The following is a 65956-nucleotide window of genomic DNA, read 5'->3' as shown; positions in this document are numbered from 1 at the left end:
CTCAGATCATCCAGTCCAATCCCCCACACTAAGCTCCTAACATATTATGACCACCAGCTAATATCTTGTAGAAGATGCCCAATGGTTGCTAGAGGTTCATGGTGCCATGCAGACTGCTGTGCTTCCAGTGATGGCTGGCAGCTTGTGGATCTAGTTGTTGAAATATGTTTGATCTAGTTAAGGTCTGGGAATTTGGAGGCAGGACAAGCATTTGGTAGTCTTGGTGGTGTTCTGTAAACACCCGTAAACAATTCTGGTAATATAACATTTCACATCGTCCTGCTGGATGTTGCTATTGGCCTCTAGGCAAGACATCAATAAGCAAATATGACCTGCTGATTTTTTTTTTTATTATTATTTTTTATATGGCTACAATAAGAAGGTGTCCAATACCCATGAGGCCAGTGAATAGCTTTATTGGAGATGTGTTTTTATAGAGACACCTCCCTTCTGATGCCATGTAGACAAATTCCCATAAGGGAGGCCCGGAACACAATGCTCGAATGACAACTGGGAGGAGACTTGACTATTTTATTATTTGCTTGTCTTGTTTTGTTTTGACTCTGTCCCGTTGGGTCACATTTTTCATGTAAACTTACCGCGTTTCATAAAAGCTGCAAGAAATTTTCGCAGCAGATATACGGTAAGTATTGTATGATATAAGTATTTTATATATAGAGTATTTGGTATGTTGCTGTCATTCCATAGCAGGATTCTATGACAGTTTATTGTTATGTTTGCAGTGTAAGGGGGCCATGCCATATGGTATTAATACAGCAGTGGTAGCAGTCACATCTGGTGCCTTAGGTTGCCCATGCTACATACCAGGACAACAGTATTGTACAATGCACCTCGAAGGTGTGGGCCCTGATACACATTTTACACCTTTTATTCTTAGTTTATCTATGTAGCGACAATAAAATATACCGCCATATACGTGCAGTATGATATCTAATCTTTCTTCTGCTGTGGCTGTATTCTTTGCAGAGATTAAGCTGTGTTTTTCCAAGATCTCATTTCACTGCCCGATGAGCATCCGCCTTCCCGGCCTCCCGCGGTCTCTCTGCCATCTGCTCCCATATCTGACTTATGACTTGGCTTTCCCTCCCTGAAAGGAGATTGTATGACTGAAATAACAAATTTGATTTTATTCTCCATCACATCTTATGGAGGGGAGAACCTTGCTTTAAATTTTTCCTTACAAATTCAGTCACAACATCCACAATGGCTGACAGGAGACTGGGCCTCATACACACAGACTTGTGCTGTTTTGGGGCCTCAAACAATGGATCTGTGGTGATTTGTTTAAGGCCCATGTTTCATCTGGGTGTGAAGTCCACTTATGTGTCCATAGAAGAAGAAAGACAGAAATAGGACTGTGTGTATGAGCCCATAGAAATACATGGGGACATATGCTAGGCCCTGTAACCACGGCAAGCGCATATCCATAGCAACATTCCTGTGCATGAACCCATTAAACCTGGATCACATGGCAGATTTTACCACAGAATTTCCCAAAAGATCGACCTCCTGTTGAAATAAATGTGTGGCCTTGGATACTTAATGCACATTAGAAAACCTGGCAGTGGATTTTCATTATTTGACACAGATTTTAAAGGCCGTGCGGCAGGGGCTGGGATAGACAGGGTCATAGGGCCCCACCAGATGAATGATCTCTCCTACTAGTTTTCTGGCATGAAAGTTCACAAAAGTGCACTCAAGTCCCCTACCGAAGGCAATTATAGTGAGACCAATATTGGATTACAACATAGGTGGTTTGGGTGTTCATGAGCATCCTAGAAGGTTTGGGCCCCGGGCTACCCCCCAAACCACCTATGTTGTAATCCAATCAAATTTGTACACCAGCCAAATTTGATACTGAGAAGGATGAAGTCCTCTTACATCTGTTCATTCTTTTAATACACATGTACTCAAGAGCTATTTCAGGACCTTTAAAGGTCCTCTAAAGGACCTGAAACTGCAGATTGAAGGCAGGCAGAAGGAAAGAAGAAGCTGATTCTAGTACCATATTTAGGAAGTAATTCTAGACCTGTGGAGGCTATAATATTTATACAGCCCAAGGCCCATGGCAGTCTTAATCCGCTCCTGGGCGAGGCCATATATCCTGTGTAGGAGGGAGGAAGGATGCTGGTTAGCTAGACATGATATTTATGTCATCACAGTCATCCAAAGCTTACATGCTATCTAAATATAAGCTGGATAAACTACCCATATTATTATAGGATGATTGAAATTCTGTACACTGCATATAATGTATGGCGTACTGTGAGGGTTCTGTACAACTTATGTAGGACCTGGGAGCCCACCAATCTCAGGAGCCTACCGATGGAGTCATCTGTTCACCTATGGGCCAGTCCAAGCCTGCCTTAGTCTCCACATATATTTGCCGCACTGGGGTGTGTGGGGATCAAGAGTGGTATGAGAAATGCCCACCATTGACTTTTTGCCACTTTTTAGGATTATGTGACTTTAAGACACAATGGGGCTTATTTACTAAGGGTCTGCGGATTGCACTTTCGTTGAATTTTCGAAGTTTTCGAGATTTGCGCAGCTGTAACAGGTATTTTTTTTTTCAAAAGATATTTATTGGGTAGAAAAAATATTATACAGTTAACATTGGAAATACAACGTTCAGTAAGCACATGTTTTACATATGAAGTGCTGTAACAGGTATTTAACTGGGGATTGTGTCACACGCGATTGTGGCGCAGCTGCGCCGACTTTCATGCAATGGAAATCGAGGGTGTGCCGTCGGACGATCCGACTGATTCGGACTGAGCGCGGGATTTAAGATTCAAATTGTTTCGCAAGCCCAAGCCCTTACATGCACCAGGAAGAAGAAGGTGAACTCCGGTGGACCTGAGCGGGGAAGCGACACATGCAGGATATCGGGCGCATGATCTTTGTGAATCGCGGCACAGTGCATTCCGGTCGAACAATGCACTTTCGGACAGGACAGGTAAGTAAATGTAGCCCAATGTGTGTTTGGTGTTTCTTTTCAAAATTTTATGCTTTAATACAAAAAGTGCTGTGTGTACATTTGCCACAAGATCCTAAGAAACCTGAGAGATGCCGGAACGACACCAAGTGTGACCTGCCAGGTACCAACCTGTGATGAGTTATGGGGTATGATGCACCCTGCCCTCCAAGCTAAAACCACCTTGGCCACAAGATAACCTAATTTGCACCTAGTCCCTAGGCCAAATGTTTCCTATACCCCTTTCATGTTTTCTCTGTCCCATGTATGGACACAATTCATTAATGTAAACGGCTAAACGCTGCGTCTCGTGTATGTATTCCATGTCTGAAAATGGCTGCTTCCATTATTCCAAACTATACTTCAAAGTCAGTCTTGTCATAATTCATACATTACAATTTCTTGTCGATTAATCTATGATCAGTATCCTCTGCTATTCTTAGGGTGTCAGGCGCCATGGATTTCGGAGTCAGGAAGTCAACAAAATAGGACAATTGGATCAGCATTTTATAATGATGTTTGGTATTGCTAGATTTGTAAATTCATGCTGGGGAATGTGCTGGACATATCTTCTCCTAAGAAAACCCCTAAGAGACGATATGACATCGGAAATACATCCCACCTGGATACACACCCCTCTGAAATGACAAAGGAGGCGGATTAGGTAGTTATTCAAAAAGAGTGTAATAACACTGACTCTTTTACCGCTGCTCCTCTCTTTTTATCATTTTTGTAAGCATTGCTCATTTGATATTATGTGACTCTATATTTCCTCATACCTTGGAGAGACGAATTACGGCTAAGCCGTGTTATAAGTGTATGATACTATTTTGCAATGGCAGGGTCCGTTATAACACCTGTGTAACATCACATGACCAGGATATAACATGCCATGCACCTGTGTGACATCACATGACCAGGGATATAACCAGCCGTGCACCTGTGTGACATCACATGACCAGGGATATAGCAAGCCGTGCACCTGTGTGACATCACATGACCAGGGATATAACAAGCCGTGCATCTGTGTGACATCACATGACCAGGGATATAAGCATAGATCTAGAAAACCCTGAGGAATTGATACAGAAAGTATATTGGAAAATTGGAATATTTTTCACTATACGATATGAATTGTTAATCACTTTAATCCTTGGGGGCAATGTGACCTGCATGTGGCAGGGTTACCCCACAGTAAACAACATTTAAATGTAGGGGAAAGCTTCAGTAAAAAGTACCTCATTTTGGGCTTTTTTGTGACAGAAGATTGCAAACCAACAGTAGAATCATCCTTGGTGCGTTTTCATTGTGTTTTTAAATGTATTCCAACTGCTGAGGAGAGGTGATTTGCCTAATTACATTACTGTTAACATTTGTGTTTACAAAATGTGATGTTAACGCATGCATTAATATCATGTTTTGTAAACGCAAATGTTAACAGTAATGTAATTAGGCAAATCACGTTTCAGAACGTGTGACCGCACCCTTAAAGTAATTCCAATCCAGAGCTGATACTTACACTTCTTACTTTCCCTTTAATCTTTGGGAAACATATGTGGTGTACATGAGGCCACGCTCTGCCCGGTGCTCCGGATTCATATAATACTGCAGCTAAGCCACTCATGTGCACATAATGCAAGAAAGCAGGTCACATCCTTCCCAAAATGCTGCACAAATCCAACTTCTGACAAGCTCAGCCAAAAAATAGCATTTCCTACATTTTAGTATTCACTGGAGTACGGCTGCCAGAGCGAAACAGCTGAAGGCGACGAGAGCAGAGAACACAAGACATTCATATTCATTACAATACAATATTCATGGCGTATTTACCCCCGACCAGAACACGTGGCGCTCACTGTTTGATAATATTTCTTTCATCTGGGACGCTCGCTCACACGCTGATGTCTGCTCTGTGGGTTGGGACACTTGGCAAATCATCTCCGAAAGGAATGTTGTAACTGAAGCGAGTGCGGTGCCTTCACGTGAGAGGCCGCAGACATTGCCGTTGTCAGGAAGCTGTGATTTCAATAGAGCCACCCAAATTATGGACACGAGTGGTAATGTTTCTAGATTTAAAAAAAAATAGCGTCCATGCTTTTACAATGCTGGACAACCCCTTTAAAGGGAACCTGCCATCAGAAATTGGCCTGATAAACCACTACTAGTATATTGTCAGGTAGGAGAACACCTTCTAGTATTTGTTTCTTTCATGGTCCAGTGTGGTGGCATCATCCAGAAAATCAACTTTGAAGTGAGATGTAAATTGGATGTATAAAGTCAAGGGGGAGTGGATTATAACAAGGAGTCAGATTGTTTAACCCCTTCCCGATGCGTGCCGTACTAGTCTTAGTCGCAGGTGCTATCCTGTCGATCGACATCGGCAAAGCTGCCATCGGCTTCAAAAAGGTGGTGGCGCATGGCCGCCACCATCTTGGCGAGGACCGTAGTTCCCCGTGATGTCATTGGGGAGCGGTGATCGTTCGGTATGATAGCCTTGGGTCTTCCGAAGACCCAAGGCTGTCTTGTTTTAACCCATTCATGACAATGTGCGATTTGCTGTACTGTACTGTACTGTATTATGGTAGTATATGGTAGGATCAATCAGACAACCTAAGGTTAAAGTACACTAGGGGATCTGAAAAATAGTAAAAATAAAAAGTTACAAAAAATTATAATAAAAAAACATAAAAATTCTAATCACCACTTTCCCTAGAACTGTTATAAATAAACAGTAACTGCCATATGTACATGTTGTATATCACAATCAACTTGGACTAAATGAAGCGAAGGAAAGAGTTGTCACAGGGAAAAAAAATATAGACAGGAAAAAACAAGTAGACAAGTATGTTAAAGGTAAAGGTTATAGGACCATAGGTGAACTTCAAGCTCAAGGAACATCAGTGTCAGTTGGCACCATCCGTCGTTGTTTGAGCCAAAGTGGACTTAATGGGAGATGACCAAGGAGGACACAATTGCTGAAAACAAATCATAAAAAAAGTAAAACTAGAATTTCCAAAACTTTATGTTGACAAGTCACAAAGCTTCTGACAGAATGTCTTTCTGGACTTTTTGGCAAGGCACATCAGCTCTGTGCTCACAGATGGAAACATGAAGCATATCCTGAAAAGACACTGTCCCTACTGTGACACATGGAGGAGGCTGATATGTTCTGGGGCTTTGCTGCATCTGGCACAGGGTGCAGGGCGCAGGGTACAATGAAATCTCAGACTATGAAGGGATTCTAGAGAGAAATGTGCAGCCCAGTGTCAGAAAGCTTGGGCTCAGCCACAAGTCATGGGTTTTGCAACACCCAAAACACACAGCTAACAACACCCAAGAGGAAAACATTGGACTATTCTGAAGTGGCTTCTATGAGCCCGGACCTAAATCCTATTAAGCATCTTTGGAAGGAGCTTCACACCCCAGACACTGGAGCAGTAGCTAATGAGGAGGGGCCCAAAATACCTGCCGAGAGGAGCAGAAGTTACAGAAATCGTGTGATTGCAGCGATTACCTCTAAATGTTGTGCAACAAAATATTAAATTAAAGGGGTTTTCCCACGAACACAGGTTAGGCCCTATCCACAGGATAAGGCCTAACTTGCTGATCGGTGGGGGTCTCAGTGATCACGAAAACGAGGGGTCCGATGTCCCACTTACCTCTGTCGGACCCTTCGTCGCTTCATCAGAGTAATGGAGGAGACGTTTCTGCTCCATTAATCTCTATGGGGCTGACAGAAATTGCCGAGCGCTGCGCTATTTTTTACTTTGGTCAGATTCAAGCTATTTCTGCGACCATTGTGGGTTTTTCTTTCATTAAACAACAATTTTGTCCATATATGTAAAACTCTGTATTTCAATGATGCGTGTGTGTTTGGAAGCTTTCCTATTTGAAATAATAATAATAATTATAATAAACATAATAAATCTAATATAAACATAATACATATAATAAACATCTTATGAGCTAGAAAGATCGTTGGGTTTTTGTGTATTTTTGGCACTTTTTAACATTCCAACAAGAAATTTGTGGTTACATCGCGACCTTCTGGGACATGGTGACCTACCACTAGTACACAGTCTACTCCAGATTCATAGCCAGGGCCATACATCACACATGGATTCAAAAAAACAATTGTACTTTTTTTATGCAAATATAAATCCTGAAATAAATTTTGTGTACTTGCTGAATATTGTGTAAACAATCATGTTTCATTAATTGTGCCACCAGTTTGGGCAAGATATGGGGAAGATTTCAAGTTTTTTTGTTTTTTTTTTTATTTTAAATTTTTTATTTTCAAAAATAACATACAAAAGGTGACATCGGTCACAGAGGTATTTAGTCCGTTTTAATTAAAAAATGGGATAAAAATTTCGGATTTTTTTCACTAAGCCTTTTTTTTTTTAGCTGAATTGTACAAGTTTAACTGTTTATATCAGTTTTCAGATTTTTGGCCACTCTGGACGATTTGTCACATCTGCCAACAGGCTCTCCTTTTGTCTTCCAATATTCAAAATCGTGTTTAAATTAAGAATTTAAAGGGGTTGGCCACTTTACCTCATGTTTTTGTAATGTGTGTGTAACTGTGGGGGGCAAGATATTAGGTAAGTTACCAATATACATCTATTACTAGTTGTGCACCACTTCTTAATACGTTAATTGAATTCTGCTACCTTTACCTCACATTTCTGACCATAAAATGGACACAGATGATGGGTCACGTGATCTCCTTCTGTCTATGAACAATCACCCTGCCCAGATCTTGATAGTGTTACGGGCCGCTAGACGGGTCGTTTACAAACTTTTATGCTTTAGATATCGATGGAGATGTAGGTGAAGTATGGCCAACTAAACGTCAGCACATACATCAAAAAAATGTAACACACAAAGATATTCTTGGCACTGATAAATAACCTATAACACACACAATCAGTTCTGCTGTGCTTCCTCCCCCTGATATAAAGGTCTTATCTTGCCTGGAGGAAGTGTGAGAGTCTGGGTGTGTGTGAGCTGGTCTTGTAATGCAGGGGGGAGGGGCGATGCATAGACACTGCAGTGTGAGACAGGAGAAGCTTTTCATGAGAACAATCTGTCCTGTCCGGCCTTAAATTAGAAAATTTACGGTCGGATCCCAGGGGGAAACCGAAATTGTGTACACCAGGACTGATAGACACAGATTGGAATTATATCTGTGAAATTGTATATTTTTGTTAATAACAGGATAACAAAATAACACATTCTCTAATTTACTAAGTACATTTAAGAATCTTCTTTTTGTGGGAATACCCCTTTAATTTGAATTTTCCTAATTCTTTACATTTTCACTTCTTATCTCTATTCCCCAGGGACGTAACTAGGAGAGGCATTGCCCCATAGCAGGTATTTGAATGAGACCACCCTACCCCCACAGAAAACATACTTATTTGTACACTCACACATCATTTATACACTCATGCGCACACATCTATGCATGGATACATTTATACAGATCTGTCCCAGTAGTTTCTGGGCACATGGGGAAAGTACACAGCAGGAATTAGAGATGAGAGATTCCAGTTGTGTCGTTCTGCTCTCCCCTCCCTCTCCCACGACTGTGGAAGATACACCCTGTGCTGTACAATGTGCAGCATAATATGTATATAATGGTTCACATGCTCCATTCTTTAGTGTTTCAGGTCGGATGACGGGGCCCCCTGACTCTGTGGGCCCCATACCAGCTGCTATGACTGCTACCGCTATAGTTACGTCCCTGCTATTCCCCCAATTTTTTTATTGCATCTTTCTATGTGCTAGCCTTCTGTAGTCCCCTGCTTACCTCTATATTCCCCATTCATTTATGTTGCCTCTTCCCACTTTTATTTATTCCTCTCTCAATTTTCTCTACATCCCCTTCTCTTTGTCCCTCCGCATTTCTGTTGTCTTCCCCATTGTTCTCCATTGTATCATGTCAAGCTAACATCTTTATATCTAATATACTACATTATAAACAAAGAATGAAAAAAAAAAAAAATTGGAACATTTTTGAACAATTTAAACGTGAAAACAATGAAACAAGTCAGTAGTATCATATATTGGTTTTATTGTGAACATTTCCCTTGGGGATTTATATCACATATCAGACAATACATCAGGGTAATGAGAAAGGACTACATCGTCATTGATACAAATTAATATAGTCAATTAGCTGACAACATGGCAGATGCTTTTCAGGACTTGTATTGATAGACTATCCTTAGGATAGGACATCAATATTTGATTGGCGGGGGGGAGTCCGAATCCAGGAAACCCCCACCTATAACCAAAATGAAGGGGCTGTAACCTCCAGCGAGTGCAAGCTCCCCTTCCTTATTTACACAGGCACAGCGCCATGAATACGGTTGTGTCCGAAAAAAAAAAAAAAAATTTATATTTATAGATCCCTGGCATTTCACTACAACGTAATCATAGAAGCACCATAAACGTATGATATCCAGTAACATCCAATCAGATGAGTCGTTTAGGCTGCGTTCGCACAGGGCGTCAGATTTTAGAGCACGTTGTGTGTGTTCTTGTTTGTTTTTTGTTTTTTTACGAGAAAACTTTATTGCTAAAAAAAAATAAAATAAAGCGTTTCAGGTCCTATGTGGAGAGACGAAACACGCCACAGTGGATATTATGCAGCTGAGCTATACAAATAGAGAAGGTTTGTATCATGGTTTTTTTTTTTAACCTAAATAAGGAGTTTTTATGGGAAACAAAAATCCCCACAAAAACACATGTAGTTACTGAACGGTCTTAGGCCGAGTACCGAGAATATAGAGGTGGACGCCATCGTGTACAACGCAGCCTTAAAACCTGTGACATTCTCATTTATTTACAAACATCATGTATTCTGCGGCGCGCTGTTACACGTACATACAAGATATTCCCAAATGACATGCATAAAGTCCTGTAAAACACGTCTAGTACATGACAGGACAATCCAGGATAGCCACAGCTGCTCCTGTTTTACAGTATTGAATACAGCCGGGTTCACACATCCCACATTTCTCCATTGGTGTAAACATGATTGCTCCTATTCACTGACAGGAAACAGAGGTCTTATAAATGGTTAAGAACCAAAACAAAAGACTTCCCTCAGAATTTGGTAATATTATACATTCCCCAAAGAATTGAAGCAGTAAAAAAAAAAAAATACTGCAGCGGATAACAGATGCCATGTGTGAACCCGGCTCTTGTGTCATTTGTAGTTTTTTATTAAGGATATGAAAGGGTTAACAAAAAAAATAATAAAACTTGCATAGCAATGGTAATTTATTAATGCTAAATTACTACTAACAAGAAGTGGAATGTCTTTTATGAAGATGGCTAAGGCTATGGAGACTGAATCCTGGTAAGTCTGTGTAAGACACAGCAAGAGCAGCCATTTTGTGAGGTGAAATACTTTTACCTCACAAAATGGCTGTTACTATGAGGGGAATCTTCTAGTGCAGACATTAAAGTGACAACCAATTATAATCCAGATTACTGTTCTACAGCGCAGGTCAGCATATGTCAACTGGAATCTAATTGGTTGATGTTTTAACTGTGCTAGCCAGTGTTTCACCTGTTCTCAGAGTTGAGCTGTGTTTTTATAACCTGTATCAACCAATGAGAGTTCAGCTTTCGATTTGAGAATAGGCATCGCACAAAGTATAATTGGTTACAATGGGCTTTATTATCCAAGTGAAATTAAATAGGCCTCAGAGATAAATGACCCCATCTATCACAACAACCAATCACAACTCAGCTTTCATTTTACTAGCCTGTATTGGGAAAATAAAAGATGTATTGTGATTGGTTGTTATGGATTCATTGGAACATGGTGGTTACTGCATACTAAACATGTATGCCGGACAGTGAACAATATGGAAGAACTCAAGGGCTACCTGTTAACCCTGTGATGGTGGCACCAATCACAATACCTCCTCTCTAGTCAGCTAGATGTCCACAACCTATGGCTCCCCATCCATTTGGAAACTACACTAACCATGTGTCTGACGGGAGTTGTAGTTTTCCAAACACTAGTGAGCCATAAGTTGTAGAGCCTCAAACTTGACGTCTAATGAGAGGAAGACTCGCATTGGTTGACTCCACAGTGCTCCGAAAATTTCTAATTCGACTCCTTTGTCATGCAGTGCAATATTCTACCGTATTTGAACGTCTATTGAACAATTTTTTTGTCAGTTCTGCCCGTTTTAGTAATTATAATAAACGACCAGTCATTGCACTGTTCTAAATAAGGGTGGCCATGTTTTGGGCATAATTCGGTCACATTCATGTTTTTTTTTCACAGGCTTTTTTCCACTTTTACCTCATATATTTACATTGCTTTTCTGTTCCATAAAATGTTGAATATCTTTCTAAATACTTTACTTTTATTGTTTTTTTCAGTTTTCAGATGTTTTATTCTCTCGTCTCTCAATAGAAATATACAATTTGAATTTTTATAGAGATTTTTAGAGAATGGTGCGTCATTGGAACGCAGGTCACATGACTGCAGAAATTCCAAGTTGGAACCTGATTGAATTTTTTTTTACTTTCATTTTGAAGGTCAATGAAGAAGAAAAGGACATACCGTATATACTCGAGTATAAGCTGACCCAAGTATAAGCCGAGGCCCCTAATTTTACCACAAAAACCTGGCGAAACCTATATTTTTTTTACTCGAGTATAAGCCGAGTTTGGGTTTTCAGCACATTTTTTGTGCTGAAAAACTAGGCTTATACTCGATTATATATGGTAAGTCAAAAGGAATACAAAATCAGTAAAATAAAGTATTTACAAAGTTACCGAACTTTTAATGAAGATGTTACCCATGAAATTTCAATCATAAGGGGAGAGTCCTTTAAATTAGGCTATGATCACCCCCTTCCAACCAACTTATTCTTTATTCTGTCAATATTCAATCGGTTTACCACCAATTTAAAGGAATATGTCTTGGTAACACTTATACTTGCAAATAATGGGGTAAAATTGAATTTTTTTTTTACGTAAAATTGAATTTTTTTTTGAGAGGGATGGACATGGTGTTTTTTTTTTTAAATATTGTGTCTTTCTCAGCCCCCTCAATACCTACACATCAGTTCTGCCCGGAGTGTTCCTTTAAGTGCTATATATTTTCAGCCCACATGGCCAGCAGGCAATAGGCACACATAATGTAACAGAGGAAATATTCATTTATTTTGTAAAAAAAAAAAAAAGAGCAAATATTGCTAAATTCCTCCCGATGAAGAGATACTAAGAACAAAATATCATAACACTAGTTCTTTTAGGGCAGTCACAAGGAGAATAGTCAGCTGCCATATTGTGACCGCACCCCCCCCCTATATTCTCGAGCGAATGGTTGAACCCGAATCACGTGATCGTAAGAAAATAAAACATACACATATATATATTGTCGTCGTTGGCACGACACGAGCCAAGTAAGTGCAAACGAGAGGGCACATTCATGAAAGTATCCAATACAGGAAGTGGTTCTATTTTTGACCAATCGTAGGTTTGCTTTTTTAAAGTAGAGAAAGGATTCTGATTGGACGGCTTAACCAACTTCCTTTCATGCAGTGAACGCCCTTCACCGGTCTTCAGCTGCCACAAATTCTAGTCAGATTTGTAAAGTAACGGGAGTTTGGAGAGAGCGGGACTGATCCATTGATGGATAGAAGAGATTTATAACCTACGGCCTCGGTTTTATTTTCTTAACCAATCCAAAAACTTGACAATGACACATTCAGCCTCTAACGTGTGACCACTTCAAGGGGTTGTCCAGGAATCCAAAACATGGAGGATTTCTTTATAAAATGAAAAGCACTGCCACACTTGACCACAGGCTGCGTGTGGTATCGCAACGCACACTAACCATGGAGTAGTGTGAAAAAAATCGGCCATGTTTTTGTAGTCCTGGACGGCATCTATCTTGCTTGTTCCACATTTTGTCACCAAAAGTACAGCAGAAGAGTCTTACGACTAGATACCAAAAGTGACCAGCAAAGTTCTCAAAGGATATGAGCACCAGAAGATCGCATCAAGTAGTGGTCAGGGAGCTGGGACCTCCATGGACAACGAGGATGAAGAGGCCTCCTACCAAGAATCCGTTCATTGGTTGAGATTCCACTTAAAGGGTCATGCGTATAAGTTGCCCACACAGGCTATACGTTTATGGCGTGTTGCGATGCCACTCAAATACTCACTCAACATGGAGGCTACCACCCCTTTCCCCTCCCAAATTTAACTCTAAATTTCATGAGTGCTCCCTAAACAAATCTATGTAGTATAGTGAGGCAGTAAACGGTATAGTAGCTAAACTTTCCTGTGACTTCTTCTGCCGGGGGTGTCTACATGTGCTGAAACGGTGGTCACCCAAAAATGGCTTCCCCTTAATTAGGAAAAGGGGTGAATTCACAACTTATCTAATATACAGTAACTATAAGCTTCGTTCTGTATGTAAATGAGCGTAATACCGATTAGTGTTTACAGTCTGAAGGGACCAGATCATTCAGATTTCCTTAAGGTTTTTTTTTTTTTGGGGGGGGGGAGGGGTTGAAAGTTTGACTTCCTATATCGGTTCTGTAACGAGCACCGGACATAGATGTGACACGATATATATATATATGTAATAAAGTCTCGTAACCAAAATAATAATCTCAAAAATAGCCAAAAAAATAAAATATAAATCGATTAACAAGGCACAATATGAAAAAAAATAAAAAATAAAAGAGTCCCTGAGACTCTAGTTTGGATTCTTTTTCCTCTCCCTCCCCCCCCCCCCTCAATATAATGAGAACATTTAGGAAAATATAATACAAAATCTTTTACAGGAAATATAGACTAGACTTACTTAATATCACTCAGCGGAAAAAGTGTCACTAGCTTCTTCTTCTACAACCTCGAACGTTCCTATGTATTCTGAATACGCAGAAAGTAGACGTTCTGACGTGGTCGTGTGGTGGCGGAGGAGGCCATTTTGTTTTAGAAAAACGTGGCTACTTCCTTTGCTTAAAACGGTGCCACATTTCGGCTTCAGGCTGAATCTGGTATTGCAGGTTAATTTTGTTAATGCGACCGGAACTTGGCTGCAATACCGGATGCAGACTGGGGACAGCGGTGGCGCAGTTTTTAAGAAGAAAGCAGCAATGTTTTCTAATTCTGCACATCCCCTTTAAACTGAAGTTCCAGGACTTTAGAAGGAGCAGCTTTAATTATACCTCTATACAGAGTGGCCCCTGGAAACTTGACTAGGAAACCAAACTGCATATAATTGGGTATTCTAGACAATACACCTTTTTGTCTTTCAATTCCTTCCTTTGCTTGCTGTCAGTGAATTGCAACATTGGCATTTCCATCCACAAGTGGAAATCATGTGCTTATTTTTTTTTTTTTGGAGGAATTGCTTTTAGTTTATGTAATGCCCTATAAGGTTAGGTCAAAAAATAGTAATTTTTTCAAACCCTTTTCTGCTGTATGGAAGGAGCATATTTCATAAAGCGGCTTCCAGCGATAAATATACCGCCATTATACTTTTTCTTAAAAAATTCAACCCGGTGAGAGACACTGGCCTCAGGCGGAGGTATATATAAGGGGTACATCTCTGATAGACACCTTATTTAGCACCTTAATATAAATATATTAGCACCGCATATCGCTGATTGATTGTTACAAGAGATGCTGGTCCCCAATGCAAAATCTGTGCCCACCCCCCAAATAATTACTTATAGTACTGATAGTATAGGCCCCCTAAAACACCTGGGACCAGTTATAGCCGCACCCTCATCACCCATTCAAAATATAATCAAAATACATCATGATAAACCAGGGACACTTCCTCATAATTTCCCTAGATTTGTTATCTAGTTTTATACTAGTCAACTTTTAAAATTATGCTAATGAGTCAGAGGGTTCTGAGATGTGACGCCAGAGCCCCTCTATAATGTAGGTTCACAGGTTGTAACACTGTCCCCCCCTCTGCTCCCTCAGCACCTCCCCCTCCCTGCAGTAATCTCAAACAGTGGGTGGGATATGCTCTTGCACAGTGTAACATCCTGGGAGGTGTACCAAAGCCCCTCTATAATATAGCTTCACAGGTTGTAACACTGTCTCCCCCTCTGCTCCCTCAGCACCACCCCCTCCCTCTGCCTGCAGTAATCTCACACAGTGGGTGGGAAATGCTCCTGCGCAGTGTAACATCCTGTGAAGCTTCAGCATGAAGGATCTCCGATAACTCCCCCAGAGTATTTTAGACTCATTAGCATAATTGTAAAAGTTGATTTTAGAAGGCAGTAGGCCATGGATAACAAATATAAGAAGATTACCACAGTCTCGGTGTCCCTGGTTTATCATGATTCATTTTCATGGTTGATTTCCTTTAAGCCCTTGGAGTCCAGACTACTTGTGAAATAAAGGATTGACTGAACTGGATATAACTGCAGCAAACCCTCAGCTGTGAGACATATTCGGTCTGTACAAGGTTCCAGTTTGAGGGGAATGAACATCAATGTGCCCCATTTACTTACAGCAAGCAGAGTTATTGTAAATAGTGATGGATGGAAAATAAAAGTGGTAGAACTTTCCATTATTGAATTATTCTATCCCTTTAAGAGCTGCTCGTCCAAAGTCCTGGGGAGGGTTAGTAGTTACAGATACCATGGGGTTTGGCAGGGTCACTAGGGAGATGGTTGATCTCCACTTGTAGGACTGGAGCTACATAACAGACTTTGGATGGCGTGACCCATGGCGGTCCGTCATGATGCCGATGTAACCCCCCATAGCACTGCCGATCCTGCCGCCCTCCAACCACCTAACAGACAAGAGAAAACGAGGCTGCGTTACACCAATAAAACTAGACTACGACTTCATAGTATTGCTACAATTCTCAGAGATACATAAAGTATACAAAATAAAACAGTGCCGTTTCACAGCGTGATTTTTGTTTTTCCCTACAATTTTTGTTTCTTTTCGTAACTTTTTCATTCTAGACGTAGAAAACGTAAGTTCCTAATGTGCTGAGGAAACCCAATGTATCATACGCGGCAGCCGTGAGCCATGCGCCTTCAGTACAAAATGCATCGCTAGCCGAAAAGGGTACACACAGGGCGAGCGGGTCTCTGCGGAATTGGGGATGGGGTTTAGGTGGAAGTCTCGGGGGGGGGGCTAATAGAGGGCTTAGATAGACGGTCCCATTACTATATACTGCATTAGATAATACCGGGACTGAGCATGTTATACTGTATACCCCTAGAGCTGTGATGTCATCAGGCTGCAGAACACCCATACTGTCCGAAGACACCCGGTCACAAAAGACAATGGGGAAGATTTCAAAGAAGTGTGAAACTTAGGTTACTTTACCTTAACTGAGGGGTGTTTAAAGGGATTGTCCACTTTCAGCAAATATTTGATATTGTTTGTGCAGTGAAAAGTTATTTCTAGATTGTTTCATTGTTTAGTTCCTGAGTAGAAAAAAAACGCTGATCTGATGTCACACAGGCGCATTTACATTACATCAGAGCTGTGTGATATAACGAGCCGTGCACCTGTGTGACATCACATGACCAGGGATATCATGAGCCATGCACCTGTGTGACATCACATGACCAGGGATATATAATGAGCTGTGCACCTGTGTGACATCACATGACCAGGGATATCACGAGCCATACACCTGTGTGACATCACATGACCAGGGATATCACGAGCCATACACCTGTGTGAGATCACATGACCAGGGATATAATGAGCCGTGCACCAGTGTGACATCACATGACCAGGGATATCATGAGCTGTGCACCAGTGTGACATCACATGACCAGGGATATCATGAGCTGTGCACCTGTGTGACATCACATGACCAAAGATATCATGAGCCGTGCACCTGTGTGACATCACATGACCGGGACCTGTACAGGAAGTAAACCATGAAGCTTCCTACACAAGGACAGCAAGCAGAGATCTAGAGTGAGGAAATGATACAGAAAGTACAGTACATTGAAATATTGTATAACTTTTCATTACACAAACAATATTAATTATTTGCTGTAAACCACCCCTGGACGCACCCACAGACTACCTAATCCCGCCTAAACTAAAATTTGGGACTGCCTCAACAAATTTCAGGACACTTAGCAAATATAGACTAGGTATTATTACAGCATCTCATGCTGGATGATAAATTACATATTTTGCATACTATATGTCTTTAGATACCTCTTTTCCTGCTAAGCCACGCCTCTTCCTCAATATGCCACTCCCCTTTGTCTAGCACAGCTTTAAAAATGTCTGAAACACCAATATGCATTAAAAAATTGTTTTGTATTTGGTGTAAGAAATGTTCCCCAATGTCTCTAGCGGACGGTGAGCAGCCTGTCCTGACTTCACAAGGATAATCAGATGATGTACGAGTCAAGCGAGGGCATAGCCAACATAGGGGCTGTCATGGAGGCCCTTGGAGAAAGGGGGCCCGGCCTTGGTTGTAACATATGCAGTGCTCTCCCATTGCAGCAATACAGCAGGAGGTTGAGGGAAGAATCAAGCACAAGGCCCTTATGTTATATAACCCCAGCACCATAGGGGGCGCTCCCTGCTATGCAGCCTCCTCTATGTTACACTAAGCCTCGACACTCAGTTCCGCATTATCTGAACGCAGTAAGACCCCTGAACATGAGATACGACTCTGGGGCTAATCTCAGCTCCGTACACCGCCACCTATAAGCGTTTACATAGAACGCCACGTATTATGAAGTCCCTCCTTGTATACAGTACAACCTGTACATTGTAATCGCCTAAAGAACTTACAGAAATTTTTCGCTCCTCCTCTCCCGATCCAAGCGCTTGACGCGTCTTTATCACGTGATCTCCGGACATAATCCTGTACAAATGCTACTTCATTCTGACAGAAAAAACTAGATGATCTCTGGTAATCAAAAATATCTGACCTGCTTTTTTGTTTTCTCCTGTATTTTCATGTAATACTTAGTCATGGAATGATGGGACTGCAAAATTGGGCTGAATCTTTTTTTTTTTTTTAGCTTTTTTGTTTTTTTTGTATGCTACTACCATAACATCCTCCCTGCCAGGCGACAACACAGGATTCCACCAGAAGCTATTGGGGGTCTCTAGTGCTGTGGTTGTAATGAAGGGAGCCCCCTCGGCATGAATGATGCTCCTGTATCCAGGACTTGTTCACATTGGGTTGAGTCCCGGCTGAGCGGCAGGTAACAATTCTTTTTTTTTTTTTCCTGTTGTTTCCTTTCTTGGTTTTGTTTTTTTTTTTAGAAAGTTTTTTTCTTTTTTTTTTTTTCAACATAAGTGCCTTCAGCTGGATGGTCCTGAGTTGGTCCCAGTAATTTGGCCACTATAAGAGGCTGGAATTGAGTCTCAGGGAATGTGTGTAGCCGCTATCGCTCGAGCTGCTTTGCAAACTGTAGTGGTCGTCGACATCGCTGGCACTTCCAATACTGTCCATTTCTCCGGGTGTAAACTCCATGCCTTCAATGTCCACCTCTGCGGAGACAAGGAGAACAGAGGTTGTATCAATACATGTTACATATCACTGACGGGTTCCCTTCTATAAGTGTCTGATACATGGGGATTCCGTCTCATGATGCGGAGGATTGGGGGGGGGTCCTCCGATCCAGATGCTCAGCAACTTCTGCAAATCCCGTAGAACAAAAAATGCTGGAGCAGAAGGACCTGCATCTTTCAGACACATATGGAACATCTAGAAGATCTAGAAAGCCTGTCGCTGCATAGTAGCACACAGATGACTCATTTTTAAAATTGTACTAACTCATGCACGCCCCCTCCCCCTGTGCCATATTTTGCCATTGTTTTGCATAAGGGTCCCACAAAGCTGTTCATACACAATGTTGGCCAGATACCCATCTAATATATGGGGGTTTAAAGACTCTCCTTCATAATATATGTTGGAAATGAAAGGATCAGGCATGTTGGATTTAAATAGGCCTGATCTTTTATTATTTGGTGCACTGCAGCGGCTTATCTCCCTTTGGTCTCATGCGGGCGAACATGAGGGGGACCGTGATCCAGCCGCACAATTTGTGGCCTGATCATGACCCCCATAGATGTGTATGGCACCCGGTCACAGTGTGGTGAGCACATACTGTCTCACTGCACTGGGACCCCTGTGTGCTATATTTTGACAAATTACGGTATCCGTGCTCTGCTTTCAATAGAGAGGGGATGGGGGAGGAGAGCTAATCCCTCCTCTACCCCAAATCCGGCTGTATGCTCGCCCGAGCAGTAGCCCAGAAAGCTTATGTTCATCTGCATGAGGCCTAAGTGACAACTGCTTGGCTGGGCAAAGTATGCATGTATGTGGGTGGTCAGGAGGAATAGCTGCCGGCCAAACTAGTGATCAGCCGGCGGGTAATATAATTGTGCTGACTCTTTAAAACAAGTTTGTGCAGTATTTTTTATAGCATATCATTATCTAGAAGAACGAGTTGTAGGTCATACCAGGAGAGGTATGGAAGAAGAGTCTGAGTATACGTATAGATTCCCCATTTAAGTACTAGGAATGCTATAGGTGTCTTGTATGACTATGGTTGTGTCCCTCCATGATGGCTGCCTCTAGGAGGGATATCATTGTCACGTCTTGACATGCAGATGATCCAGAGAGATGAGTTTCTCACTAAATGAAACTCACCGACTCACTCTATGTAGGTTCACATTGGACGGCAGCTACACCTACACCTACCGAGCCTATTACAGTGTGAACTCGTCAAAATGTATATATTGCAAAAGCTACAAAACAACAAGCACCTTCACATAAACATAGCAGAGTGTTTGTGCTGCACATTTAGGGCACATTCACACATTCAGTTTTTCAGATGCAGTTTTCGAAGCCCAAACAGTGGAGTGAAGTGAAAAAAGAGGAGCAGTAGCCCCTCTCTATGATAGGTCTCCACCCATTATCATCCACACCTGCTTTTGGCTTCGAAAACTGCGTCTGAAAAATTGAACGTGTTAACGCGCCCTCAAATGGGATTGTCCCATATTACATTTAATTCATTTCCTGTGTGCAACAGAATCAGAGACAATTTAACCCCTTCTTCCTCAAGGGGGGAGATTTATCAAGGCTTGTAGCCAAACTTGAAATATTGGCAATTCCTTCAGAACCAGCAGGAATTGCAATTATTTCCCCCTACATTAAGAGGAGTGGACAGGTACTGACCTTCCCTGCCTCGCACCAGTGCACTATAACCTGCGCCTGTTCAGAATTGGCCGGAAGCACAGCCAGTCGCTGGTTATATCAGGAGGCCGCGTATGATAAATCCCCCCCAAAGAGTTTATCCTGCTATACAGCGGCTCTGCTCCTTCCCTGACAAGCAGGGCAGAAACCCATTTCTATTGGCCACCATGCACTCATCATTATAAAGAGATATAACTGTGGGGAGAGTGAGTGAGCATGTGCGTCCAAGTACTCAGCACATTAGGCGGATGTACATATTGTTATACACTCTTGACTCCAGGTGGCGCTATACTATGTGAGCAAATCTATCTTTACTCATTTAACAGCCTGTACATTTTTATAATATATATATATATATATATACACACAATGATTGTGATATAAATGGAGGAAGCCTTTTAACTTTGCAAATGGAATTTTCTTCCCATCAGCGATATCACGAGATGCCAGAGCGCTATATTCTACAATCGCATCCCTTATGTTGTGATAACATGACTCCGTAGATTACGTCCTATCCAAAATTACAATGTACAACGCAGCTTCAGGTTCATGTGATTACAATAATTACTTCTCATCCAGAGCCATCTATTGTATCAGACCTCAAGAAGAATATAAAAACTGAGAATCTATACTGCTGAATTTTAACCCCTTATTGGCCTTTGTCCAGCCCACTTATAGTGGGTTATATTATAGGCTCTTTGGGCGGTAGGCTGGGGCCCAAGCCTTCTAGGGGGCCCATGGTCAACCAAACCACCCACCAAATTTTATATTGAGAAAGACCTTCACCCATGAAATCCTCGTACATCTATTCCTGTTCTCAATACATATGTACACAAGAGGCATTTCAGGACCTGTGAAGGTCCTCCAAAGGTCCTGAAACCACAGGCTGGAAGCAGGAAGAAGGGACACATCCTCTATTCCCCAAGAAGCTGATTCTAGAACCATATGTAGGAAATGACTCCAGACTTGTAGGGGCTATAATATTCATACAGCCCAGGACCCATGGCAGTCTTAATCCACCCCTGGTCTCCAGTGTAACAAACTGAGGATTAGAGGTAATAATATAATTGGCTTACTACCATTACTGGGTCGCTTTTTTCCCATAAATTTCACATTAGCTAATCTTAATTTATCTTGACCTAAGAATGGAGAAATGATTGTTATATGGCATAACTACTAGTCCAAGTAGAAATCCCGATATAGCACAATCTGCCGCTGGAAACGTTTCATAGAGAGACAACTTCCCTGCTATTTAGAGACACCGAAATAAGTTCTAAGTGTCTTTCATAGACCCATCAGTTACATGTTAGTGTTATACATGTCCATATATACAACAGTGTCTGCGGACCCCTCAGTAGTGGTCCTACAAGCATGGTAGTCCCCTCCGCCTAATGTCTGTAGAGACGGATAAGTGTCACGTGGAGCTGTAAGTCGCCCTCACCTTGTTCGGAGTCAGTGGATATGATGGAGCCCATACTGTCAGTGCGCATGCGCTCCATCCCGTGTACGGAGAGCTGCTCTAGACGGCGCTTGAGGTAGCGATGTTCTCTCTGAAGCTGCTCTTTGACGTTCAGTGCTTTTCGGTCCTGTTCTTCTAATTTCTGACGTGAAAAGAACAGAGACAAGCCTGGGTCTGAAGGTTTATTTCACACCTGGTAAAGCAATATCCACTGACATTCCTGCCGAGAACGGGTGGAGTCGTGTCGCCGAGGTGGATTCTGTCCCAAATTACTGTACATCAAAGTTACACAGTGCAATAAAAGGGGTCGTCAGAGCAAACCAGAAATGCACAAACCTTCCCAAATAGGAGATGATAAATAGATCAGATATGAGATAGGAGATAGATAGATAGATAGATAGATAGATAGGAGATAGATAGATAGATATTAGATAGATAATAGATAAATATGAGATAGATGGATGATTCATAGATAGATAGATAGATAGATAGATAGATAGATAGATAGATAGATATGAGATAGATAGATATAAGATAGATGGATGATTCATAGATAGATAGATATGAGATAGATGGATGATAGATAGATAGATAGATATTAGATAGATAATAGATAAATATGAGATAGATGGATGATTCATAGATAGATAGATAGATAGATAGATAGATAGGAGATAGATATGAGATAGATAGATAGATAGATAGATATGAGATAGATAGATAGATAGATAGATAGATAGGAGATAGATAGATAGATATTAGATAGATAATAGATAAATATGAGATAGATGGATGATTCATAGATAGATAGATAGATAGATAGATAGGAGATAGTTAGATAGATAGGAGATAGATAGATAGATAGATGATTCATAGATAGATAGATAGATAGATAGATATGAGATAAATAGATAGATAGATAGATATGAGATAGATGGATGATTCATAGATAGATAGATAGATAGATAGATAGATAGATAGATAGATAGATAACAGAAATGTAGTAGATAGATATAAAGATAGTAGATAGATGGTATATAGAAAGCGCTATCAGCAAAATTTCCCCAACATCTGGCACATGTGAATAAGAGATACAGAAACTGACTGTATTTGATTCTACCGTTCACTGTTTTGGGACTCCTAACCTATGAACCTATGGTACCTACCTTAATGTGCATTTTTGCTCTTTTCAAGAGACTTAGAGTGGTATGTCTGTTGCTGTCGGGCCCCAGGGGCACAAGCTGCTTCAGCTGCTCCAGGTATAGTCGTAGTTTTGCTCGCCTAAAGGAAAAAAAAAACACTAAAATGAAATGAAAACGCTACACTAGTATTCTAACAATAATATTAAAGGGGTTCTCCGCAGGTTGATAAACAATGTTTTTTAATCATGAAGTTTATCAATGTGTTTTTTTCTTAGAAAAACAGCGCCACACCTGACCATGGTTAGTACTGGTATTACAGCTCAGCTGTAAAGAGATGAATGGAGCTTAGTTGCAATACCATGCACCACCCATGGTCAGAGATGGCGCTGTTTTTGGGAGATAGCAGCCATGTTTCTCAATCTCAACTCATTTATTAAGCACTGGCCACTGGCTATATGGTCACCTATAGGAAAATTTGTGATGTGCGGTAAGACCTTTCCTCGCACACAGGCCACAATAATGTAATGAATCCTGCAGCTCCCCTGTCTATGATCAAGTCCTGTTTTTAGTTTCTTATCACTGAGTTCTGCAAAATGCTATGATAATATAATGCAGGGTATATAAGAGCTACAGAACTTTTCTGGATACAGGCTTGAAACACCAAAACTGCATCCAAACCTGCGTGTGTGACCTGAGCCGTAAGCAGATGCTGGTGGTGAACCTGGCACCACATGACACTTACTGGGCGATGGCGTCTCGTGCCAGGGTATAGGCAGATCCCATTCAATGAGCCGCTTTCTCTCCTTAAACACGACAACCACAAACTCCAGTGTGTCCCATAAAGGGCAGATGAGTCACACGCCGCCCGGCACTGAGGACTTAAAATAGATGTGGAAGCAGGAAAGGCTGGGAGGGGGCGCTGCGGGGTCCTGCTAACAACATAGCAAACTCCTCTACACCCAATTCCTACTTCTCAGAAGGATAATTTATTGTCGACCCCCTAACGAAGCTAAACTCTGCTGCCTGAGGCTACCTACAGAACGCCACCCCCTCCAGAAGTTATATATCAGACTATTTTTTATTAGGAAATGGTTTCTCTATGCAGTTTCTCACACCCGGTGTGAAAAGACAATATTTTTAGGTGTCAGGTCCTGCTTTATAGCAGGTGACTGCGCCCCTGATGCTGCCCCCCCCCCCCATTTTTTTGCAGGTGTCGCTGCCTGAAGCAAGAGGCTCAATTCGCCTCATGGATGGCGCACCCCTCCCCCAGGACAATGTCAGAAGCCTCCATCTTACCTGTGCTTTTCTAGCTCATTGTGCGATGACCTGTAAAAGAAGAAAATAACATTTAAAATGGGATCCAGCATCCGTTTGATGGACATCCACTATAATATAAGGTGTAACATGTCATAGGTACAGAAGTCACAAGGCCAGCGCGGTTTAAAGGGCTCCCTAGGGTGCTGGGGTCCTATAATCCGCAAATCAGGCGAATTGTCGCTGAAATACACAATACATACACAGAGTGAGGAGGGCTATATACACCATGGCACCAAAAGCAATGGGAATACAAATACGTATACAGGCAGTCCCCTACTTAAGGACACCCGACTTACAGACAACCCATAGTTACAGACGGACCCCTCTGCCCACTGTGACCTCTGGTGAGGCTCTCTGGATGTTACTATAGTCCCAGGCTGCAATGATCAGCTGTAAGGTGTCTGTAATGAAGCTTTATTGATAATACTTGGTCCAATTACACCAAAAATTTTGAAACTCCAATTGTCACTGGGGCAAAAGAAAGAAATTGTCTAGAACTTCCATTATAAAATATACAGTTCCGACTTACATACAAATTCAACTTAAGAACAAACCTCCAGACCCTATCTTGTATGTAACCCGGGGACTGCCTGTACACTAAAGAGGGGCATCCTTAAAAGAGTTATTATATTATCTAGTAGGGGCGTCACTAGGCTAAAAGATTTGGGGGAACAAGCCTCGGATATTTAGCTTAGAGCCCCGAATGCTTTGAGAATGATGTAGTAAAAAAAAAACCTTTACATGGCCACATTGAAGGAAAAACAAAATATTTTATGGCTTACTAATCTCATAGAGCAATAGAGGCTGCTACATGGCCCTCCTGTCCTTCTGCCCCCGCTATGCGCCAGTACAACACGTAACAAGCGCCAGCAATGTGGGACGCTGCTGCTGTGCACGATAATGGCGCTTTTGTCCTTTCGTGAAAAGTATCATATGGGTATCGAGTTTTGTGATACTTTTTTAGGTATCGACCCTATGTGGAAGTGGCCATTTCTTCTGGCCCAGTCATAAGAGACAGTCGGGGCAGGCAACAGGAGGGAGGAAGAAGGTGATGGTTGCTATGCAGCAATGCCGAACAGTGTATATAGTGCGGATAATGTGTAATGTGTAGGAATGTCTGTCTTGTTGGTGTGTATGAGTACATGTTTATATGAGTGTCTACAAAAACTCGAGGGGGAGATTTATCAGAAGTGTCTGAGAGTATAACTGTTTTAGTTACCCACCGCAACCAATCAGAGCTCAGCTTTCATTTTACCACAGCTGTTTATAAAATGAAAGCTGAGCTCTGATTGGTTTCCATGGGCAACTAGAACAGTTTTACCTCAGACACTACTGATAAATCTCAGAGTGTGTATATATACACACACACACACACACACACATATATATATATATACACACACACATGATTATACAAGTGTATGTGTATATGAGTGTGTTTGTATCATATATCGCATGATAAACCAAAGCCACTTACTGTACTTCAATTTACTGCACAGCCCCTCCCCCTGAGTAACTGCCGGAGAATTCAAACAGAAACTGTTAAAGCAGGGGGAGGGGCTGCGCAGCAGTACGGTAAAGAGATCTCACACACCAGTGTACCAGGATGCTTGAAATCAAGCTACAATCCTGGAATATACATGCATTTTCACAGTCCTGCTGCTACCAACAACATACAAAGAGCTCTGTATAATCAATAATTCTTAAAGGAAATCTACCATCAAACTCAATCTTGATAAACCAGGTATGAAGGACACCATAACTGTGGGAATCTTCTTATATTTGTTATCCATGGCCTCTTTCCTTCTAAAACCATCTTTTACAATTTTGCTAATAAACCTGAGGAGCTACCCTGGCCCCTCTGTGGTCTGGCTTTACAGACTGTTACACTGTCTAACCCTCCCACTGCTGCCTCAGCACTTGTGCATTGAGCATTACCTGCTGTATTCTCAGTGCAGAGGGAGCAGGGGGTGGGGGGTGAGACATGTGTGGTGTTTAGTATTGCAGAAGAGTCACACAGGGGTTCTACCTCCAGTATTCAACGGTTAACGTGTTATTCCAAAATCAGGACAGATGACATATTCTAGAGTCTCTGAAATAATGAACAAGTCAGTGCCCTAAAATTACATAGTTGTATGTCAGCTAATTTATAAAAATTTTCCCAGGGTGCATCACTGGTAACAATACCTCTCCACAAGGAGGACCAGTGGTAACTAAGAGCAGATATACCCCGGGCACATGCACACTTGGCTCGGCTGTGCATTACATGTATAATATACTGCTAGAGGGGAGACTCCTCTGGTGGTGACTTATAAACCCTCCCGACCAAAAAATCTGTAAAAAAAAATCTGAGTGTGAACCAGTTCCAAGATGAAAGAGAAGGAAAAGGCGCAGCATATACAAGTATCCAGCAGCTGACAGCCCCAGACGCTGAATATTTGTGATGCCTTTAATTACAGTGTGAATGGGCTTCAGTTTATTCTGTGCACCAAATAAAATCCGGGGTCATGACAACTACCGTCTGACGGCCCAGATTCTTGGAAATGTGAAGAAATGGAGCTGTTTACCACTGCAGACAGGTTATAACCGGCCCTCTCCGCCAGGTCTCCACACACACCGTCATTACAGGAACATAAAGCTGCAATGAGTGATACAGTACAGACCTGCTCTGCCCATTACTAGCCAAGAGTCCGGAGGAAATCCTACACCACACAGGGTTAATGTCATCTCTCCGGATGTCTCACAGCCAGTTGTCTTATATCTGTCAGCTCTCTTATGTCTCATATCCAGCCAGGTGTCTTATATCCAGCCAGTTATCTTACATCAAGCCGTCTTATAGCCAGCCAGTTATCTTATATCCAGCCAGGTGTCTTATATCTGTCAGCTCTCTTATGTCTTATATCCAGCCAGGTGTCTTATATCCAGCCAGGTGTCTTATATCCAGCCAGGTGTCTTATATCTGTCAGCTCTCTTATGTCTCATATGCAGCCAGGTGTCTTATATTCAGCCAATTATCTTACATCAAGCCGTCTTATAACCAGCCAGTTATCTTATATCCAGCCAGGTGTATTATATCTGTCAGCTCTCTTATGTCTCATATCCAGCCAGGTGTCTTATATTCAGCCAGTTATCTTACATCAAGCCGTCTTATAGCCAGCCAGTTATCTTATATCCAGCCAGGTGTCTTATATCTGTCAGCTCTTTTATGTCTCATATCCAGCCAGTTGTCTAATATCCAGCCAGGTGTCTTATATCCTGCCATCTTATATGCAGCCATTTGTCTCATATCCAGCCAGGTGTCTTATATTCAGCCAGTTATCTTACATCAAGCCGTCTTATAACCAGCCAGTTATCTTATATCCAGCCAGGTGTCTTATATCCTGCCATCTTATATGCAGCCATTTGTCTTATATCTAGCCAGTTTTCTTACAGCCAGCCGTCTTATATCAAGCCATCTTATATGCAGCCATTTGTCTTATATCTAGCCAGTTTTCTTACAGCCAGCCGTCTTATATCAAGCCAGCTATCTAACAGTCAGTCAGTTGACTTATGTCCAGCCAGTTGTCTTACAACCAGCCAGTTGTCTTATATCTAGCAAGTTGTCTTATATCTAGCAGTCTCAGATACAGCCAGTTGTCTTATATCTAGCAAGTCGACTTATATCCAGCAATCTTAGATACAGCTGGTTGTCTTACAGCCAGCAAGTTGTCTTATATCCAGACCAGCCAGTTGTCTTAGATCCATCCGGTTGTCTTACATCCAGCCAGATGTCTTACATCCAGCCAGTTGTCTAATATCTAGCCAGTTATCTTACAGCCAGCCGTCTTATATACAGCCAGCCAACCTATAGCCAGTCAGTTGTTTTATATCTAGCCAGTTTTCTTCTATCCAGCCAGATCTCTTAGAGCCAGCTAATTGTCTTATATCCAGCCAATTGTCTTATATTCAGATAACTTCTACTAGCGGCGCGTTTGTTACAATGTACAATCGTATGTTATAAAATTACAGCAGTATGATCATTTCTTCAATATTTTGCAACAATGTATCAGTGGATTCCATTTAGGAATGGGGTGTAAACATTCGTAGCGGACTCTCTGCTATGATTAGGTTGAGGAGATTTGGCTATACAGTCACAGGCTATGTATTCCCTATACTGATCCAAAGTTATTAGTCCCACTATAAGGCCGGCGCCACACGTGGCGTTTAGAACCTGTTTTTGGGCCGTTTTTAAAGCGTTTTTTGAAAATGCATCCATTTTTGACTAGTTTTACCAATCATCTTAATTAAAACGGGTCAAAAACAGATGCGTTTTCAAAAAACGGCCCAAAAACGTGTTCAAAACGCCACATGTGCATCCAGCCTAAGGAATTAATATGAACCTGAGTACAGGTATAATTGTCATTCCTATTAAAGAACCAGGAGGCTCAGGATGAAACAAGTGATTTCTCTATCTCATATTGGGGAGCTCTGCAATGAATTGTGGGTAGTGTGTGAATGAATAAATCATGATCCTATATAACACTGCATCTGGGATTTCGATCTATGTGGCTTTTCACAGTTCTGGTTCCTGCGTTTTGCTTGCCTTTCGTCAGATTCTTCCACCTGGCACCTTCCACATTCTGTAAAACCTATGAAACATATGTTCAGAAGTGAAATGAAAACAAATGTGCGTTGCGCGGCGGGCGTATTCAATTACCGCGTATTTATACTGAAAACATTCCCTGTCACCCGCTCATAGCCGCTCTGTTCAGCAGACGTCTGATCTCGCTCCTCAAACACAAGCCATGGGCTAGGGAGGAAGAGCAGCTGCAGTGGGCACGCCTCGCCATAGCCGCGCCAGACCGCGACTGGACACAATATTCACCACTTCAGGAGCCAAACTATGTGTTTGATGTCACGTTATTAGCTCTACGGGTTTATATTCAAAGCTAAATCTGTTCCCCTGTTTATTTTTTTTTTACCTATAAGGCACTAACATATACTGCGGTACAGTACAGAAGACACTACACACTCCCCTAGAAGTGGCCCTATAGTTATGGGGGATTTATAGGTCATCAGTGTTTTTTGAATAATAATATTTTTATAAAATTTCCTGCATCTAGTTTGATTTCTTTAACAAACTATTGAACTTTTTTTTTTTCTAATTTTTGTACTGGGTCAGTGATCAAAAGATTGGGCGTCCCGTGTACCAAGTCACATGCTCCCATTCACTTTTATGGAGATACCAAAAATAACAATGTCTGGCAGTGGGGACCCCTTGAAGGTGGCCTATTGCCTATTTTAAACAGAACCTGTCATCAGGATTTCACATGTTGACCTCATGACAGGTTCCCATTGAATTCTTAATAAGTACTATTAAAGACTTCTATGGGAGCCTGTCATTAGGACAAAATGTGAAATCCTGATGACAGGTTCCATTTAAAATCTTCTCGAATAATTTACATTCTCAGTTCCATTCAGTTTTAAAAGTATAGAAAAAGTATTCCTGCGTCCCTGCCAGCAAAGAGGATTGGGTCATGGTGGAGGCGTCTGTTATAATCCTGTGTCATCAGAGCTCTGCTACCTCTCCCTCCTCCCCCCTCCTGCTCCCTCCTCCCCCCTCCTGCATCCTCCTCCCCCCTCCTGCTCCCTCCTCCCCCCTTCTGCATCCTCCTCCCCCCTCCTCCCCCCTCCTGCTCCCTCCTCCCCCCTCCTGCTCCCTCCTCCCCCCTCCCTCAGGCAGAGCTGAGCAGACTGAGATTTGCTTGTAGGACAGGGACAATTCATGCCTGCAGGAGGAGGGGGAAGGAGGGAGCAGGGGGTAACTGGCATTGCTAATATGACACAGGGTTAAAATAACCAGTTTCCATAGGTAGTAATTATCAATCTTTTATCATATTTTAAAAGTATATAACAGTATTCCTGTCCCTGTCCCTGTGTCATTCAGCAATGCTAGCTCTCCCTCCCTACTGCTCCCTCTTCCCCCCTCCCTCATGCAAATTTAAGCAGACTGAGACTTGCTTGTCGGATGGGATCAAATCATGTGTGCAGGAGGAGTGGGGAGGGAGCATTGCTGATATGACACAGGCTTAGGATTCCCAGTTTCCATAGTCTTCTTAATACTAATTACCAATATTTTATCATTCAATTTTAAAGTATATGAAAGTATTCCAGAGTTCTGTTCTAATTCAGTGTCATCAGATCTCTGACAGGTTCCATTTCAATGGAAGAACCCATTATTTATGGAGACTTCCTAAGTGTAACCTTACAGCAGAGGAAAAAAAGATTGGCCATGTTGGATTCCAATATGCCCATTCCTTTACGCTGTATCTACTCTTCGTATTGCCATAGCTATGTATGTGTATAGGGGGCTTCTAAGATCTGGCATCCCTGTATCCTGAGGTCCAAAGCCACCTAAAAAACTACCAAAACTACGACAGGGCCAATGATTTCCTAAGGCATCACTGCAGTATGTGACCCTGCATTGGTCACAAAAGAATCCAACCCTATAGAAAGTGTGTGATCCTACAGCTACACTCCAGGACTGTAATAACAGAGCGGAGCGCTCAGATCAGACATGTCCACACGCTACATATAAGAAAGGACTGGAGATGTGAGCTGGAGAGGAGCGACCGCCCCCACTGTAACCTCCAGGGACATAAATCACCAGACTGGGAATATTTACATTGCTTTCCAGGAACATTTTCTGCTTACGCTGCACATTCTCACCCTATTCACTGATCGGGAGGGAAGATGAATTACACAAATCTGCCAAAATGACTACCATGTGTAAACATCGGGGACTCTTAAAGGGGAAGTGAATTCAAAAACAACTGCGTGCCTTACATGCCTGCACTGGGAGCACGGAAAGTGCCTGGAATTATACAATGGAAGCTCCTAATTCTAGCGCTCTATTCACATGGTGGATTTGGGGGATCCCCTGTTCTAGTGACCCAGTTTTCAGACCCCAATGATCAGACACATCCCAAACTTCTCAGCTTCTGCGCTAAACTACAACGTGTACTTTTTTTTTGGATAAGACAGATGGGGCACTGGATGACCCGGGGTCAGGGGTTAACGGCTGCACAGTCCTCACTGGCTTCTTACAGTCCCCCTGGTGACGCCGTAAATTATTTTGTGACGTTACCCCATGTGGATGCAGAGATTTGCAGGGAAACTATTGGAAAATATTAAAAACAGATGATTTCCCAAGTGCTGACGTGAGTGAGGCCCAACTCTGCTACCTGTCACCTCCTAGCTGCTCTAAGTCATCACCCGCTCTAAGTCATCATCCGCTCATAGACAACCGCAATATTGTGTCTGTAAGATAAAAAGGGACTGGTTACAGGTGGGTGCACACAGCCCCGGCAGGGTCCTTTCATGTGGGTGTCAGCACCGAGGCCCCAACCCACACAGGGGAGATATAGCCAGATGCTTACATACTGTGAGTCACTTCTGTCTATATCAGAAGTATGAGCAGACCCGACATTCAGGTTTGGTCGTGTGACCTGGACATATTGCCGGGTCGGCAGCCAAATAGCCAATCCGACAAATTGCCCCCCTCACCAATAATATCCATGGCTAGTTGAGAAGGGCATCAAATTGCCGGATTGGCCGTCAATATGTCAGAATCAGGCAGCGGAACCCAAGCATCGGGTCCACTCATCTCTAATGAGGGTCTAAGGCAAGTGTCAGTGGAGTGTCCCAATAAGCCCAACGTGGACCTGTCACCTTTCCTGACATTTTTTTTTTTGGTAAATATGATTTTTTTCCATGAATTATCAATTTTGCATCGTCAGTGTACTGTGCCATTCCTCTTTTACTCCTCCTGGACATATATGTATAAATTGACAACTGGGTGGGAGTCAGCACTGTATAATGTCCAATCAGTGCTGCTGGTTTCAGACAGGCAACATAGGGATACAGCATCTCAAACAAGCGAAACAAAAAAAACGTTGGGAATTTCCATAGCGGATAATAATATGGGCCGGGGGCCCAGGTCTTCTAGGCCCAAACCACCCACCAAATTTGATGCAGCCCTGAAGAGAAAATATAGAGAGGGACATCTTGCACTGAAACACTCATACATGTGTGCTGCCTCTAAACCCCTAAACACACATATTTACAAGATTCCTTCCAGGACCTTTGAAGGTCCTCCAAAGGTCCTCAAACTAGAGAACTGAAACCTGACAAAATCTTGGTTCTGGTGCTGTATGTAGGCAGTACATTTCAACAGACTAGTTAGGCCCAACAATTGTCATCATACACCACTCCTGAAGGGTTGAGAGCTCAGCTTTTACTATATTTCCCTTCCTGTGGGCATCAAGCTTCAGTTTCTCGCACCCCGGAATATGTGTGTGTGGGGGGTCCCTGGTATCTAATCTCCCACCAATCATAATGTAAGGACATCTCCTAGTGATAAGCCATTAAGAGAACTTGCTATAGTCCTAACCTGCTGCCAGGCTATGCTGGACACTTATTGTCATAGCCACTATGTATCCCCAGGTGTAACTATATACCCTTAGTGGGAATCTGAAGGTAAGACCCCACAATGAGGATGCCCACAGTCATGGCTACTCATCCCTCCCTGTGGTGTATGATTCAGCGGCCTCTGTATATTTAGCTATATATATATATACATACTCCTCCAGCCCCCGTAGTCTTATACATAGGATGCTACGTGTCTGCTTGTGTATTACTCACCCTCCTCTAGACTGCTTTATCCTCTATGTCTAGACTCCAGGGCGATGAATCCACAGCTCTGCTTAACCTTACAGGAACCTCTCACCGTATCCATGTATTGACCACACATACATTAGTGTAGCCCGTGTTGTATCACCAGGGACCATACTAGTCAAGGAGGATTATGGGTAAGGACGGCTGATCGCTACGTGACTGTTGTAAAACTACAAACTCCTAATGTATCTTTCCCAAAATGACCGCGATGCAACTTATAGGGGTTGAAGAATTATTGAAATTAAAGGAAATCGACCATCAAAATCCATCCTGATAAACCAGGGACACTACTCATAGATCCAGGCACCGTGACTGTGGTATCTTCTTATATTTATTATCCATGGCCTCCTTCCTTCTAAAATCAACTTCTACATTCATGCTAATGAGCCAGGAACTCTCATGGGGGTTTATTACCAGAGCCCCTCCGTGCTGCAGCTCCACAGGCTGTTACACTGTACAGGAGCACTTCCCCCTGCCACTGTGAAGTGGTAATGGGGGAGAGAAGAAGTGCTTCTGTACAGTGTAACAGCCTGTGAAGCTAGCTCTTTTAAACACCCCCTCCCCCAGAGCCTTTCTGGCTCATTAGCATAATTTTAACAAAGTTGATATTTAGAATCAAAGAGGAGGCCAGAGATAACAAATATAAGAAGATTCCCACAGTCCCAGTGCCCGGATCTATGAGCAATGTCCCTGGTTTATCAGGATGGATTTTGATGGTAGATTTCCTTTAAGAATTTTTGACCATACTAAGCTTTGTGTAATCAGACCTTTGTGTATGTTGTTAGTAGCAGCAGGACTGTGAAAATGCATGTACATTCCAGGATTGTAGCTGGGTTGGAATATTACTGGTGTGGGAGATTTGCTGTAACAGTTTCCGTTTGAATCTTACGACAGTTACTCAGGGGGAGGGGCTGTGCAGCAGTACATTGAAGAGATCTCACACACCAGTGTACCAGAGGGCTCCGAATCAAGCTACAATCCTGGAACATGAATACATATTTCACATTCCTGCTGCTCCTAAGAGCACACACAAAGGTATGATTACACAGCTCTCCAGGACCAATACCCAACAGTGCAGGTGTGTATAGTCAAAACTGCTGGAAGACCCCCTTTCCATAACCCCTTTCATTATATAGAACTTGAACGCTACCATACAAATGTCTCTCCAAGGTGCTCACAAAAATAGATTATGGATGACTTCCAGGGATGCGGCCGGATGGGAGACATTGAAGAAAAATCCCCATTACATAAGGCGTCCTGGATCCAAAAAGAGCAAATTACACACCCGGCCATGCGATATACTATATAATTAGCTCAATGGTGATGATGTCATTGACATGCTGATCGAGCTAAAACACCATTCACGTTACCATGGTAACGCCCGCTCCCTGTAAACGCGGGCAGCGAAATACTCTGTGCAAACGAAAAATCAGAACCGAACACTGATGAGGACCCGGATCATTAACCACTTTGCACCCAGATAACTACTACCAGATAAAATGACACAACTTCGACACAAAAACTTTTTTGCAAAACAATCGTAGTCGTAGTCTGGTACAGGGGGGGAGGGGTGTTTGTTTCAAATTTTAAGTTAATTTTCATATTTATTTTTTGAAATTTTATACAATTCACCTTTCTGTAGATTACTAGAGACTTTAAGGATATTATTATAACGTCTATTTCTGCTAGAAGCCCTGTTTTTTAGGCAATTGACCCATTTGCCCTTCCATTATCAGGGGCTAAACATCAACAGTTTGTACAAAGATCATACATATTAGATTTAGGCCACCATCTAATAACCATAGGGATGTCCTGACTCTAGATCCCCTGAGGTATGGGAAGAAATGTCCTAATTTATGTATAATCTTCCCCGTCTACCTATAAAAAAAGATAAAGATCTAGGGGAATAGTCATAATTTTGCAAAAGATGAGCCAAGTTTAGAGGCTACAGGGGAAGTACCAAATCAGACGGCCCCATCTCCAGTTCTATAATACATAGAAGTCATACTAAAGATATAAATCTCATCCTTGGTGAAACATTTTCTCTATACAAATGAACATTTCTTTATGATAGTGTGTGATGCTGTATGTTGTAGCATTATTGGACTAAAAGTAGCCACCATCAAGTGTTAGATATGTGAAACCTATGAAAACTCTCCTCCGAAGTCATGTGAAAATGAGCAGAGATGAGTCATGTTTTGCTGGGATTAGTCAAGTTTAGACGCTGCAGGAGGAGCGATAGCATCTATAAACATGCTGCTCATGTCATTTTAAAGATAAGAATCTGCTCTTTCAAATCACACCAGGCTTGTGGCTCTGTGAGCTACAGAACTGGAGATAGAGCTAGTTAAAAGCATTGTTAGAAATGTGAACTACAGCTAAAAATCTAATTCCCGTCTTTTTTTTTTTTAACTGTATGTATCTCCAATTCTGTAGCTCACAAAACCACAAACCTGATGTGATTTGAAAGATAAGATTCTTATCTTTAATATGACACAAGCAGCATGTTTCTGGATGCTATTGCTCCTCCTGCAACGTCTAAACTTGACTAATCTCAGGCAAAACATCACTCATCTCTGCTGAATTTCACATGATAATTGGAGGAGATATTTTAAAGGAAAATGGGCGAGATTTCACAAATCCAACACTTGATCGTGGCTACTTTTAGTCCAATAAAGCTACAACATACAGCATCACACACCATCATATGTATAGAGAGAATTTTCCACCATAGGAGGACGACATCATCGTGCTTTTATCAACATATAACCCCGGTGTCATTACAATCACTGCTACTACTGCATTTGATGCCATCTCCCCCTACTTTTCCCGCCGTGACCACCCCATGTCGTTAGGTTCCCAGAGCATCAGCATCGCCCACAGCAGTAATAAGGGCCCAAAACTGCTCGTCAATGGGAATTTAAAGGGAAATTTCCCCCAATCCTTAAATTAATGCTGAGGGATCGTGTTAACAGTAGTAGGTCCCTGGGCGACTATATTCACCCCCTATAGTGTTTACGAGGCGGCCATAACACCTATTCAGCCGCCTTGTTTGTGTTTGGGCTGGGGGGGGGGGTAGGTTCTGAATGGTAATGAATAGCAGACATTCACACACGGCTTGCCGCTATTGTCTGCCGTCTGGAGCTGCCTCTTCTATTATAGATAGGCGGCCATTGACTCGCTAATGAAAGGCAAGTCTTCCAATAACAGAGAACCTCAAAATCCATATTATCCAAAATAAAAGACACCCCCCCATCGCTCCCCATCATGTCTGCTCCCTGTCTGGGGAAAATGTCCAGAATCACTGGAATTATCACTAATTTTTTTTTTCTTCTTTTTTTCTCTTTTTGTAGCCATTTATATCCATATAACATTTTTAGAATGTTATAGGGTCGTGTATTTGTCTTCTGTATTGTCCTGTATTTTTTCTTTGTTGCTGTTGGCAGGGACGAGGGTGGGGGTGGGGGGGTTAGTCAATCCTGGCAGGCTCGCATGAAGAAATGCTCGGTTGGCATGGGTAACTAAGACTAAGTGGCGCGGAGGCCCCTGGGTATTTTTTAATCGAAGCCAAAACTTGCAATCAGTAACAGCCATTTGTACTAAGGTAACACAAATATATATATATATACATATTCTTTCAGAAATCTGAGAGGTACCGTAACGGGCACTCCGCACACCCCATTATAATCAATGATGGTCCCTCTGATTTATCCGTCCATCCATAAGTCCCGGTGTTGTCTTTCATACCAAGAAGCTTCAGTATCTGATATAGATCTCTGTTTGGGTACAGGTACCAACTATGGTGCGCAAACTGCACCCATTTCTGTGGGTTTATACCAGGTTTTAAAAAGAACTTGTCACCAGATTTTACTAAACTACTACTGTCCTCAGGAGGGGTATGAAATGTCCCTTTTATAATTCCCTCTTTTATGTGAAATATCCCCCGTTTACCTATATAAAAAAAATATCCCCCACATTGAAGCAAATGTGACTCTTCTCACCCCATTTTCACATGAGATGAGTCAAGTTTAGTGGTTGCAGGGGTAGTGTCACTTCAGAAGCCCCTATGACCTGTTCTATAGCACCTAGAAATAAGTTACTGGTGTCATATTAAAGATAACAATCTCCTTTTTCTGCTTTTAGCTACAGAACTGGACAAACATCCACTTCCTGCCTATTTTTTTTTTACTTCCTTTAGGTCCATTTCTGTGTTTCACAGAACCATAGGCCTGATGCCATATAATATATGAGATTTATCTACCTCATATATTTAATATGACACCAGCAACATGTTTGTAGGTACTACAGAACATAGGGGCGTCTACCAATGCAATCACTAAACTTGACTCATCTCATGAGAAAATTAGCTGAGATAAGTCATATTTGCCTGATTTTGGTGGAGATATTTTGTAGTTAAGGGGATGAGATTTCACATAAAAGGAAATCTCATACTATACATGAGGGGGGGAGGTAGGTTCAGGGGTTAAACCTGGTGACAGGTTCCCTTTAGATCTATACGTACTCGGTGTCTGTGCATCTAGTAAGAAGTATTTATATATGGCTGCCATCATTATCCACATGCCCATACACTTTGTGCCGGGCCCCCTCACTATTCCTCTTCCACCCCAAAACTGCCATCTATAAGGTGACACAGACACCAGTCATGTATTTTCAGCCGTCACTCCCTTCCTACCTTGAACGCACACGTATTACGCGGCCGCTATTTATATATAGAAGCAAAAATAATCCCGCTGACCATATTTCTACCACAGATGAATGCAAAATGTATTTTAATCCAGAGGGAAAGCATTCCAGCCCCGGCCCGATCCTAAATATAGACCTTTCCCAGCAAGGAACGCTGCAGAATGCCAGGAGAACCTGAATGGAGAGTCTAAGATATCCGGAGCCATTAGATAACGTCTTCTACAGGTCCCGAAACAGTAATAGGGACCATTGGGTGAGGGGGGGCATCAATCATCAGGACGGTCCATAGCAGAACATGGTGAAGCTGCTGGTCCATTCTATACACCATTCTATATTTCCATTCTATACACCAGCCCAGATCACACTGGTGGGCACCAGCCAGTTGTCTTACAGCCCAGTTATATGTGGCTTTTAGTAGCTGCCCACTTTACAGCCCTCTAGGCAATGCATAAAGGGCACCACAACCCGGCACAGGATTGATCACCAGAATCAGAGTCGCACTGGCATATGTTGGGCCTACCAGAGGTGTTGATCTCGAGGGTCCACCCTTCAACCATAAAATACCATTAAACAAAGCATATCATTTAACATGTATCATCAACAAGATGTAATAGATCATAATATCAAATTACTCCACTCACTTCCAAATGAAGATCTTTGGGGTCCATTATATAGTATTAGATCCTGGGGCCCACCGGAGGATTCTCCGATGCTCTGGTGGGCCAGTCCGACACTGAACACCGGGTTAAGATACAATATCGATGCCATCTGGCACCAGGCTGCTAAGCCAAGTACCCTGGGTGACCACTGTTTTTAGTGGCAACATTACTTAAAGGGATACTTGTCTACTTTATCAGGATATTAGGGAAGTTCCTGAAAAAAGGGGGAGGTTCCTAGTAATCGAAAAATTGTCATATAACTCATGTCATATGAGTCAATATACAGTATAAATAGGGGCGTCACGTGACCAAACCAAAAAAAAAAAATGTGTGCAAAGTGGACGTATGTAGTCAAAAAGTATTCTTAAAGGGGCACGCACCAAACTTGGTACACAAAACACAAAAGCGAAACAAATATCCTTATCCGAAATCTATAGGGGCTTTTGAACAACTGTACAATACAAAGGGAATATTGGGGAATTTCACAGCAGATATGGCTAACGGGAGGAAGAGCGACCCAGACCACAGGTCCCTCTGTACCAAGATTTAGGGGAGTTCCCGGATATCAAAAAACAAACGTTTTCCTAGTTACAGATACAGAAACAGAACAATTATGAGAACACATACTTAAAGGGTTCGTCCACTTTCAGCAATAAAATTATAAGGTTTGTGTAATGTAAAGTTATACAATTTTCCAATATACTTTCTGTATGAATTTCTCGTGCTTTTCAAGATCTCTGCTTGCTGTCATTCAATAGAAATGCACTATGTTTACTCCCAGTGGATAGAAACCTGTCCATGGTCATGTGACGTCACACAGGTGCACGAACTGTTATTATCACAGAAACTGTGTGATATAACGGCTCGTGCACCTGTGTGACATCACATGATAGATTTCTATCCACTGGAAGTAAACAGAGCAGCTTTCTATAGCAGGACAGCAAGCAGAGATCTTGAAAACGGTGAGGAATTGATAAAGAAAGTAAATTTGGGAAATTGTGTAACTTTTCCTTACACAAAACGTAGCAATTATTTGCGGAAAGTGGACGAACCCTTTAAGGAATATCTACCATCAAAATCAATGATGATTAATGATCCCTATTTCGGCATGAACTGAATAGATGAGAAGTGGGGTCTGCGTCCACCTGTACGGCCCCCCGCCTGTAGTCACTCGGAGGAAGCTCACATTAGGACCGAGGGCTCGGCTTACATGTTACCACAACAAAAAGACAGAACAAAATGTCCCTGTTGGTGTCACGCTGCATGACCTGAAGCGCTGCCCGAGCTGTAATGGCATCTGGCGGCTGCACTGGACGCCCGGGGAAGGACCTGCGTGAGGACCCCGCACCCACACGCAGAGCACAGAGCCCCTCGCTGGGTCCTCAATAACCATCCACCAGCAGACGATTTACACCAATTTTGGAAGCCTTTTTTTGTCTAAACATTTTATTAAAAACAGTTTTTTAAAAAAAGTTGTTTTTTTTTGGATCAGATTCAAGATCGGGAGTGTGAACCCTACAATCACGTGATGAAACACAAAAACCTGCAAATGTTTAATGAAAGGTGGAGAGGAAAAGATACTGCAGAATACGATGGAGACCCCTAGTGAGAGGGAGCCGGCCACAATCCTGGGGAACAGCGGGGGCTCGCAGGAGGGGGGCTCGCAGTCACACATCTGCTTCTATAGACTATGGGAACATCTCAGGAACAAGATACAATATTAGCTGATTCTAAACAACAAGGTTCTGCTGGACTTGTACCTTATGGAACCGGAACAACTACCACCGACACCCTGACCACAACATCTACAATGGTAACATATGAGGATTCGGATGTCACAGTACAGGGATAATACACACAGTGATGTCACAGTACAGGGATATTACACACAGTGATGTCACAGTACAGGGATTATACACACAGTGATGTCACAGTACAGGGATAATGCACACAGTGATGTCACAGTACAGAGATAATACACACAGTGATGTCACAGCACAGGGATAATACAGTGATGTCACAGTACAGGGATAATACACACAGTGATGTCACAGTACAGGGATAATACACACAGTGATGTCACAGTACAGGGATAATACACACAGTGATGTCACAGTACAGGGATAATACACACAGTGATGTCACATTACAGGGATAATACACACAGTGATGTCACAGTACAGGGATAAAACACACAGTGATGTCACAGTACAGGGATAATACACACAGTGATGTCACAGTACAGGGGATAATACACACAGTGATGTCACAGTACAGGGGATAATACACACAGTGATGTCACAGTACAGGGATAATACACACAGTGATGTCACAGTACAGAGATAGTACACACAGTGATGTCACAGTACAGGGATAATACACACAATGATGTCACAGTACAGGGATAATACACACAGTGATGTCACAGTGCAGGGATAATACACACAGTGATGTCACAGTACAGGGATAATAGACACAGCGATGTCACAGTACAGGGATAATACACACAGTGATGTCACAGTACAGGGATAATACACACAGTGATGTCACAGTACAGAGATAATACACACAGTGATGTCACAGTACAGGGATAATACACACAGTGATGTCACAGTACAGGGATAATACACACAGTGATGTCACAGTACAGGGATAACACACACAGTGATGTCACAGTACAGGGATAATACACACAGTGATGTCACAGTACAGGGATAATACACACAGTGATGTCACAGTACAGGGATAATACACACAGTGATGTCACAGTACAGGGATAACACACACAGTGATGTCACAGTACAGGGATAATACACACAGTGGTGTCACAGTACAGGGATAATACACACAGTGATGTCACAGTACAGGGATAATACACACAGTGATGTCACAGTACAGAGATAATACACACAGCGATGTCACAGTACAGGGATAATACACACAGTGATGTCACAGTACAGGGATAATACACACAGTGATGTCACAGTACAGGGATATTACACACAGTGATATCACAGTACAGAGATAATACACACAGTGATGTCACAGTATAGGTATAATACACACAGTGATGTCACAGTACAGGGATAATACACATAGTGATGTCACAGTATAGGTATAATACACACAGTGATGTCACAGTACAGGGATAATACACACAGTGATGTCACAGTATAGGTATAATACACACAGTGATGTCACAGTACAGGGATAATACACACAGTGATGTCACAGTACAGGGATAATACACACAGTGATGTCACAGTACAGGGATAATACACACAGTGATGTCACAGTACAGGGATAATACACACAGTGATGTCACAGTACAGGGATAATACACACAGTGATGTCACAGTACAGGGATAACACACACAGTGATGTCACAGTACAGGGATAATACACACAGTGATGTCACAGTACAGGGATAATACACACAGTGATGTCCCAGTACAGGGATAATACACATAGTGATGTCACAGTACAGGGATAATACACACAGTGATGTCACAGTACAGGGATAATACACATAGTGATGTCACAGTACAGGGATAATACACACAGTGAAGTCACAGTACAGGGATAATACACACAGTGAAGTCACAGTACAGGGATAATACACACAGTGATGTCACAGTACGGGGATAATACACACAGTGATGTCACAGTACAGGGAGCACTGCTCCCCAGCAATGTCTTAGTACAGGTGTAGCCCGGGTAATGGGGATACACATAATAATACGTGCAGCAGCAGGACGCCGGCAGCCATGTTTTCTAGCTGCGTAGAAACCCCTAGAAGTGAATGTGATTGGGGAGTGTGCACAGATCTGTGTGACCGGGGGATATACAATGACCGCTGTATCCGGGGTGCACATCACGTCTGGTTGGGGTGGCCCTGTCCTTGTGGGAGACATGAGATATTCTAGTCCGGAGCCGCTCCTCACAATTTCCATTTCATCGCAATGGCGGCAGACACGTCCACCGTCCTGTGGAGAAATGTCAACACGCTGGGCATAAAGCCGCCATTATCTCCGCTGCCAGTGACAGCCCCGGCGTCTTATAAGATACAGAAGGCACGTAGAAGAAATTCCTCCAAAAATGACATCAAATCACATAAGCTTCCCGTCACACCGCTTTCCCAGGCTCCTGATACTGTAATACAGATGCTAGGAGTGCCATGGGAAAGCTGGGTGGTAAGCTCTAATGTTGTCCATTAAGGAAGTCACCCAACTTTCCCCTGATCGACCTGTTAGGACCGGCCCTTTAAGGTAAAGGGATCTATCACCAGTTGTGACTATACAAATCTGCAGCCAGTGTTAGGTATTAGCATTGGGAAGCTGATTTTCGACTTTGTTAGTAGCAGCAGGACTGTGAAAAATGCATTTATATTCTAGGATTAAAGCTTCTCACACTGCTGTGCTCTTAGCTCTCAGCATTAAGCGGCGCCTCTGAGTAGCAGCCATTCAGAGCAGAAGTGAGGACTGTGGAGCAGCTTAATGCAGAGAGTTAAGAGCTCAGCAGTGTGAGGACACACCCCCAGTGCACTTCAAAGAGCTGACAGATCCCCTCTAAGGGTGATGTCACACATGGTCCGTTTTTGGTTAGTGCGTTTTCAGATCGTAAAAATCACATGCGTTAAAAAACGCATCCGTTTTTTTAAAAAAAAACATGCGTTTTTCTCTGGTTTTCTGAATTTAAATGGACAAAAACGCATGCATTTTTTAAAAACGGATGTGATCTGAAAACGCACGAACTAAAAACGGCCCAAAAACGCCATGTGTGACATATATGGCGGCGCGCTGCAAGTCAATGGCTTAATGATAGAGATCCATTCAGACGCCACGTGCCCATGTCCGAAAATCTCTAATAAGGATGTGTAATGTCATATACTAGATAAATGATACATTAGGACACTGTATTTAATATATGTAACAATGTGTCTTTACAGAGCGTAGTATCATCCTACATATCCTTACAGCACATATTGGTTTGATATTAGGGGGTCAAACTAGTGCCCACTGGCGACCCCCTTGTTTTAGGATGAATCCCAATTATAAACGGTTGGTATGAGGGAATACACCTAGAAGAGAGGGTCAGGGAGGACGTACACCGGGGTCATTGACCTACTAAGAGACAATGGGGGTCATTTACTAAAGGCCCGATTCGCGTTTTCCCGACGTGTTACGCGAATATTTCCGATTTGCGCCGATTGTACCTGAATTGCCCCGGGATTGTGGCGCACGCGATCGGATTGTGGCGCATCGGCGCCGGCATGCGCGCGACGGAAATCGGGGGGCGTGGCCGAACGAAAAACCCGACGTATTCGGAAAAACCGCCGCATTTAAAAACCGAAAAAGTGTCGCTTGGGGAGCGCTTACCTTCACTTGGTCCGAGGTGGTGAATTCCGGCGCGATGAGATGACTTTCAGCGCAGCAGCGCCACCTGGTGGACGGCGGAAGAACTACATTCATAAATCCCGGCCGGACCCGAATGCAGAGCAGAGAACGCGCCGCTGGATCGCGACTGGACCGGGTAAGTAAATGTGCCCCAATGTGATCCTTGTCTACCACAAAGCAAACACTCCAATCCCTGTACACACAGCACACACCTCTGATAGCGTCCTTCACCCCATACAAGAATACAAGCTATTACAATATACTATATACAACATGACCAGACGCAGCGCTGCTTGCTGATGGTTTCCACATACAAATAAGTAAAAAAAAAAAAAAATAAGCAAAAATATTATGATAAGTGATGCAAAAAAAATTCCCATGAGGAGTGTGTCCATCATGCAAATGACTAAGGGTTTATTCAGATGAGCGTTTTTGAGGTCTGTATGTAATCGGGGAGGGTGGGGGGGTTGCAGATGGCATACTGACCCATTGATTCCTGTGGGTCTGTTCACATGTCCGTTTTTTTTTCAGGGATTCACGAATATGAAAAAAAGCGGATGACACACAACCACATTTTTCAGACACGCCCGTCTCAATGAGCCCTAAATCTAACAAAATGTAGTTCTGTTTAGGCCACATTTTGCTATCCAGATGTTGGCCGTAACGCGGGACCTTCTGTGGTTCTATTGAACAGAATTCAGATCTACGAGGCTGCGTCCACACGTGGCGTTTACATTGCAATATAAAAACTGACGGGAGGAATTTTGCCAAATTACATTGTGATAACATTTGCATTTACAAAACACAATGCAATATCCCTCGACGTTAACATTCTGTTAACATTTTGTTAACAGAACACAAATGTTAAAAGCAATTTAATTTCGCAAATCTCCTCAGCTGTTGTACTGTGTCTCAAAACGCCATGTAAACGCCACGTGTGAACTCAGCCTTATTTGAGCCGTCTATCAGCTCAGTAAAAAACAAGGGAGCTCTGGGATAGCAGCCAAAATACTAAAATACCTAACAGACTGCCATCAGATGGAACATTCTGTACTGACCCTTTAAGCAAAAGTTTAAAGGGGTTGTGTGGGATCAACGGGCCCACGGGGGTATAAACATAACAAAAAAGTTTGATGCTGCACCGAAGCGGATCTGAAGTGAGAACAACTTGTTTATTTTTATACCCCCCCCCCCCCCCCACCCCCGGGCTCATTTTTAAAAAAAATCTCATTCCGTATCTCCCACCTTCCCCGGAATTTCCTTTTACCTGCATATTTAAAAATTATGGAAATTTTTTCCTCCCTATGAATGTTGCCGATCCTCTGTTATTCTTCCTGAACAACTGGGTGTTGTCACTTTCCTTGTTAAAGGGATACCCGTCTATACAGTCTAAGGGTGATGCCACACATGGCGTTTTGGGGCCATTTTTAACCATGCGTTTTCAGTCCGTTTTAACACGCATCCGTTTTTGTCCGCTTTCCCCAATTATCTTATAGATAAACAGGTTGTAAGCAGCCAAACGCATGGTAAACGGTCCAAAACTGATGTGTTTGAAAACGGACTGAAAACGCAGTCTTAAAAAACGGACCAAAAATGCCATGTGTGGCATCAACCTGAGGCTGGCAGCACACGATGGATCGATCACAGTGCAGAGGACAGGACTCTGATATACGAGTCCATTCTCTTTGTCTCATATGTTACTATGATGCTTGGAGTCTCCTCTTCGGCACTGAGCTCGATTTGTCAATGTGCAAGGTCCAACATGGTCATCTGTTTTATAATCAAAACCCATCCTGATAAACCAGGGACATTACTCATAGATCCAGGCACCGTGACTGCGGGAATCTTCTTATATTTGTTATCCACGGCCTCCTTCCTTCTAAAATCAACATTTAAAATTATGCTAACGAGCCTTGAGGTCTCCCAGGGTGTTACCAAAGCCCCTCCGTGCTGTAGCTTCAAAGGCTGTCACACTTTCCTCCCCTCCCACTGCCTGATATAATCTCACACAGTGGGAGGGGGAAGTGCTTTTGCACATTGCAACAGCCAGTGAATCTGCAGCACAGAGGGGCTCTTGTTAACATCACTCGCATAATTTTAAACGTTAATGAGTTAATTAGATTACCACGGTGCCTGGATCTATGAGTAAGTGCCCCTGGTATATCAGGATGGATTTTGATGGTAGATTTCCATTAAAGTTACACAGTTACACACCCCCTTAGCTGACACCCAGTTGCCAATTTACAGGAGGAATTACAAAGCGGTTGTGTGGTATTGAACTTTATTTTTGAAATGCAATTCAAACACAATGGGGGAGATTTATCAGAGGTGTCTGAGGGCAGAACTAGTCTAGTTGCCCATAGCAACCAATTGGAGCTGAGCTTTCAATTTCCCACAGCCGTTTATAAAATGAAAGCTGAGCTCTCATTGGTTGCTGTTGGCAACTAGAACAGTTTTGTTCTCAGAAACTTCTAAAAAATCTCCCCAATGAGTTGAAGCTACTCCCAATCACACATGTGCTTAGACCTAATGGGTGATGCCACACGTCATATTTGGTCTGTTTTAAAGCGTGCGTTTTTTTTAATGTTTTCCATGAGTATCTTCATTTCTAGAAGTGTCGGCAGCTGTACATGGTAAACATTCAAAAATGCATGCGCTTTTAAACGGACTTCTGGGTGATGTCACACGTGCCGCTTTGTCTGCGTTCGCACCCACCGGGGTGGGCCACGGCCTGATCGCATCGGCGTTTCTATGGTAATGCCTGCGATCGGGAACGAGCCGCCGGTGTTTTGTGATCACCCTCTGGGTGATGCCAAACATAGCGATTTGAACCCGTTTTTCGTCCGTTTTTAAGCAGTCCGTTAAAAAACGCATCTGTTTTTGACAGGTTTTACCAATTATCTTAATTAAAACTGGTTAAAAACGCATGCGTTTTTTGAACGACTGCTTAAAAACGGACCAAAAACGGATTCAAAACGCCATGTGTGGCATCACCCTTAAAACGGTCCAAAAACATGACGTGTGGCATCACCGGCAACACGTGGTGCTCGTTCTTGATGGGATGCGTTTAGGTGTAAACACATCTGCGATTATCCCTTTTGCATTTAAATTGCGCTTCATAGAGCGATTCAGACGCCATATGCCTAATGTAGTGAGACCAGCGGTGACAGGAGGAGCCGCCCTGATCCGGGGGTTAAGTATAAGTTCTTTATCACCACCTGGGACCTCTGGTAAAAAATGAGTACAACCCAACAAACAACCAAACAGAAAAAAAACTAAAGAAAACCCAAAAGTACAAGAAAAGAAAACAACTAAAATAACTCAAATGTGAAAAAAAGGAGTGAAACGCGTCGCAACAGAAAACTTTCACAACTTCCCCAAAGCAAAGAACTTCAGCGTAAAAAATTCTACAACTCTGTTGATCTTGTACGTCCCGAGGGCGGGGGAGGGGGTTGTGACCTACAGTGTAAGGGGTGCGTTCACACGTTCAGTTTTCAATGTCCAAACCTGGAGCAGAGTTATAAAAGAGCAGGAGCAGCACCCCTCATTGATATGTTCTCCACCATTATGATCCACACTTGCTTTTGGCTTCAAAAACTGCATCTGAAAAACTGAACGTGTGAACGCACCCTGATGCGTTGCGTCATGTTTTTTGATGCCTTTTTGACACATTCAAAAGGCTTGAACCGTGATCACATGCCGAGGTTACATTGCGTTTTAGCAAATGCAGTAGAAACGCAGTGTAACCTCAGCGTGTGATCAAGACTGAAGCCTTTCAAATGTGTCAAGAACGCATAAAAAAATCGCAACGTGACGCATCGTGTGAACACGCCCTGAAGAGAAGACAACAACCAAGAGAACTTTATGTGCTACTCGCACTAGTACATCAGCGTATAAACTAGAATAATGTAGCAATCCCCAGATTGGGAGAGGAGGGTCGTGTTCTAATTCTGGAAGGTCTCCATAAGGCGTGTACGTGTGTGCGGCACAGCAGAGACGTGTCATCTGTGCGGGATCAGTAGGGACAGTGCGGGGATTAGCAGAAAAGTAGTGCAAGGACAGGGTGGATGTGTGCAAGGAAAGGGGACGGTGCGAGGGATCAGGGAGGGGGGGTAGCAGGACTCACAGGCATGGTGTACGCGTGGCAGTGTTTATATGAAATCAAAACAGAGCCAAGCCCAGGCAGGAAAGATGGCGGCGGCCCACAGCGCCTCCCCCCTCCGGCCCTCCATGGCCCTTCTCCAGTTACCTGTTATTCTGGGATTTTCTAGATAGTGAGGCTGCTTTGGTTTTCTTCAAGGAGTAATCACTGTCAAAGGGTAAAACTGATGCATAGCCGTGTTCTGCTTCTGCAACGAGACAAGGGGAGGAGGGGGTTAATGGCACGACAACATACAGATGTAGCAGGGCTTGAGTGTCACGTAACAAACACAGCGAGTATGTGGCTTCACAAGAGCTTGTGGATGTAGCAGAGCAGAGTGTGTGACTTGATCAAAGTTTGCACATGCAGCAGCGCTGAGTAGGGGGCTTTAAAAAGAGCTTGCGGATGTAGCAGAGCAGTGTATGTCGTGTTACAAAATCGTGTGGACATATAAGAGCTGTGTATGTTGTGTGACAAGAGTTTGTAGATGTAGCAGTGCTTGTGTTTGTTGCATTACAAGAGCTTGTAAATGTAGCAGTGCTGAGTATGTGACTTAATAAAAGTTTGGACATGTAGCAGAGCTGAGTATGTGGCTCTATAAAAGTCTGTCCATGTAGCAGAGCTGAGCATGTGGCTCTATAAAAGTTTGTACATTAAGCAGAGCTGTGTATGTTGTATTACAAGAGTTTATAGAGCTCTGTTTGTTGTATTACAAGAACTTGTTGATGTAGCAGTGCTGTGCATGTGTCAAGAGTCCGTGGATGTAATATGTAGTTTGTAAATGTGGCATTGATGTTTGTGTAGCTTGACAAGCATTTTGGATGAAGCAGAGCTGGCTATGTTGCATTACAAGAGCTTATGGATGTAATATGTGTCTTTAGAGCTGTGTATGTGATTTTACAAGAATGTGTGGATGTAGCAGAGCTGTGTATGTGGGTTTATAAGAGTTTGTGGATGTAGCAGAGCTGTGGATGTGGTTTTACAAGAGTTTGTTGATGTAGCGGTGCTGTGTATGTGGCTTTATAAAAGTTTGTGTCTTTGTAGCTTTACAAGAGTTTGTTGATGTAGCAGAGCTGTGTATGTGGCTTTATAAAAGTTTGTGTCTATGTAGCTTTACGAGAGTTTGTGGATGTAGCAGAGCTGTGTATGTGGCTTTACAAGAGTTTGTTGATGTAGCAGAGCTGTGTATGTGGCTTTACAAGAGTTTGTTGATGTAGCAGAGCTGTGTATGTCGCTTTATAAGAGTTTGTGTCTATGTAGCAGAGCTGTGTATGTGGCTTTACAAGAGTTTGTTGATGTAGCAGAGCTGTGTATGTCGCTTTATAAGAGTTTGTGTCTATGTAGCAAAGCGGTGTATGTGGATTTTACAAGAGTCTGTAGATGCAGCAACGCTGTGTGTGTTTTTTACAATAGTTTGGGGATGTAGCAGTGCCAAGTGTGTTGCTTACAACAGTTCATGGATGTAGAAGAGCTGAGCGAGTGTATTTCCAAGAGTTTGGGGATGTAGAAAAGCTTAATGTGTCTTTCCAAGAGCCTGGTATTGCATGTAGCAGGGCCGATCATGTGCATGTGCTGAGAATGTGCCTGTAGCAGAGCTGAGTATGTGAACCCGTTGAACCTGAGTATGTTATAAATGGTTTTCCATAGGAACTGTAGATAAAGTTTCATTATCGCACTTACACGTTGCACAAACAATGCAGCTCGAGCAAACAAACTCAGCTCTGCTACACTGTACAACAATCCAGCCCCCATCGTGTGTCAGCTGCAGCAGATCTGACAGGCGTGGTAGCACACGAGATCATCTGACATGGAGCGTGGTCCCCGATGTGACAGCACATACACACGTATGTAACCGTACAACGCGCAGGAGCACATGTCACCGCACATGAAGCCACAACCTACACGTGACAGCTGCACACAACATGTATACAACGTATCACGCTACACCTCACATGTATCCAGGCACAAAAGTCACATAGATCAGCTACACGTATGACCCAGGCCAGGTCACTGACAAGAAGAAAGTGAATCTAACACGCGTGTTACACGCCAGGCGGCTTATGCATGAAAACCATCGTCATATACAGTACATAAAAATGGCGTCTGTATTTTTTAATTGAATTCTGCAAAAAAAAAAGCCGCAATGTACCGATTTAGTGCACATTTTACACCGAACTGGACGCATAAAGGTAATATATATATATATATATATATATATATACACACCAAGACTCAACATCCACACGGTACATATAGTATAAATGCAAAACAGGAGATGATACATAGATGAGAAATAGAAAGTTACAAGACAGATAGAACATAGATAGATACAAGATAGATAATAAGCTATATATCTGCGCACGTACACAAGTGCAAAGTGTGTATATACAGACGTGCTGGGTGTATACATCTATATACCGATAGTAAAAAGATAGTGAATAGTAAATATTGATGCTGAAAATATATACAAAAACGTAACCTGCAAACTATAAAAAGTCTGGGTATGCATGTGTATGCAAGTATATAAATACACAATTGTGTATATATATATATATATATATATATATATATATATATATATATATATATATATATATACACACACACAGAGAAAGTGTGCAAGTAGGAGTAAATTGATGCACTAAAAAGCTGAATCAGCATCAAATATATATATATATATATATATATATATATATATATATATATATATACAAAAAGGCAGAACATGCAACGTATATATATACTGATAGATAGATATATACAGAGAGTATCTATATGTGGGTATTGATGCAAAAAAAAGGCTGAATCGGCATCAAATAAATATGTATATATATATATATATATATATATATATATATACACAGTGCATGCAAAATGTATATATGTATATAGCAAGTGCAAAGTGTGCAGGATATATATCGCTATATACTGATAAATAAGATAGATATAGAAAGTGTCTATATATGGATAGTGTTACAAAAAAAGCTGAATCTGCACCCAATTAGCACATAATTAACACAAAGACAGAGCTTGCAACTTATATATACAGTATATACTATCTCTGTGCACACGTATACAAGTGCAAAGTGAGTATAGAGAGGCGTGCAGGGTGTATACAGCTATATACTGATGCTACATAGACATACAGAGAGTTTGTGCCTGTAGGGGGATATTGATGCACTATACATATATATATATATATATATATATATACACTGTATGGGATGATGACTGCCCTCCCCCTCCCTCCACAGAAGACTCACTGACAAATACCTCGATCTCTTCTCTCCAAATATTCAGCTGCTTCCAGGAGGATTAACAGAGAGTTCAACTCCATAGTCGCCTATATAAATATATGTCTCTGTATATAATGTCTATGTAAAAACTAGATCTCTGCTCTGATAAAAAAAAAATACAAAAATAAAACCTAATCCACGAAGAGGGGGAAAAAAATCAAAACAAGATGAAGTGGGACGAACTACAAGGAGTTCAGTCGCTTCGGGGACTACTTAGTCCATATAAACGGGAGCACAGCTTGGTTTGACAAATACGTTGATTGGCAAGCGCGGCGCCCAATAGGAGATCGGTGAACGTAAGAAGGCGTGGTTTTCGCTTTCATCGCCGCCAATGGCAAGCGCATTACGAAACAGTGGGCGGGGCAATGAGAAGGGAGGAGAGTCCCGGAGAATGTTGACAGATCCCAATCAAGTTACTGTGAAAGGGATGGTAACGATTGAGATGCCGAAGCTTAGCAACAACGAGTAAAGCCACGCCCAGCGCGAGAGCGATTGGCCGCATTTGTGCATGTTAAGTAGGCGCTTAACGGTGATTGGTCATGTAAAGTGCCCGTGACAGCGGGGATGCTCGCTCACGCGCTGTCCAATGGGCGACGTTGAACTTGACGTTGCTGTGAGGAAGAGAAAAGTTGAAAAGGAGAGGAAAAAAAAAACACAAGGGGACAGGGCCGGTTTAGGGACTGTAGTCAAAGACTATTGCCCAAGGAAAAACGTAGAACCTGCCATTGGCATTCTGCTATAAATAACACAGGAAAACCTTACATTATGATGTATAATGAATAAATAAAGTACCTGAGTACTGCGTCTTACTATCAATTAAAGGCATAGTTATTACCCTTTAAGTACCAATGAGAGGAAATCCTGATGCAAACATGAATATAGCACTGCCATTTTTAATTTGTTGAGTCCAATCTCGAATAGTGGCCAAAGCCATTATGCTACCACAACTAGTACCAGTCCAGTACCATCAACGGTGCCAAAGTCTCTCTGTGATCACTCCCTTTTAGGCCTACTCACCCAATATGTCTCTGTGTGATTGTGTTAAGTAATCACTCCCTTTAAGAGGCCTACTCACCCGATGTGTCTCTGTGTGATTGTATGAAGTAATCACTCCCTTTAAGAGGCCTACTCACCCAATGTGTCTCTGCTTGAATATGTGAAGTAATCACTCCCTTTAAGAGGCCTACTCACACAGGGTGTCTCTGCTTAATTATGTGAAGTTATCACTCCCTTTAAGAGGCCTCCTCACCCGATGTGTAGGTCAAAATCTGTATGCAGTATAATCTCAGGCTGTGTTCACACGTGGCGTTTGCATTGCGTTTTCAAACGCTAACTTTTGCATTTACAAAACACAATGTTAATGCAATATAATGGCATGCTAACGTTTGTGTTTGTTTACAGAGCATTAACATGTTGTTAACACACTGTGTTAACATTGTGTGTTGCTATGAAAGGAGAGGTCAGAGTAGGGATTTATCCTAAAAAGGATGGCTGGGAAAAATCTGCCACCAGATTTTACCCCCTTAAATTAGCAGCCCCCTCAGGTAGGGTATGAAATCTCAGTTTTAAAATTAACTCTTTTCTGTGAAACCTCACCCATTTAATAATAGAACATTTCCTCCAAAATCATGTGAACATTAGCAGAAAAGGGTCATATTTTGATAGAAAGTACTGCCCCTTGACCACTAGAGACGTATATATTAAAATACTTTACTGCACAATAATAGATTCAATATACTGTTGATCACAATAAGGCTACATTCTGTATGGGGGACGTATATATGGCTGACGTATATACGTCGCATATACGTCCCCCATAGACAGCAATGGGCGCATGACGCTGAATGGGAGTGGTACGGTCCAGAACACGAGCGGCACGGTACCGTCCCATAGTCAGGAGAAAGATAGGACATGCAGTGCTCACCCCTCCTCCTCTCTCAGGCACGGATGCGTGCCCGTTGTGCTACGGTACGGTGGGCACACGTTCATGTGAATATAGCCAATGCTGTATATCACTAATACAGCATTATTGCGATGTACAGTATTTGAATCTATTATAGTGCAATAAAATATTTTAATATATATAACTCTGGTGGTCAAGGTGGATACAACTAATTTGAGTACTCTTTCCAATATTTTTATCCCTGTAATACCCATAGTGATACTCATGCACAGCTTTGACTACACTCCCAATGGTCCAGAGAGGTATTTGAATGTAATAATTGAATTATTTTTTTAATTAATTTTTGAAAGTCATATTGTTCCTGAGATGAGTCAAGTTTAGAGGCTGCAGGTGATGGGTCACCTTAGTCACCGTATTCATATTAAAGATAAGAATCTCATTTTTCATGTCACATCAAGCTTGTGGTCAGGGTCGGCTCTAGGTTTCTGAAGGCCCCTGGGCGACAGAGCCTCAGAACTTACTTGGCAGCATTAAAAATTCAGAAAGTAAAACAGCCTCCTGTTCCGTAGTTTATGATACCAAACAGCCCCCTCACGGTTATTTTATATGAGCCCCACTCACACCCTATCGATTTATTAGCTACATGTCTACATGTCTACAGCCTTATGTGGACCCACCCAGCAACCCTCGGCCCCGGCATATGTGTCCCGGGTATGCCAAGAGCTGGTACCGGCCCTGCTTGTGGTTCTGTGGGGTTTCTCATTACTCCCTGTATCTCTGGTTCTGTAGCTCACAGAACAACCAACCTGATACCATCTGAAAGATGAGTTTTTTATCTTTATTATGACACCATGGGTGGGATGTATCTTTTTTTTTGGGGGGGGGCTTTTGTGAGCTACTGCGTTTTTTTTGTCGCCATACTTACCTCAAACATGGTAAGATGTGTGGTAAATGCGACTGTGCAGTTGCATTCTCTGCACTATAAAACTTCTTATGTTTGATACACAAAAGGCATCACTGGCATAACAACGTTCCTAAACGTAAAATGTAAAAAAAAAAAAGTTTGGCTCAAAAAATGTTAATACAAAAAATAAAATTACTAACATCAAACTGGACTATGTGGATCATGTGAAATAGTTTTCTAATGAAATCTTTTTTTTAAATATAGGTGTGTTGTTTGGAAAGGTTTAAAATTGTAGATTTCTTTAAAAAAAAAAAAACTTTAATGTACACATCATTATCCTTATTCTTATATATATTTTAATAGATTTTTATATGAATAGAAAAATGGCGTTGCGGTTTATTTACTGAAATGTCTCAGGCACAACATAAATCTAGCTTAGGGGCTGATAAACTTTTGCATATAATTTTGGAGGAGATCTTGGAAATCTTGGAGTGAGATTTCATATAAAAGAGAAAATTGGAGAAAGGACATTTTATTCCCTACCTGACGAGTCTGCTAGGTTGATGGGGTAACATCTGCGACAGGTTCCCTTTAAGGTAAAAAAAAAAAAAAAACAAAGAAAAGTATTTGGCCAAAATTTTGCACTGTATAAGAGAACGTTCCCAAAGCAGATTTTGAAAAGGAAAAAAAATCTGAAGCCTGAATCTGCCTCCTATTAATTTCAATGAGGGGGTGCCATGACATTCTCGATCTTCTTTGGAAAAATGTAACTCACGAATAGAGGATATTTTCTGCTACTGAACTCGTCCAATAGACATTGTGAAAAAACATGTTGCCAATCTCAAACCCAGATTAAATTTTTTTTTTAAAGTATTTATTTTTGCATTTTTACAATAAAAGATTAACAAGAACAATATACATGAACTGGACATACACAGCAGATTACAGTACCATGCTGTAACAAAGGCAGTAAGAAAACGGATGGACAATTTCCAGCATCGATGACACATATGAAGCGGGACATGTTAAGCCATATACTATCTGTCAAAGAGGATAAGTGTAATGTGGAGACAACTAACCATATAAACAGGCAGTCCCCGGGTTACATACAAGATAGTTTCATAAGTTGTATATGTAAGTTTAAACTGTATATTTTATAATTTTATTTTATTTTGCCCTATTGACAAATTCTTTTGCTGTAATGGGACCAAGGATTATCAATAAAACTTCATTACAGACACCTCACAGCTGATCATTGCAGTCTGGGACTGTAAGTCGTCTGTAAGTCTTATGCCCTTAAGTAGGGGACCGCCTGTATATACAACCAGACGCACCCACATGACTACACTAATACAAGACAAAATAAACAAACAACAAACAGACCCTCCTTAGCATACCCTGAGACATAGGGGAAGATATAAATTGACAGGCATTTATATGGCCGTATCCTGCAAACAAATGCATGATGTAACTCAGTACAGGATAAGTAATGTCATGTATGTACACAGTGACTGCACCAGCAGCAGAATAGTGAGTGCAGCTCTGGAGTATAATACAGGATGTAACTCAGGATCAGTACAGGATAAGTAATGCCATGTATGTACACAGTGACTGCACCAGCAGCAGAATAGTGAGTGCAGCTCTGGAGTATAATACAGGATGTAACTCAGAATCAGTACAGGATAAGTAATGTCATGTATGTACACAGTGACTGCACCAGCAGCAGATAGTGAGTGCAGCTCTGGAGTATAATACAGGATGTAACTCAGGATCAGTACAGGATAAGTAATGTCATGTATGTACACAGTGACTGCACCAGCAGCAGAATAGTGAGTGCAGCTCTGGAGTATAATACAGGATGTAACTCAGGATCAGTACAGGATAAGTAATGTCATGTATGTACACAGTGACTGCACCAGCAGCAGAATAGTGAGTGCAGCTCTGGAGTATAATACAGGATGTAACTCAGGATCAGTACAGGATAAGTAATGCCATGTATGTACACAGTGACTGCACCAGCAGCAGAATAGTGAGTGCAGCTCTGGAGTATAATACAGGATGTAACTCAGAATCAGTACAGGATAAGTAATGTCATGTATGTACACAGTGACTGCACCAGCAGCAGAATAGTGAGTGCAGCTCTGGAGTATAATACAGGATGTAACTCAGGATCAGTACAGGATAAGTAATGTCATGTATGTACACAGTGACTGCACCAGCAGCAGAATAGTGAGTGGAGCTCTGGAGTATAATACCGGATGTAACTCAGGATCAGTACAGGATAAGTAATGTCATGTATGTACACAGTGACTGCACCAGCAGAATACTGAGTGCAGCTCTGGAGTATAATACAGGGTGTAACTCAGGATCAGTACAGGATAAGTAATGTCATGTATGTACACAGTGACTGCACCAGCAGCAGAATAGTGATTGCAGCTCTGGAGTATAATGCAGGATGTAACTCAGGATCAGTACAGGATAAGTAATGTCATGTATGTACACAGTGACTGCACCAGCAGCAGAATAGTGTGTGCAGCTCTGGGGTATAATACAAGATGTAACTCAGGATCAGTACAGGATAAGTAATGTTATGTATGTACACAGTGACTGCACCAGCAGCAGAATAGTGAGTGGAGCTCTGGAGTATAATACAGGATGTAGCTCAGGATCAGTACAGGATAAGTAATGTCATGTATGTACACAGTGACTGCACCAGCAGCAGATAGTGAGTGCAGCTCTGGAGTATAATACAGGATGTAACTCAGGATCAGTACAGGATAAGTAATGTCATGTATGTACACAGTGACTGCACCAGCAGCAGAATAGTGAGTGGAGCTCTGGAGTATAATACCGGATGTAACTCAGGATCAGTACAGGATAAGTAATGTCATGTATGTACACAGTGACTGCACCAGCAGCAGAATAGTGAGTGGAGCTCTGGAGTATAATACCGGATGTAACTCAGGATCAGTACAGGATAAGTAATGTCATGTATGTACACAGTGACTGCACCAGCAGAATACTGAGTGCAGCTCTGGAGTATAATACAGGGTGTAACTCAGGATCAGTACAGGATAAGTAATGTCATGTATGTACACAGTGACTGCACCAGCAGCAGAATAGTGATTGCAGCTCTGGAGTATAATGCAGGATGTAACTCAGGATCAGTACAGGATAAGTAATGTCATGTATGTACACAGTGACTGCACCAGCAGCAGAATAGTGTGTGCAGCTCTGGGGTATAATACAAGATGTAACTCAGGATCAGTACAGGATAAGTAATGTTATGTATGTACACAGTGACTGCACCAGCAGCAGAATAGTGAGTGGAGCTCTGGAGTATAATACAGGATGTAGCTCAGGATCAGTACAGGATAAGTAATGTCATGTATGTACACAGTGACTGCACCAGCAGCAGATAGTGAGTGCAGCTCTGGAGTATAATACAGGATGTAACTCAGGATCAGTACAGGATAAGTAATGTCATGTATGTACACAGTGACTGCACCAGCAGCAGAATAGTGAGTGGAGCTCTGGAGTATAATACCGGATGTAACTCAGGATCAGTACAGGATAAGTAATGTCATGTATGTACACAGTGACTGCACCAGCAGCAGAATAGTGAGTGGAGCTCTGGAGTATAATACCGGATGTAACTCAGGATCAGTACAGGATAAGTAATGTCATGTATGTACACAGTGACTGCACCAGCAGAATACTGAGTGCAGCTCTGGAGTATAATACAGGGTGTAACTCAGGATCAGTACAGGATAAGTAATGTCATGTATGTACACAGTGACTGCACCAGCAGCAGAATAGTGATTGCAGCTCTGGAGTATAATGCAGGATGTAACTCAGGATCAGTACAGGATAAGTAATGTCATGTATGTACACAGTGACTGCACCAGCAGCAGAATAGTGTGTGCAGCTCTGGGGTATAATACAAGATGTAACTCAGGATCAGTACAGGATAAGTAATGTTATGTATGTACACAGTGACTGCACCAGCAGCAGAATAGTGAGTGGAGCTCTGGAGTATAATACAGGATGTAGCTCAGGATCAGTACAGGATAAGTAATGTCATGTATGTACACAGTGACTGCACCAGCAGCAGAATAGTGTGTGCAGCTCTGGGGTATAATACAAGATGTAACTCAGGATCAGTACAGGATAAGTAATGTTATGTATGTACACAGTGACTGCACCAGCAGCAGAATAGTGAGTGGAGCTCTGGAGTATAATACAGGATGTAGCTCAGGATCAGTACAGGATAAGTAATGTCATGTATGTACACAGTGACTGCACCAGCAGCAGATAGTGAGTGCAGCTCTGGAGTATAATACAGGATGTAGCTCAGGATCAGTACAGGATAAGTAATGTCATGTATGTACACAGTGACTGCACCAGCAGCAGAATAGTGAGTGGAGCTCTGGAGTATAATACCGGATGTAACTCAGGATCAGTACAGGATAAGTAATGTCATGTATGTACACAGTGACTGCACCAGCAGCAGAATAGTGAGTGGAGCTCTGGAGTATAATACCGGATGTAACTCAGGATCAGTACAGGATAAGTAATGTCATGTATGTACACAGTGACTGCACCAGCAGAATACTGAGTGCAGCTCTGGAGTATAATACAGGGTGTAACTCAGGATCAGTACAGGATAAGTAATGTCATGTATGTACACAGTGACTGCACCAGCAGCAGAATAGTGATTGCAGCTCTGGAGTATAATGCAGGATGTAACTCAGGATCAGTACAGGATAAGTAATGTCATGTATGTACACAGTGACTGCACCAGCAGCAGAATAGTGTGTGCAGCTCTGGGGTATAATACAAGATGTAACTCAGGATCAGTACAGGATAAGTAATGTTATGTATGTACACAGTGACTGCACCAGCAGCAGAATAGTGAGTGGAGCTCTGGAGTATAATACAGGATGTAGCTCAGGATCAGTACAGGATAAGTAATGTCATGTATGTACACAGTGACTGCACCAGCAGCAGATAGTGAGTGCAGCTCTGGAGTATAATACAGGATGTAGCTCAGGATCAGTACAGGATAAGTAATGTCATGTATGTACACAGTGACTGCACCAGCAGAATAGTGAGTGCAGCTCTGGAGTATAATACAGGATGTAGCTCAGGATCAGTACAGGATAAGTAATGTCATGTGCCATAAGATGTTATATTACATGATTTTTCTCCCCTGGATGTCTCATAGACTGCAAGCTCTTGTGAGCAGGACCGTCAGTCCTAATGTTTCATCTGATTATGTTATTACTATGTTATGTCTTATTTTATTTGTTTATGATGGCGATAAATAAATAAAACTTTATTATTATTTTTTAGGAAGTGTTGGAACTTATTAGGAACCAATATGGGAATAATATAGTGCGCAGAGAGGTCCGTCTGCACAGCAGAGCTGATTATGTCATCCTGTCTCTCTTTTTGATACGATTCCTCCCATTTTGAAGGGAAATGAGACGAGGCGTTCATTAATGAGCTGCATCAGCTTGTAATTCCTGAGTAAATGGAAAAGTATGATCCCCGGTGACTTCAGGTGCCAGAGCAATCATCCAGCTGTAGTAGCCAGTCTGTGAGGAGACTATCCCACTGGGAAGGGTATATCATCTCCGCTGCACTACTGATTTCTCCATAGAAACGCTCCCAGACAGCCTCTATTCTTGTAAAAAAAAGGAATATCTGTCGTCCCGTGAGGTCAGGGAGTGATAAAACATGGCTTTAATATGCTGCAGGAATGATAGCATCCTGTGAGCTGGGGGTTAAGACGGTGATCTCTCTTCAAGACGTTCTAATTCTTAAGTGATTAAAGCTTTAGTTACAAAATAAAAATCCAAACAAATTAAGAAATGTTCTTTTTTCCAGTATTTACTTTTTGTAAATTTTCCGGGAATTTTGGGAGAATTCCTGGAGAACTGATAAGTGTTAAATTCCACCCCAACTTGCTGTAAGCCACGCCTTTTGCGCCACCCCCAAACAGTATAATTTCCTCTTTAGTGCCCTCCATTTACCCCTCACATTGTGTCCCACCTGCTCCCTGTCACATTGTGCCTCTGCTACCTCCCTCATATTCTGTCCCCTCATGTCTCCCAGCAACTCCCCCTCTTCAGATCCCCACATACTTTACCCCCAGCAGGTCCCCTCATGTTATGCTGCCTCAGCAGCTCTACCTCTTATTATGCTTCCCCTCACATCAAGGCCCCCTCAGCAGCTCTCCTCATATTATGCCCCCCCCCCCCCTCTGCAGTTCCCCCCTTATACTGTGCCCCATCAGCAGCTCCCCTTATGTTACATACCCACAGCAGCTTCCCCTCATATTATGCCACCACAGCAGTTCCCCCCTCATATTTTGCAGCCCTCAGCAGCTACCTTCATATTATGCCTCCCTCAGCAACTCCCCCTCATACTATGCCCCCAGCAGCTTCCCCTCATATTATGCCATCACAGTAGCTCCCCCCTCAGCAGCTACCTTCATATTATGTCTCCCTCAGCAACTCCCCCTCATACTATGCCCTCAGCAGCTCCACTCATGTTATTCCCCTCTCAGAAGCTCCCCTCATTTCATGCCTCTCATCAGTACCACCTCATATTTTGTCCCCTCTGCTCCCCCTCATATTACACCCTCCCAGTAGTTCCCCCTATTAGCCTACCCAGCAGTTTCCCCTCATATTACCCCCCAAGCAGCTCCCCTATAACCCTTTCCCACCAGTTCAACTTCATATTAGCCCCCTGAGCAGCTGCCCCCTCTAAACCTCCTTTGCTGCATTATAAGAAAACAACAGGTACTTACCTCTTCCCGTTTCCCCACAGCAGCTCTTCTCTCCTCTCCTTTTTTGCCGTGTGTAGTACTGAAGCCGGTAGGCAACAAAGAATCATGGAGAGTCTGCAGACATCACAAGTAAGTAGCAGAAATGCTGAATCACTTGATGAACATTCAGGGATTATCCACAAGGCCATAAAGGCACATGGACAATCTATGTTCTAAAAATAGGAAGACATTAGGCACCAGAAATATGCATGAAGTCCAAACCAGGTGTGGGCCTAATGACTTGGCCTGACAATATTCTGGAATCCTATCATAAGTTTGGGCCATAACCACATAATGTATCCCACAGTAATTGCTACTCTGGAAAACTCAATAGGTCTTGCTTCTAACAGGGGCTTTGATATTACTACGTCTCCTTTGGACATTACTAATACGTGCTGCATACCTCTCCATTTCATTTTTGAGACATTTAGGGTTCGGAAGTCGAGCTGTTCTTTTTTGACTCGATGGTGAGCACCAGGGATCTCCTGATTTTGTCTAAATTTCTACACCGCATCTATTATGCTCCTGCGAAACTCCACCGCATGGGTGTGATGCCAGGTGACTCCTGCTTTCACTGTCAGGCTGCTACTGGCTCCTTCCTACATTGTGGATGGGCTTGCCCTCGGACTGGCGTCTTCTGGTCCGAGGTACCGACCTTCCTTAACCCCTTACCGATGTGAGATGTAATAGTACGTCACACGTCCGGTGTGGTTGCATGGAGAGGGCTAACAGGCTGAGTCCTCTCCATAGCCAGTAAGTTTTTTCTGCATATTGCAGCAAACACTTACCGGTAACACCCGCGATCAGTGCTAGCACCGGCAAAGCTGGGCGCCGCCATATTGGTGAAGATCATTGCTCCCCGTGACGTCATCGTGGGACGGCGATTGGTTGACATGACAGCCTAGGGTCTTCCAAAGATCTGTCTCGTTTTAACCCATTCATTACAATGTGCGATTTGCACTTTGTAATGAATGAGGAGGAAAATCCCCATATACTGCCATACTGTAGTATGGCAGTATATGGTAGAATCAATCAGGCAACCTAGGGTTAAAGTACCCTAGGGGGTCAAAAAAGTAGTAAAAATTAAAAAAAAGTTTTAAAAAATTATTTAAAAAAACCCCCCTGCCACTTTTTTGCCATTTTGAAAAATGTAAAAAATTCTATAAAAAGTGATCAAAAGGTCGTACAGTCCTAAAAATGTACAACACTCACAGCTCTGTACAAGTATGAAAAAGTTATTAGCGCCAAAAGATGGCAAAATATTTTTTTTATTAAATGCATTAAAACACAATTAAACCTAGAAGATGGCAAAATAAAAATAAATTGTGCAGGAGGTTTTAATTCTTGTAAATCTATGAAAACATTATAAAACCTGTATAAATTTGGTATCCCCGTGATCATACCGACCCAAAGAATGAAGCAGACATATCATTTGGGGCACACAGTAAAATCAGTGAAATCCAACCCAACAAAAAATGGCGCGAATGCGTTTTTTCAACTATTTCACTGCATTTGGAATTTTTTTCCTGCTTCCCAGTACATGACATGGAATATTAAATACCATCTATGAAGTGTAATTTGTTACGCAGAAAACAATAGCGCTCATAGAGCTCTTTATATTTAAGCATAAAAAAGTAATAGATTGTTGAAGGTGAGGAGTGAAAACTGAAAACGCAAAAGCGAAAAAGGGATCTTGGCGGGAAGAAGTTAATACACACTTTGACTTCCCACACATTATTTCTGCCTTTTCGGTACACTAAATCATATAGTCCATGGTCATTATGACAAGATTTTCTTCCGCTTTGTCTTATACTATGCCCGCAAGGTGGTGATTATTAATAGTGTTATCCCCCACTATCGTTCAGTGTATATTAACAGGAATTGTCCCCATAAATTCAAGCTCATCTGGTCATGATGGTACCTGAACTCTTTATTGCTTTGTATATACACAGCTTTTTACCTGGTGCCGTTCAATCTGCAAATTTCGTACAATATAAGTGATACAATGAAAATATAAAATGAATGACTTTTTATAGACATTATTTTTATAAGGACTCAACTATTTGGAAGCTAAAAATTAGGAACCTGTTTCATAAGCCTCATAGACTATTCAGTTGCTGTGTCTTCCCGTAGTATGGAGCTAACACAAAGGTCACAATAGTCACGGGGTCAAAGATTTCCACAGTTTGTAAGCAAAGCAATGTATTTCCATGGTTACACAGTAAGGACAAATGTGTGTAGTCTAATCCAGTCATGTATTACTTTGTTCCATTCGCCTCATCTTATGCTGTCAGAAGGTCACAAAGACACAGAGTAGAAGACAGTTGACACGTAACCACAAACTACAGACTACACAGGGTATTTTCTTGTAGTCTGTAACCATGGAGACACATGGTTTTACAAAAAGTCACAACATTGTAATATTTGTAATACAGGCAGTCCCCGGGTTACATACAAGATAGGGTCTGTAGGTTTGTTCTTAAGTTGAATTTGTATGTAAGTCGGAACCGTATACTTTATCATTGTAACCCCCAGCCAAATTTTTTTTGGTCTCTGTGACAATTGGATTTTAAAAATGTTGGATTGTCATAAGAACCAGGATCAACACTAAATCTTCATTACAGACACCTGTGATAACTGTTACAGCTGTTTATTGAAGTCTAAGGCTAAAGTACAGTAAATTCCCAACATTCAGAGGTCCGTTTGTAACTAGGGGTCGTATGTAAGTCAGGTGTTCTTAAGTAGGGGACCGTCTGTAATAAGATTACAAAGCTTTCACTAGCCAGCTTTATTTTGATGCTGAAAGCCAAGAGAAGAAGGGAACAGAGTAGATGTGTACATTTTTTTTTCATATTTTTGACCAACCTACTTTACCCAAGTATATAAATAAATCTTCAAAAAATACAAATGAAATTTCTGTAAGAATCTTCAGGTCTATACGCTCCACAGTAAACTTTAAAGGGAACCTGTCACCAGGAACCTCGTTTTCACTAAAGACAGGTTGCAGAAGCCCATTACAGCTGCAGTGCAAATATGTCTTTCTGCGTTCTCTAAGCATTTGTATAACAATATAATTGTGTGTTATAACTTACTCTTGCATCCTGACAGAATCCTGGGGTAGTCACAGGGGTTGGATTTTGGTTTGGATGCATTTCAAAAAGCAACATGTGCCTTGTCTGTGTTACTCACTCCTCAGAGCTTGCCCCCACCTTTGTGCTCCTATACAGCTCCACCTCCTGCTCCTTCTCAAAGGTCACAGCCTGGTCAGCCTGACATCAGTGGGGAGGGACAAGCTGTACAGGAGCACAAAGATGGAGGCAGCCTGCAGCTCAGACAAGTCACATGTTGTTTCTTGAAATGCATCCAAACCACAGAAGAGACTCCGGGGTCCTGAAATTAGAATATACCTTCCCCCTCTCAGGTCAGTTATTATTACCAAAAATATTTATATTTGCCAATTTCCAGAATAATGAAAAAGACAGAATTAGGCATTTTATTATTTTTCATGAATTTCATTAGTATTTTGTACCATTGCAATTAAACTGTACGACTTGGGCCAAACATTTTGGATCTCCTTCCACAAGCTTCTTACTATATAGTTGGTAGAAATTTGTGCCCATACCTCCTGATAGAACCGGTGTAGCTGAGCCATGTTTGTAGCCGTCTTGCTTCCATCTGTATTTTTATCTTTGCCCATAAATTTTCAAAAGGATTGCGATCAGGACTTTGTGATGGCCACTGAAAAAGGTTGACTTTGTTAGCCATTTTGTAACCAGTTTGGCAGTAGGTTTGGGTCATCTTCCATTTGGAAGACCCATTTGCAGCCAAGCTTTAACTTCCTGGCTGATGTCTTAAAATGTTACTTCAGTATTGTCAAATAATGTTCTTTCCTCATAATGGGTTTTTTTTATTCATTTTAGATAAACAGGGTGGTGCTGCAAGTGTGCTATGATTTTCAGTGTGATTTTTGTTTGTGGCACAAGGGATTAATGATTTAGCGCATATAGAAGCAGCAGAAAAGTGTCAGATTCATAAACGGATACACAATTTTGCACCCAAAAACAGAACAACAATAATATTAACTCTACACTCTAAGCAGCGCTATATAGCTGCACTTAAGGGATCAGCCTGAGTGGTATGATGGCTAAACATTCTCATCTTGTACTTGAATACATTTATTTGGACATATGAATGATTGCATCCAAGGATGATCCAGACTTGTGCAAGTCCACAATTCTCTTCCTGATATCTTTGATAATTTCTTTAGACTTTACCATTTGTTACACAAAGAAGCTCTTTGTTTCAGACGTGTTGTCAAATGCGCCCACAAGTGTGTCTCTAATTAACTTAGATGTTACCAATAATCTGAGTGCATGTAAACTTTTGACTTTGCAGAAGGTCACTAAATGCCTTAAAAAACTCTCGATAATTATCCTGGCATTTGGCAAATATAAATAATTTTGGTAATCCTAATTGACTGATCCCAGAAAATTATGCATGTGTGTCTTTTTTAATTATATCCCCATAAATCAACTTTATCTTGTATAACATGGCATCAGAGGGGGCGTGTTTTGCTCAGGTAGCCCCTTCTTAGCATGTCATCTTAGGTCCCCATGTATGTATCTTATCACATGGTAGTGTACTGGCATGATCACAGCATGCCTTATACTCCTCTGCATCCTCAATGGAGACAATCTGTGATTTTTCATGTGATCAGATACATACATAGTGTAGACTTTGTAAACGTAAAAGGACCTTATATGATATCACCCTAGTCACATGACATGAAGTGCCCATTGATGTAACAGAGCTCTCACTAAGTTCCATACAGCAGCATGTCCTAGCAGTGAGATTTGCCAATCAGGAACAAGGAGGCAGGGCAGTCCAGTGAACGCTGCATATCATTGGACTTACATCAGGTAAGTTGAATGTGAGTTTACAAAATTATTTTTTTTTTTACATTGCAGTCATTCAAAGGAACCATTTAGGGTTAAGCACAATGCTTTTTAATCATAGTTTTTAATGAATTATTTATTTTGGGTGGGTTGATTTGCATGGTAGGTTCTCTTTATTATTACTATTATTATTATTATTATTTTTTTTTTTTTTTTTTTTTTTTTACAATACAACCAGAAAACTGTAACAAAGTAACCATCTAAACTCATGTTACTCGTGGGTTGAGAGTTGAAGCAAGGCACTCAGCTCTCCGGGGAAGTGTATCCGATTACTCAATAAGCCTGTCAGCCTTCACTTACAACCTAACAAA

The 65956-nt window shown here is 42.0% G+C and overlaps 1 protein-coding gene across 1 annotated transcript; it reads right to left on the bottom strand.

The window, feature by feature from the left end:
* Positions 1-9060: 9060 nt before the first annotated feature.
* MXD4 (MAX dimerization protein 4) lies at positions 9061-51505 on the bottom strand. The gene is made up of 6 exons (XM_072126201.1): positions 51026-51505; positions 47861-47960; positions 24117-24146; positions 22845-22959; positions 21661-21820; positions 9061-18508 (listed from the first exon to the last, which is right to left on the bottom strand). The coding sequence occupies exons 1-6, from the start codon at positions 51087-51089 to the stop codon at positions 18360-18362; spliced, it is 618 nt and encodes a 205-aa protein (XP_071982302.1). The 5' UTR covers positions 51090-51505; the 3' UTR covers positions 9061-18359.
* Positions 51506-65956: the final 14451 nt, after the last annotated feature.

Source organism: Engystomops pustulosus, chromosome 1 (genome assembly GCF_040894005.1).
Source record: "Engystomops pustulosus chromosome 1, aEngPut4.maternal, whole genome shotgun sequence".
NCBI classification, from domain to species: domain Eukaryota; kingdom Metazoa; phylum Chordata; class Amphibia; order Anura; family Leptodactylidae; genus Engystomops; species Engystomops pustulosus.
Note: the sequence above shows the minus strand (reverse complement) of the source record. Positions and strands in the feature narration are given on the sequence as shown.

What these genes read in the sequence shown, in the direction of transcription:
- MXD4 (XM_072126201.1), bottom strand. Translation starts at nt 51,089, where the DNA reads ATGGAGTTGAACTCTCTGTTAATCCTCCTGGAAGCAGCTGAATATTTG. An exon ending in AGAAAATCCCAGAATAACAG is followed by an intron (nt 24,147 to 47,860) that starts GTAACTGGAGAA and finishes CTTCTTTTACAG; the next exon opens with GTCATCGCACAATGAGCTAG. An exon ending in AATGAGCTAGAAAAGCACAG is followed by an intron (nt 22,960 to 24,116) that starts GTAAGATGGAGG and finishes TTTTTCCTTTAG; the next exon opens with GCGAGCAAAACTACGACTAT.